Below are 56,378 nucleotides of genomic sequence, written 5' to 3'. Positions count from 1 at the left end.
CCCGGTGCTCCCAGGGCCGCCTCTGAGGTCCCCGTGATCAGACCATCGAGGGGCAAGGTGAGCTGGCTGGAGGGGCAGCCAGACCAGCTGGAGCAACGGGGTAGGGGTGCCCGTGTGGCGAGACCCAGCTTGCAGCTGGTGTGGCCAAGTGACTGGGGAGTGAAAGCTGTTCACGCCCCCAAGCACCCAGCCTGCCCCCGGGCCTGGCAGGCACTTTGTGCGTCCTCTGTGTGCGAGGCCATGAGGTGTGCAGCATTCCAGCCAGGCTACAGGTGTCAGGCTGCACATGTGCACAACACCACGCAGCTAGGATCGTGCCCCTCTGGATCCTGACAGGCTCCCATGCACCCCCAGTCTGCTTGCTCCCTGGCAACTTTGCTCTTTCCCTGGCCTCTTGGGAGACAGGCACTTTGGTGCCCTCTGCAGGCTGCAGTGTTATCTTGGGTTCCACTAGTGACGGGGAGCTCACTAGCGCACCAGGCACTCTGGCCTGTTGGGTTGGATGTCCACCAAATTGGGCAGGCTGGAGTCCGCCTCTCTGGGGGTTCCTGCCCCACTGTGCCCCCGCTGAAACCCTTCTGCTCACACTCCTCAACAGCAGGCTCAGAGGCTCCAGTATTTCATCCTTGTGTTCAGTGTTTTGCCAAAGCACTTGACATCCAACACCTGGTTGCAGGGAGAACTGTACACCCTGAAGGACTTTGCTGGAGGGTGGAGTGGGGAGAGGACCATGCCCTTCTCTCTGCCGGGCCTGTTCCCTTCTTCAGACCTAGCCCCAAAGATCCCCTCCAGCTGGTCACTCCTGGAGCCCTCGATCATGGTTGTTCTGACTGCAGGGCAGCCCTGCCTCGAGTGCTAGGCCTGGCCAGGGTTGGGGCCAGCCTGCCCTTGACTCATGCTGCTCAGGGTGTGCAGGAAGCCTTGGCCAGCAGGGGGTGGGCTTGCCCGTCCTACGAGCAGCCCTGAGGATCAGGGTACAGCTCCAGGAACTCGAGGGTCCTCTCCCACCTCTGGTCCCTTTAGAATGTCACTTCTTTCTCCTTATGCTTGCTTCAGCCTCAGTTTCCCCAACTCACAGCAGCCCTTCCTCTCTGATGAACGCCCGGAGCCGTGCCTGCCCCCTTCCCCCGAGGCAGCTCTCAGGGACTTTGTTTCTCTGGGCAGGCCGGCTCCTCGGTACAAGGACTGCTTTCTGTCTGCTCCTGGGCTCCCCTCACACCTGGGCGGGCAGCCGTGGAGCCTGCGAGGTGAGTGCCTGTCGCCAGGGTGCCCGGAAGCATTCCTTCAGCTTGTATTAACCTCTGACTAGCATTTAGCATTTCCTCCCCTTCTGAATGCAGCAGTGTTGGCAGGAGCTATGATTTTTGTGGCCAATAGAAACCTCAGACCTTTTCATTTCAGTCACAGCTGTTGCAGGAAATCTGGAAAGATCGTGTATGCGCCCCCTGCTCAACTGAAATTACGAAGGTGGCCCGATCTTTTCACTTCAGGTGCTAAGAACAAAAGAAGTTCCAACGTCCGTGTCCATGTACCGATCTGCTTCGCCAATAATAAAATACCTGTCCCCCCCAAAGTGATGTGCCTGCCACACGTCTTAAAGCATTTGATAACGGTCTCTGTTTCTTCTGTCACATTGTGTCATTTCTCGTAGGCATTAGTGAAACCTCACTGCCGGTCGCCCCTCCGGACCCCATGGTGGTGGTTTGTTGGGGTCTCTGGGGAGGGGACAACAGGCCCTAGCCACCCACAGATGTATCTGCTGGATTGATCCAGCCCTGCTGGTAGGAAGGGGCTGAATCTGCAGCCAGGAGGATTTAGATCTGCCAGATAAAAGAATGTTTGCCAGAGCCACGGGGGGACGGGGAGGCGGGGAGATGGGGAGACAGGGAGGCAGGGCAGAGGCTGGTGCTGCTGATGGTGTGGGCCAGTGCGGCGGACGGATTCTGACCTCCCAGGCTGCGTCTGGGCAAGTGGGTCCCAAACCAGTGTGTGTCTGAGTCACCTGGAGGTTGCCGAACCTCTGGGCCCCTCTCCTGGAGTTTCCCATTTAGTGGGTCTGGGGTGGGGCATGGGATCTGCATTTCTTTTTATGTTTTTTAGAGACAGGATCTTGCTCTGTCGCCCAGGCTGGAGCACAGTGGTGCAATCACAGCTCACTGCAGCCTCCAACTCCCAAGCGATCCTCCTGCCTCAGCCTCCCAAGTAGCTGGGACTACAGGCATGCACCAACACACCTGGCTAATTTTTAAATTTTTGTAGAGATGGGGGTCTTACTATGTTGCCCAGGCTGGTCTGGAACTCCTGGCCACAAGTGATCCTCCTGCCTCGGGCTCCCGAAGTGCTGGGATCACAGGAATGAGCCACTGTGTCCATCGGAAAGCTACATATCTAACATGTTCTCATGACAATGTGGATGCCACTGGCCCAGGGTGGTGACTGACCAGCCCCTTCCGGCCTGGCGGCTCTAGGATTCTAGGGCTACACTGGCTGGCAGAGGGGACACAGGCGTGGGCACTGCCCTGGACAGACCAGCTCCCACCCGGCACTCTTTGGGCTGGTCACTGCCCTCTGTCCCAGGCCTTGGGGACCCGTCCACTGGGCACCCAGCCCCACTGCTCTGAGAGCCCAGGTCCTAGGAGAGACCATCGTAACTCCCGTTCTGTTGGGGATATTCATCCTGTCCTAGAGTCCTAGGGCCATCCACTCCCTCCACCCCCGGCAGAAGAGAAAACTGAGGCTGCCCAGGTGACCCATAGGAGGCCTGGGACTGGATGTGGTTCTTGAGCTCTCGTACAGGGGTTTTCCTTTTATATATGGAGGTGTAATTTGCCTACAATGGCACACACCTGTATATGCACGTTATCATATATTAAGTGTAGGATCCAATGAGCTTTGGAATATGCATATATCTGTGTAACCCACACCCCAAAGATTCAGAACATCTCCACCTGCAGCCCCTGTTCTGCAAGCTTCCATGTGACACACACAGATCCTTGGCCCCGCCGTCCACAGGGGACACTTCTTCCTGTCCTTAATTACCTTGTGAGGGGCAGATGATCCCTGCCCTCTGCCCTCTGTCCTGCAGTAGAGGACATTCCCATTCTGGGTGGGCCAGGGTGGGCCAGCACAGAGGCCTTAGGCCTTGGGGTCCTGTGGGGAGCGGGGAGAGGCCTCCCCAGTCTCTTTCCAGGCGGGGTGTCAGGACTTGGGGTTTTGCAAAGAAACCAACTGGAGCCACAGCACAGGGCCTGAGTGGCCCTCGGCCATCCACAGGGCCTGTGTCTGAGGTCAGAGCCCCTGGGAACCAGCCATGTGCTGCCCCAGGGCCTTTGAGGGCACACAGCTGAGGGTGGGAAGCTACTTTGTCCTAGGGCCTGCTCGGGTCATAGCCGGGGGCACAGCCAGGCCAGGGGCAGGGGCCACCACAGAACAGATTGTAGCTCCATATGTGGAGACACCTACCATTGCTGTGGGCATGCCAGAGGCTACATAGACTTTAAACAGAAGGCTACACCAGTCAGGGGATGTTGGCCTCAGGTATGGCTTGCTCAAGGTACGCCTAGCGCTGAAAGTCCCTCATTTGTTGTGTGGCAAGGAGTCAGAAATGGGAGAGATATGTTGATGAGGACAGCTAGAGTCAGGGTGGGGGGCCTTCTTTTGTCCTTAGAGAAGGGCTGGATGTGCCCTGTTTGGAGAGGGGGCCTTGTATGCAAAAGGACAGGGGTCTCATCTGGATGAAACCCGTAGGAGTGGGGGAGAGGGCCGACTGCAAGGGGTGCTGTGCTGGGCTCCCCCTGGATGAAGCTGTTCTCTTCGGACCCCCTGCAGGTTTGAGGGGAGGCTCGTGTCTGTGCTCCTCTCTCAGGCCCTTCTCCACCGTCCAAGCCCCCAGGCAGAGGACAGTGGGAGGGAGGAGCCACACCTCCTGGGCTGGAGACATGGACTCACTCTGTGTGTGACCTCCCCAGACCCGGGGGCCTCCCCAGGCTGGGGGCCTCACGGACCAGTGACATCTCAATACAGCTTTTGACCGCACCACAGAAGGACGTTTAAAATGAAAAAAGGATCTTGTAAGGTTGGGTGTGGTGGCTCCCATCTGTGATCCCAGTGCTTTGGGAGGCCGAGGCAGGAGGATCACTTGAGGTCAGGAGTTCCAGACCAGCCTGAGCAACATCGCAAGACCCCGTCTCTACAAAAAATAAAAAAAATTAGCCGGGCATGGTGGTAGACACCTGTAGTCCCAGCTACTTGGGAGGCTGGGGCAGGAGGATTACTTGAGCCCAGAAGTCAGAAGCTGCAATAAGCTATGATCTTGCCACTGCACTCCAGCTTGGGCAACAGAATGAGACCCCCATCTCTAAAAAAAAAAAAAAAATGATGAGATCATCCTGGATTAGGGTGGGCCCTGAATCCAATGACAAGCGTTCCTTTAGAGGGGAGCTTGGCAGACGGGACCAGAGGCCACATGCCCCAAATGCCTGGAGCCTCCTGGAGCTGGAAGAGCCCATGCTGGGTCCTCCTCCAGAGCCTTCTCAGGGCCGCGGTCTTAGACACCTTGGTTACGGGCTTGTGGCCTCCAGACGCAGGCGGGAACAGCTGCCTGTTGTTTTAAGCCACCTGGTTAGTGGGAACGTGTTTCAGCAGCGGGCGCAGCCTTCTCCATTCACACGTCTGGGGCCAGGGCCGGGACACCCCAGTGTCTGGGAGACAAAAGGGTGGGAGCCCCTGGACACTCTGCTTCGGGCCTCTCCACGTGGTGTCTGCACCACACAGCGGCCACAGGGTCGCCAGGTCTCCTGCAGGTGGCCGCCTGGCCTGCCCAGCGGGGCAGTTTGGGCAGCCAGTCCCGTGTGAGGCTCACGACTGCTCCGCTCTGGAACATGCCTGTTGCCATGGTGACTCCGCTCTTGGGATCAGACTTGTCCTCTCCTGGGCACACCCTACCTGGAGGCCCCAACAGAACCAAGGGGGGGCCTGGCATGAGGCTTCTGCGGATGGGCACTCAGCTTTGGGGCAGAGTCAGGGCTGGGCAGGGAGACGGGCTCTCTTGGGCAGGGGGGAGGGCTCGTGGTGGCCTGGAGGAGAACCCCCCTCCTGCAAGTGTCTCGCCCTGAAGCCAGGCAGGCGTGTGTCTGGAGGAAGCCGGGCAAGGAGAATGTCGGCCCTACCGTGGTGGCTCTTGCAAAGCTGCCCTGAGCAAAGCCCGTGGCCCTGGGGCAGGACACAAGTGCTTGCGCGGACCCTGCCCACCTGCCACTGCCTTTGGTCTCAGGCACGGGTCAGGACGCCGGACTCTCTTGTTCAGGGACCCATGAATGTCTGGCCTTAAGTCCTTGGACACATCCCACCGCACAAGACCAGGAGGTCTCGGGGGGGGGGGCCTGGCAGTCGTCTCTGCTCAGACGCCCCATGCAGACCCCTGTTTGTCCAAGTGAGGCTGGAAACACTGGTGCCCACAGCCCTCTGCCATCTGGGATCTCCTCTAATTCTTTTTTTTTTTTTCTCATTTAAAAAAAATTGTGGAAAAATACCCATAACATAAAATTTACCATTGTAACCATTTTTCAGTGTCCGGTTTCAGCAGCAACCTGAAACTCCATCCCCGTTAAACACTAATTTGAGCCAAGCACGGAGGCTCACGCCTGTAATCCTAGTACTCTGGGAGGCCACGGTGGGAGGATCACTTGAAGCCAGGAGTTTGATACCAGCCTGGACAACATAGCAAGACCCTATCTCTACAAAAAATAGAAAAATTATCCAGGTATGGTGACGCATGCCTGCAGTCCCAGCTACTTGGAAGGCTGAGACAGGAGGATGGCCTGGACCCAGGACTTTGAGGCTGTAGTAAGCTATGATGATGCCATTGTACTCCAGCCTGGGTGACAGAGTGAGACCCTGTCTCAAAACAAGCAAGGAAACAAACAAAAACACAAATTCCTCAATCTCTCCACCTCAGCCCCTGGCACCCACCATTCTACCTTCTGTCTCTATGAATCCGACAACAGTGGGTACCTCCTATCCATGGAATCTTCTAGGATTTGTCCTTTTGTGACTGGCTTATTTCACTGAGAATAGTAATGTCCTCAAGATTCATCCACGAGGTAGCATGTGGCAGAATTTCCTTCCTTTTTAGGACTGAATAATATTGCATTGCATGGATAGACCACATTGTGTCTGTTCACCCGTCAGTGGACAGCTGGGTGGTTCCCAGCTCGTGGCTGTTGAGAATACTGCTGTTGTGAACGTGTGTGTGCAAATATCTCTTCAGTTTCCCTCTGGATATATACACACAAGTGGAATTGCTAGATCACATGCTAATTGAATTTTTAATTTTTGGAGGAACATCTATGCTATTTTTCATGGTGGCTGCACCATTTTACATTCCCACCAATGTTCATGGGTTCCAGTTTCTCACGAACACTTGTGATTTTCTTTGTTTTTTTTTTAATGAATCTACTCAGTAGCATTTTATTTCTTGATTTTTTTTTTGAGACAGGGTCTCACTATGTTGGCCAGGCTGGCCTCAAACTCCTAACCTTGAGTGATCCTCCTGCCTCAGCCTCCTGAGTAGTTGGGGCTACAGGTGGGTGCACCGCTGCACCCAGCGACATTTTTTTCTGTTTGTTTCCATAACAGCCACACTAATGGGTATGAGCTGGTATTTCTGTGGTCTCTAATGACCGGTGACATTGAGAATCTTTTCATGTGCTTTTTGGCCGTGTATGTGTCTTCTTTGGAGAAATGTCTATCTTCCTTCTCATTCTTACTTGCTGGTTTCAGCCCCACGAGACCCCTCAGCTCCTCTGCTGGACCCAGGCTCCTGCCCCAGGGCCTTTGCACGGGCCGTCCCCACTCCAGGTGAGCTCCCTCCCTCTCTCCTGCGATGGCTGGGGCAGCCCTCTCTGCTGCTCTCCTCCGCCCACTCCACTGTCTTCCATCGAACACGCACGTTTGAGAGACGTGTTTGTTTCATGGTTTTGTCTGCCTTTGCAGTAGACATACCACAGACACCCAGCAAATACTCGCTGACGTAGCAGGTAGACGGGATTATTCCAGGGCAGGGGCTGGAGGGGACGGAGGCTCAGAGAGGGGCTGCCTGGTCTGGGGCCACACAGACAGAGAGAAGCCTCTGCCCCTGCAGGCCCAGCAGAGGGCGGGCAGGCCAGGACTCTCTGTCACCGGCCCTGCTGAGGCACGTGACCACCGTGTGGCGCAAGCTTTAGGGAGGAGGCAGTCGGGTGGGGGCGCTCCTGCCCAGGCCACCGTGCTTTAATTAAAACCCGCCCCTCTGTGTGACCCCACTCTGCAATCGCATTCTTCACTTAATTGGGGCCCTTCGGAGCGGCCGCTGGGGTTAATTAAAAAGCCCAGCTGAAGGCATCGTGGTCTCCCCTGCACCTGCCGCCAGCACCTGCCAGCCTTCTCCCCACCCCCTGCCTCTAAGTCCAAGGTCTAGGCAGGGGGCATGGGCAAAACTGCGTCCCAGGGGCTGCCCCCAACTGCCCAGCCTGCCTGTCACCGCAACCTGGAGCCAGCCTGGGTGGGGGGCCAGCTCCACGCTCCTTGCTGGGTGTCCCTAGGGGAGCTACCCTCTCTGGTCTTAATAAGGAGGTGAACCTCTCAGGTACCCTGAGGTTCTGATGCACCTCAATGTCCCCACCACGGGAGGGCAGGACTGGCTCCCGGGACATCAGGAGGCTCTGGAAGGGGCCAGCCTGCCTGTGCCGGGCCCTGACTCCCACCCTGGGCGTCTGGGAGCTGCCTACAGCTCCCCAGCCCCCCACCCGCAGGCCAGCTGGGCAGCCACACCTGGGAGCCCCTCTCTCAGGAGGGCGTCTTCAGCCAGTTAGGGCTGCCAGGGACGGAGTGGCCGAGGGTGCCCGGGCTGCGGGTGCATGCAGGGCGTGGATGGCCCGGGAGGGAGGCTGGCGGGAAGAGGAGGGGAGGGTGGCCACGCTGCCCACCAGTGGGGAGGCCAGGGGTGCAGGGTCTGCGGGCCTGGGGACCTCACATCTCCGGGCGTGGAGCAGCGAGGGAGACAGTGTTTGGAGGAGGAGGGGGCACAGGGAGAGACTCCAGCAGGAGGTGCAGGGGTCTGGCTCCGTGGCCAGCGGGAGGGGACACACAGCACCATGTCTCGGCCTGCAGGACAGCCACCCGCCCGGAGCCGGGCTCCCACTAGGGCATCTCAGGGCCGCAGTCCAGGCCCGGGCGAGGCTGTGGGAGGCCTGGCCACCGTGGGGTGGTCCCGGATGCTTCTCGTCCTGCGGAGACAGGAACCCTGGCCAACAGGTGATGAAAACCTAAAACACCCACTTACCAGTGGCCGAGGACAGAGGCACAGGGAGCAGACAGCCACCTCCCTGCGCCTGCACCTGCAGCACAGACGTAAAGTCGAGTGCGCAGGGTCTGTCCCACGCTCAGTCAGTGCTGGGTCACGAAGACCCAGGTCAGGCTCAGCCAGGGTTAGTGCAACGTGGGGACAGCTACAGCCGCGCCGATGAGAAAACCCCGTTCCTGGAGTCCAGCCAGACATGTGACAGGAAGGAAGATGACCAAGACCTGTGTCTGCAGTGTCCCCACCTGAATAAGCCATGCAGAGAGCAGCCTCCCGTGTGCGGTGAAAACCCGAACACTCCCCACCTGCACTGTCCTCACCTGCACTGTCCCCTGCACTGTCCCCACATGCACTGTCCCCTGCACTGTCCCCCTGCACTGTCCCCACATGCACTGTCTCCCTGCACTGTCCCCCTGCACTGTCCCTACATGCACTGTCCCCACATTCACTGTCCCCTGCACTGTCCCCCCTGCACTGTCCCCACATGCACTGTCTCCCTGCACTGTCCCCCTGCACTATCCCTACATGCACTGTCCCCACATTCACTGTCCCCTGCACTGTCCCCACATGCACTGTCTCCCTGCACTGTCCCCCTGCACTATCCCTACATGCACTGTCCCCACATTCACTGTCCCCTGCACTGTCCCCCTGCACTGTCCCCACATGCACTGTCTCCCTGCACTGTCCCCCTGCACTATCCCTACATGCACTGTCCCCACATTCACTGTCCCCTGCACTGTCCCCACATGCACTGTCTCCCTGCACTATCCCTACATGCACTGTCCCCACATTCACTGTCCCCTGCACTGTCCCCCTGCACTGTCCCCACATGCACTGTCCCCCTGCACTATCCCTACATGCACTGTCCCCCTGCACTGTCCCCACATGCACTGTCCCCACATTCACTGTCCCCTGCACTGTCCCTACATGCACTGTCCCCCTTCACTGTCTCCCTGCACTGTCCCCACATGCACTGTCCCCCTTCACTGTCCCCTGCACTGTCCCCACATGCACTGTCCCCACATTCACTGTCCCCTGCACTGTCCCCACATGCACTGTCCCCCCTGCACTGTCCCTACATGCACTGTCCCCACATGCACTGTCTCCCTGCACTGTCCCCACATGCACTGTCTCTACCTGCACTGTCCCCTGCACTGTCTCCACCTGCACTGTCCCCACATGCACTGTCCTCACATGCACTGTCCCCTTCACTGTCCCCACCTGCACTGTCCCCACTGCACTGTCCTCACCTGCACTGTCCCCACTGCACTGTCCTCACCTGGTTGGCCGTGGGAACCTTTGCAGGTGGCCTCACCCACACCTCTTTCCCCTCTCAGGGGCGCCGTGTGCGGGGCCTGCCCATGGCTGGGGGCGGGAAGCAAACTGCTGGCAGCTGGGAGCGGTGGCAGAGACCTTGGTGGGTCCTGCCAGGCAGAGCCCCCAAGCTCACGCTGGCCAACAGCCCCTGGGGACAGCCAGAGTTGGGGGACGCATAGTCAGAACCCCCATGGGGCTGTGCATAGGTCCAGTTGATGGGGGACGTGGTGGGCAGCGGTCAGTGGGCCGGGCCAGCTGTGGAGCTGGAGTTCATCCTGGGGTCAGTGGGAGCCACTGAGGCTCATAGAGCAGGTGTGGGAGAAACGGGGTCGGAGCATGCGGCCCCTGCTGGAGGTGCTGAGAAGGCCGTTGCAGAGTGCCGGAGGGGGTTCTGAGGCTGAGGGGCTGAGGCAGGGGTCGACTGCAGCAGGTCAGTTTTTGCTCCGTAGATCGGAGGTTCCCCTCCAGCCAGAGTCACACCAGATTTGGGGGGACACCAGCTGTGACACTCAAACTCCACCCCATGAGCCCTGGGAACCATGGAAGGTTCTTGAGCAAAGGAGGGGTGGGCGCAGGGCTGTGTCACAGGCAAGACTGCCCGGCCTGCGGCCTCTGCAGAGCCCTGACCCAGGCCTGGGCAGTGAGGCTCACATCTGGGGAGGAAGCTCATGTCACCTCCAGGGCTCATTCCCATCTCCAGACATCGGGTGGCTTCCCCGAGTTCCCGGAGTTGCCTCTGCGGCTGCAGGCCTGGCGGGGCTGAGCCTGCTGGACACAGACTGGCGCTGCAGCGCTGGGGGGTGGGAGGGCGGGACCACCCTGGCGTCCGGGTGGGGTGGACAAGGTGGCTGTCAGCCAGGGAAGCCCCCTTCTCCCAGCAAGACCTCCCCACACTGTCACCCCAGCCTGGAAGTCCGCCAGTCACGCCCCCATCTGTAATACTGCTCTGGCCACTGGGCTGGGGGGTGCTTGTGCCGTCATCGTTGGAGAGAAATTGAGGCCTGGCATGAGGGGAGCCAGCTGAGCCCGGATCCCAGCTGGGGCTGGAACACAGAACATCCCCAAGACACCTGGGGCGAGTCTTAGCAGCTTCTCTCTGCAGGAGTCTTCCCTGCCACAGAAGCCTCACCTCTTCCTAGAAGCGCACCTGGATTAACCACAATCCCCAGCCTGTCAGACCAGGCTGGGCTCCTCCCCTAGACAGACGGACAGACGCACCCAGAGCTGGGCCTCGAGGGGGCACCCCATCCCTGCCTGCCCAGCCAGCACCTCCTTCCCTCTCAGCCAGCCTGTGTTTGGGTCGTCCTCGCACCATAAACACCAATTTGCAGGGCCCTGAGAGCCAAATGACTGTTTACTGTGTGCTCTAGAGGCTCAAATATAAAAAAGAGAAAGAGGGAGAGAGAGAAAGAGCAAGGAGCTGGCTTGAGCTAAATAGCAATTAGCACCTTCGGAGGAGCTCCGAGCTCCTGTCCTGGGGGGGGCAGGAGGGGCAGTCCCTCCCCTGGGCTTCCCCTGCCCACGGGCACCCCACCTTGTCTCCCCCCCGCCCCCCGCCCCTGCCCCTTGTTGTGCCATTCGGTTGGCAGGGATGGGATCTCAGCATTGCAGGAGTCCCGGAAAGACAACCATCATGCTCACCTCCTCCTGGAAGCCCTCCCGGGGGATTCGGCAGACAGCTAAAAGGCCAACCCGACCCAGTCCCCGGAGTCTTGGGTGCCACCCCAAGAGGCTGTGCCCCTCAGGACTTCAGACCCAGGACAGGGCCATGCCCCCCAGACCCCAGGATGGGGCCGTGTCCCCACAGACCAGTCCAGCTGAGGGTCAGCCCTTGTCAGACACTGGCCCTGGGCCCAGGGCTCTCCGGGGCTCGCTGGGAGCTCCTCTCCAACTGTGGACAGACGGCCAGGAAGGGCAGGCACCAGGGACAGAGGCCGGCAGAGGGCGAGGGCGGAGGTCAGAGGCCGTCCTCCCGCTGGCTCTCTCCGGGCTGTCCTGGGTACATCCGCTCTGTGGCGTCTCAGCGCAGGCTTTGGCCCAGGGTGGACAGTCCCCCGGCCAACCCCACCCTGACACTCTGGGAGCCTGGAGCCCCCCGCTCTGACAATGCCTGGTGAGCCCTGGGACTGCCATTTGGAGACAAATGCTACTCCCAGCAAGATGCTATCTGCAGGGGAAAGGGCCAGAGGGACCTGGCCGGAACTTTGGGGGCCTGGCCAGCTGGAGGGTGGCTCCAGGGTCACTTTCTCGGTGGATCCTGGTGGGCAGGGCAGCCTTGCCAGCACCGGGGGTGGGTCTGACAACTTCTCAGACTCTGGACCGCACACACAGAGGGGCAAACCGAGGCCCGGATGGCAAGCTGGGCCCAGCGTCATCTCTGCAACACCTTGTCCTTGGAGGGGGGACCTGGGGGGAGCAGTTCCCCCAAGTCCCAGCTTCTCTCTCTCCTCAGGGGTGTCCCCCAGGCCTCCCACGCCACCCAGCAATAACCTTCCAGAAGGTCACCTCCCCAGGAAAGAACAGCCCTGAGTTCCCTCCTGTCTGCTCCTTCCATCTCCTGGGGTCCCTGGAGGCTGTGACAGTGCCCCCAAGCCTTGGACCTTGGTCAGCTTTTGGGCCAAGTCGTCTCACGGCAGCTGAGCCCCTGGGAGCGGACGGGCCCAGCGCCGGGTCGGGGGGCTCCGCTGGCCTCTCAGCCCCGCTCTGACCGCTGCGTCCTGCCCCACCTCCCACAGCTCGGCAGGGGTAAGGGCCAGTGCTGGCGGGGCACGGGGGCATGCCCAGCCCAGGCCCAGCGGCTGCGGGGCACAGGCCCAGGTGCCAGGCGTGCCTGGCGTGGGGACCCTGAGCCAGCTCTGCACCTGCCACCATTGGTCCCAGCACAGGAGGGGCCCAGCCATCCTTGGGGGATGCCAGGATGACACAGCAGCCAGGCAGGGAGGCGGGGGTGTCCTCCTCAGGGAGGACCCAGAAAGTGGGGGTCCAGGGGAGGGGGTGTCACAGAGAGGGAGGGTTGCTGGGGGGGCCAAAGGTGGGGCCGGCTACACCCCCTCCAGGACTTCAAAGCCGGAGGGTGAGATTTGCCGGGGCCTGGGCCATGGGGAGCCCCGGCAGGGTGGGGCCCCACAGCCTCCGGGCCTTTTATATGGTTATTCCCTGTCCTGTCTCAACTACCTGCGAACAGGCCCACCAGGCCATTTCCTCCCTCGCCGTAAACTCCCTGGAGTGGCAGAGGCCACTTCTGAGGGCCCCACCTGGGGGGTGGGGGTGGGGGTGGGGGCCGGGGAGATGCTGCTGCCCAAGTCTTGGCAGGTGAGCGGGGCCAGCCTCCAGAGGGGTGCGGGGTGAAGCAGCCCAGGAGGGAAGAGCCCCGGGACTCCCTCGTCCCACTTCCCTTTGCATAGAAGGGACACAGGCGGGGAGGGGCAAGGCTTTCTCCTGACCTGCAGAGTCCAAGGTTTGACTCCCACCCGCTCTCGCCTGTGGCCTGGGGTCTGTCCTGTGGCCCCGCGGACTGCAGACACCCCCAGTCCTCAGAGACACATCCGCCAGGGCCCTCTTCCTGTGGGGAATCCCACAAGAATACAGGATAATTGTGGGGCATCTTGGGGGCCGCGGCGGCGCGGATGGGGCAGCGGAGACCGCCTTCACGGTGCCCCTCGCACTGGGCCTGCGCCCGGTGCCAGGGCTCCCCGGGTCCCGGCATGCTGTGTGTCCTCAGCCCGGAGCAGCCCCTCTCCAGGCCCCAGCGGCACAGACAGAGCCTGGAGTCTGGGGCCTTTGTGCCCGACAGGACAGGCGGCCCCGTCTCTGCCTCGACCCGGCGCTGGCCCCGTCTCGTGTCTGGCCGCCCGCGTGGGCCCTGCCCGCCAGGCCCTCCCTGAAGCCCCGCCGTGCCTGGCCGCCCTCTCCGCCATCTTGCCTCCACTGCACCTGGCTCGTCAGGTCCCTGCGACCTGGTGGCTGTGCCCACACCCCCTCCTGCCCGCCCAGCCGCCTCCCGGTCGGTCCCTGTCTTTCATCTCTTATGCCCCCGGCACCGGGGCCCCAACAGGTGCCAATTAGGGCGGCTCCTGCCCAAGGCCCTGACTCAGAGGCGCTGGTGCCCCTTGCCTGTCGGGCAGGGCTGACCGAGGGCTCCTATGGAGCACCTGTCACTCCTCCAGGGACCGACCCCTTTAGGGCTCTTGCCCAGGATGGCCTGGTGGGTTGAGTGGGCTCGCGGTCCCCTCCCACCGGGTGACTCACCCGCCCACAGGGAGAACGGGCATCTGTCCTTGGTCCTTGGTGGGGCCCTGCGCCCTTAGTCACCGGCTCGTCTGCACAGATGGCAGCCTGTCTGGCCCCGGCCGAGCCCCAGGCCCCAGCTGGGCGTCACTGCGTCCCTCCTGCTGGTGGTGGGTCAGGGCGGGCCCTGCAGACGCCTGCTGCCCCGAGTAGTGGGCGATGCGCCTACAATGGACCCTATGGGGATGCAGTGGGCCCCAAGGCCCCAAGCCACCAAGGCCATGGGCTGGAGAGTGAGACAGGGGTGCCCCCAGACCTCGGGGTGCAAGGTGCAAGGTGCAAGGGGACTGATGCACGGTTTTGGGAAGCGGCGGGGAAGGGTGCTGGAAGTCCGGAGCCCTGGACCTGGTTCCTTCTCCCCCCTGCGCCCTGACAGGCCCCAGCCAGCTCTGTCGTTGAGCAGCTGGGGGGCTCTGGTGAGGCACCCGTTCCCCAGGACCAGTCCCCACCCTCACCACCACCCCCCGGCCAGCCCCCAGCCCTCTTCCCTGCCTGGGACTTGCCTCCCTGGCTATCCCGTGTGGGAGCCTCTGGTCAGTGAGGGCCACATGGCTGCTGGGGCTGGATGGGTAGGGTGTGGGGGCCCAGGTGGGCGGTGTGGGGGGCAGGGCTGCCTGTGGATGTCTGAGGGGGAGGAGGGCGTAAGGGCTTCCCCTGCGGCCCCCACCACAAAGGCAAGGAGCAGGAGGCCCAGTGTGGCCCAGAGCTCACGTCCTGCTGGCTCTCAGGGCCCGAGGGTTGTGTCCCCATCTGTTCCAGGCAGAGGGTGGCAGTGCCCACTCCCCACTCCCCAGAGCTGCTGGAACCTCCTCCCACCTGTCCCCAGGAATGGCTGTGCTCCCTCCCTCCGTCCACCCTGTGGGGGCTTCCAGTTCCAGGGTGAATTGGTGAATCATTATAGCAAGTGACACCAGGAGCTCGGCCCAGCCCTCCTGCTCTCCTGCAGGGACCGTGCCTCCCAGCTGTGCGCACAAGGCTGCGCGGGGCCTGGGCCCTCGAGAGGGTGGGGCTGGGCACTGCCCTCACCCCCTGGCTGGACACTGGGCAGGGCCCAGGGTTGAGGACACAGAGCAGGAGCACAGAGCCTGGTGGGGTTTGGACAGGAGGCGGTGTGGCCTTGAGAGAGAGAGCCCTCTGGCTCCTGTTGCCTCAGTTTCCAGAGGTGCACCCCAAGTGAGGGTGGCCTGCTTGTTCGGGGGGGGCTCTCCCTGCCTGGCCTGGGTGAGGCCGCAGGCCACCCACAGAGGCAGGTAGGGGCTCCCACGGGCAGAGCCACCCCCACCCCCTGTGGTCCACAGCCCCAGGAGGGCCGTGCCCAGGGGTGGGGGCCCCAGAGGGGCTCCTGGTGGCTGGCCCCATCCCCAGGTCCCAGCAGGATCCAGCTGAGCCTTCACTTAGAGGCCACCAGCTACCAGGCCACTGTCCCCAAACCCAGAGGGTTCAGGCACATTGTAGCTGGTGTCGGGACGTCAGCTGAGTGAATATGCACTTTCGGGGAAGTGACTTAGATGACATCCCCTCCAGGGCCCGGGCTTCCTGTGCCAATTCTTCAACCCCGTGCCAGCCTGCCACCAAAACTCCAGCAAGACCACAGGCTTGTTTTGTTTTTTGTTTGCTTCCTTTTTTTTTTTTTTACTTTCCCCACTGTTTGAAATTCACAAGCTATGACTAAAATAATTTCTTTCATAGAAAGAAAAGGAAAAAAAATATCTGTTCATCTAACTCCAGTGTATGGTGGATATAGCAGCATCGGAAATAAAATTAAAACCACAAAAATGCAGAATTCGAGGCAGAGGACTGTGGTGTCCCCACTTCTAGGCTCTCGGGGTGCCCTGCCTGGCCATGTCTCCTCCCGCTGCCTCAAGCGTGGGAGACCGTTCACAGTGGCAGAGGCTGAGGGGGTGGCCCGTGGGTATCAGCCAGATGGGTCCAGTGGCCTCCCATGCTGGGAGGACAAGTCAGAAGGGGAGGGCCCAGTGGCCAGCCAGAAGCTCCGGAACAGTGGCCACAGGACATAGGTCTGGTGACTGTCACCCGGGCAGCAGGACCTGGGGAGTCGGTCCTGGCCACAGGGACCGGGAAGGAGACCACCTTGCCTCCGTGCTGTGGGTCCTCCAGCCGCAGGACGGCATGGGCTGATGTCCCCCAGACCTCCCGAACAACCCCAAATGAGGCCAGCGGCTGTGGGCACCCTTGGGCTGGCCTGGCTTCCTGCCTGTCCCTTACCATGGCTGTGGACGGTGGGAGGCCAGGGAAGGACTGGACAGGAGGCTTCCCTGTCTCCTGTAGCTGGGATGGGGTGCAGGTGGGGAGACCCCAGGACGGGGAGGAGGGGGCTGGACAGCTGCAGAGAGCTGTCGCCAGCCGGTTCCTGGGGAGCAGCAGGAGCATGCCCTGGGAAGACCCCCTGGGTGTGGACGGCCGGGCAGAGACCCAGGATTTCTTCCCTCCGTGAAGCCCCTTCCCCTTCTCCCTGGACCGAGCTGTGTCCCCGGGGCTGGTCGGGGCTGGAGGGCGCTGCAGGCTTTTCTCAGTAGGGATCCTGGTCTGGGGGGTGGGCAAAGCCCAGGCTGAAGGAGGGTGGTACAGGCTCCACCCCGTGGCTCATCCCAGAGGCAGGGCCTTGAAGAGAGGGGCCCCGGATCCCAGCGGCATGGGGGAGGGGCTGGGGGACCTTATGAAGCTCAATCGGTCCCCACGTCTCTACGCAGAAAAGGGGGCTGGATGGGACCTCGTTGCGGGGAAGAGGACCAGGAGCCACGTCCCACCCAGGAGGGCTGGCCTCTCAAGCCCCGCCCCCAGAGAAGAGCCCCGCCCCCATCCAGAACCCCATCCCCTTCCGGAGGAGCCCCCCCAGGGTGCTGCCACACCCGGAGCCCCCACCCAAAGGGAGGCGACCCCGCCTGCAAGCAGGAGCCCAGGGTCCAGGGAGGAGCCCCCGGCCGCGCCCGCGCCCCTACTTGCAGGTGTGCACGTCGTAGACGCGCGTGCACTCCTGGCAGCTGACGTAGCAGCACCAGTGGAACACGCAGCGACACTTCTCCCGGCGCTGCTCGGTGCGCGCGTTGTGGCCGCGGCCGCAGCACAGCAGGTCGCAGCCGTCGATGCCGTGCGAGCTGGCGTTGCACGTGCGGTCGCGCGTGCCGAAGGAGCCGGTCTCGGGGTTGGGCTCGCAGAAGTTGGGCGACGCCTCGTAGTAGACCAGGTCGCGCTCCGTGGGCACCTTGAAGTAGGTGTAGCGCGGCCGCAGCGTCTCCACCCACCCGCGGGACTCCCGGTGCTTCTCCACCACCATCTCTGAGGCGCTGTCGTACTTGTCCTTGAGGAAGTCGCCGATGGCGCGGAAGTCGGGCTGCGACCACCAGCAGGTCTTCACCTCGCAGCTGCCCGACAGCCCATGGCACTTGCACTTGAGGTGCATGTGGCTGGCGATGGCCTGCGGGGCACGCGTCAGGGGCGAGGTCAGGGCGGCCTCTGGTGCGTCTCCCCAGAGGGGGCCCTGCCCGCTGCCCGCAGCCCACCCGATCCAGAAAGCCCCCTGCAGAGCTGGGGCCCCCAGGTGGAGCAGAGCCCTCTGCATGGGACCCCAGTGTCACCCACTTCCCTAGGGTGCAGATTCCTGGGCTGTGCGTCTCCCTTGCCAGACCCAAGGCCACTCTTATCCAGTGTCCGGGTGAGAACTTCTACAGTATCTAGGATAGGCCGGGCACAGTGGCTCACGCCTGGAATTCTAGCATTTTGGGAGGCTGAGGAGGGATGGCTTGAGGCCAGGAGTTGGAGACCAGCCTGGACTACATAGCAAGACTCCATCTCTACAAAAAATTTAAATTAGCCAAGCCTGGCAATGTACATCTCTAATCCCAGCTACTCGAGAGGCTGAGGCAGGAGCATCACTTGAACCAAGTAGTTTGAGGGTACAGTGAGCTGTGATCGCACCACTGTACTCCAGCCTGGGAGACAGAGTGAGATTCTGTCTCTAAAAAAAAGAAAAAAAAAACACCTATGATGGAGTGAAGGAAGGAAGGAACTGTAACATGGGATGGTAGACACTGAAAGTGCCAAATAGCAGTGGCAGTGCGTAAGCGTGCAAGGATGCAGCAGGGACGACCTTGGTTATGACCAGGAGAACCCAGGCAGGCTGCTCAGAGGAGGTGTCTGTGGGCTGGGTGGAAAGGCTTGTCATGGGCAATAGAAGTCGCCCAGGAAGCTGGTCCTTTTATGGGGACTACAGGGGAACAGGGAGGCAGTGCTGGGACATAGGCTGTGGGTTGCCTTTGGGGGCCTGGCTGAGGAGTGTGTGGTTTTCCCTATGGGCAGTGGGGAATCAGCTTCTCTTCCCTGTTTTCTTTAGGGGAAGGGGTGGAGTTTGGGCGAGGGGACACACAGAACTGTCTACGGCAGCACTGGCCACACGCGAGCCCATGAGACATGGCCGATCCAAATTCAGAAATGCCATAGGTGCAAACCACATGCTGGATTCCCAAGACTGAGTGTGAGAAAAGGATATTAAATATCTCTTTCATAATTTTAATATTGCACACATTATTAAAACAATAGCATGTTGGCTATATTGGGTTAAAGTGGGCTGAGTATTAAAACTCATTTCACCTGTGTGCTCTTTAAATGTGGCTACTGGAAAATGTATAATGGCCCGTGTGGGTCCCATTTTGTGGCTCCCATTATATGTATATTGGGCAGACCCGGTCTAAGGCTTTGACGGGGCTCTGAGTTCAGATCCTGCCTCTGTTCTGTCTCCCTCTCCCAGCTGTCTCTTGAGGCCATCCCTCTCATATTGAGTCTTTCCGGTTGACATGCTCCCCTACCCTGCTCAGTCCCATTGTCTAATATCCATTTTCTTCTCTTTTGTTTTAGTTTTACTTTTTTTTTTTTTTTTGAGATGGAGTCTTGCTCTGTTGCCCATGCTGGTCTCGAACTCCTGGCCTCAAGCAATCTTCCCACCTTGGCCTCCCAAAGTGCTGGGATTACAGGTTTGCACCACTGCACCCAGCCCTAGTTTTATTTCTGATCAATATTATATAGGTGCATACTTTTAAAAGTTCAATAGTTTCTAGGACCTGTTAAGTAGAACAGGAATCCTGGTCCCATATGCCGCCCCTTGTAATGCCTGAGGCTCTAATAACACTTGTCTTGCCACTTCTTGATTTTTCAGCATTAGGCATTATCTGTTGCCCTCTCACCATGAAGGATGGGAGTTTAGCTCTCCCTCACCACCCCAGCACTTGGATGAACCAGCTTCCCAGCCACCACCCCCTCCTACTCTAAAACCGAGTGTAATTTCAGATCAATATTCACTGCTGATGGTACTGGGACTATATTAAATGTCACACTCCACTGAGCCAAGTATTATAATATATTATGATGACTTTTCCTTTCTTACATGACCTTTTGTTGTTGCTGTTGTTAATGTACCTGTGACTGATTCAGCCCCCAAGTCTCCCTTAATTGTCTAAATATCCTCTTCAAGATGTTCAAACATCAGGCTTTATATCAACTTCATCTTCTTGGAGACATGTTTTTATCAGAAAATGTCTTATAAATTTTGTGAAATATGCACATCTGAAAACACATCTTTTCGACTAGCCCATTTAATTGATACTTTAGCAGGGTATAAAATTCTTGGCTTGAAATCATTTTTACCTCTTAGAATTCTGAAAGTACTACTCCATTTTCTTCTAGCTTTCATTGTGGTTCCTGAAAAGTCTAATGCCGTTTCAATTCCTGCTCCTGAAGCCCAATATTCTCCTCTGAAGCTTGGAGGGCTCTTCTATGCCATAGCCTCTGATTTTCACAACAGTGTGTTTTGATGTGGGTCTTTTCCCTCTGTCCAGGAATTAATTTATGTTCACAAAGTGACACTTCTGTGTCACTTACTGGGCCTGTTTGGTCTGAAACCTGTGCTCAGTTCCAGGGAAACTTCCTGATTGTTTCTTATCTGATTTCCTCTTCTTTGCACTCATCATTGTCTTTCTTGGACAGATCTTCCAAATATTCTGTTTTCTTCTATTTTCCATTTCTTTGTCCTTTTCTCTTCTTTGGGAGAGGGTGTCTCAACTATCTTCCAGCCTTTCTGCTGAGATTCTTTTTCTGTTATCATATTTTTAATTTCTAAGGGCTCTTTTTTTCTCTGAATGTTCTTTAAAATTAACATCCTGTTCTAATTTCATGGATAACTATATCCCTGTTTTATCTCTTTGGGGATATTAATGATAGTTTTTTAAGTTTCATCTTTTTTTACAATGTGTTCTTGCATAAATTTTTTTTTGTTGTTGTTGTTGTTTGTTTTGGTCTTTAGCATCTATATCTATTAGAAGCTTTCCTCAGAGGTCTGGTGATCCTTGGCTATCTGCTCATATTTAAAAGTGGGGCACTATAATTTTTTTTTTTTTTTTTGAGACAGGGTCTCACTGTATTTCCCAGGCTAGAGTGCAGTGGCATCATCATAGCTCATTGCAGCCTCCAGCTCCTGGGCTCAAACGATCCTCCTTCCTCAGCCTCCTGAGTAGCTGGGACTACAGCTGTGTGTCACCATGCCCGGCTACACTAAAAATCTCACTGGAAGTTCCTGTGCATGGGAGGGACTTGTCAACTTTGATCCTCACTATAGAGTGATCTGGCTGCATTATTTTACTTGGGACCCTCCACGTCAGACTCTTCATTTGAGTTGATCAGATTGCCCAGAGGAGAATCTCCCATTCTCTTGCTTGGAGGACATTAACAATCAGGGTTTGCTGCTAGGATTAGGAAATCAAGGAGAGAGATAATGGTATGAGCTTCCATACGTAGAGAGACTATTTTCACACTGGCAGCCTCACCCTCAGGTGTGTTTGATGTCCCTCAGACCAGAGACCTCTGCTGTACCCTTTTCAGAGAACAGACCCCCAGACTTGTGCCGTGGGAAAGGGAGAGGCTGCTGCCTGGCTACGAGGAGGTGGGCAGAGGAGTGGATGGGTTGTTAAGTGCTCTTAAAATAAACTTTCAACCAATCTTTCTGTTTTCAACCCCATCTCGATCTCTACTTCTCAAGATGTCTGACACAAGGAATTCCTGGACTGGTTCTCAGATTGCTCCTCTACTGGCCCAAGCCTTCATTTTCTTGGGTCTGCTTGATGCATCCATCTGCTTTTTAGCTTTCAAAGTTTCGTTGCCATTCTCCCTTTTCCTGTTTTCCATATTCTCATGTGTGTCTGTGTCTCCATGTACCCATTTCCTCTACCCATCCATCATCTGTCTATTAATATCCATCCGTCCACCTACTATCTCTTCCATCTATATTGAGTCTATCCTATGTCTCCCCATCACCTGTATCTACTATCTATAGATCCCATCCATCTTTCTCTCTGCTTATATCTACCTATCTCTATATATCTATTTATTTAAAAATTAATTTATTGTCATTCTAGTGGGGTTCCAGGAGGGTGCAGAGGGAAATGTGTATGTTCAGCCTGTCATCTCTAACTGGAAGTCCCCATTCATTCTGCAGTTCTGCAATTTTTATAGTATTCTTTTCCAAATCTATTATATTCTTTTTTTTAATAGTTTCTAGTTCCCTGTGGAATGTTCACATTTGCATTTTAGCTTTTTGGACATAAGTAAGCCTTTTTCCCCTGATAATCTATGCCTAATAAATCTAGTATCTGGAATCTGTATGGGTTTGTTTCTGTTGTTTTGCTGATTAAAATTCATTGTGTCATCAGATCATGTGAAAGGTTATCTTTAATTGTGTGCTGGACATTGTGTTTGCAAAATTCTTACAGAAAAATGTTCAGGCCTAGAAAAAGGTTACATCCTCCTCCAAAGAGGATTTTGTCTGCGTATTCCAGGCGCACGGGGATACCAGCAGTTTGGGATCACCCGAATCCAAGCTCAGGTCTTAAGGTGCTTCTAGCCTGAACATGTGCCCAAAGGCTGGGCTACTTCAGTTTCTTTCACTCTCCAGAGTTCCAGCTCACACTGGGGAGAGATTTAGCAGAGGTCACGCCCGTGGGGGGCCTCTTAGCTCTCCGAATCTGCCAGAATTGTAGCTCAACCTTTGCCATCTCTTCCAGACGAGCAAATGGCCCCTGGACCAAAGCTGCCCCAGGTACCGGGCTCATCATCTTGTCTTCTCCGGGATTAGGGGCTGCTAATTCTTCACTAGACAGTGAGAATTATGTCACACCTAAAAATCATCTCATAGAGGTATAATGTACGTACTGAACCACACGTATGTCTGAAGTGCAAAGCATGCGAAATATCACAAATGGTCTGGCCGAGAACAACCAGCTGCTCAAGAACTCCCGTCCTCCTCTCTCCCTCTCCGGGGCATGGATTCTAACAGCATTTTCTTGATGGCTCATAACACTGAGCCACAATATTATGGCCATTTCTATGTTTTCTTTCACGAAGTGGCTTTCAATTTTTTAGCCAATTTTTCTATTGGGTTGTCTATCTTTTTCTTCTCAATTTGTGCAGTTCTCTTTATATTACAGCTGTTATATATTTGTTGGATATATGTGTGTGAACGTGCTCTCCTCTACTGTTGCCTTTTCAGTACCACACTGGGGTCTTTTTATTAATTAAAGTTCTTCATTTGAATACAGTCCATATCAATCTGCTTTCCTGTCACTGTGAATGCTTTTTTAAATTTTTTTTTGCCTGTTCAAGACATCTTTGCCTCCTCCAAGGTCACAAAGATGTTCTCCTATGTTTTCTTGTAAAAGTTTTATTATTTTACCTTTCCCATTTGGATGTGGAATGGAGTTTTGTAGACCGTGAGAGGTAGAGAGATGTAGGCTAATGTTTTCCCGTGCTGCTATCTGTCGTGGTCTGTTCTGTGCTGCTGAAACAGAATACCTGCGACTGGGTAATTTGTCCATTTATTCTCCCACAGTTCGGGAGGCTGGGAAGTTTGAGATCAACATGGTGGCAGGTTAGGGCCTGGCTTCTCTGCTTCCAAGATGATGCCTTGAACACTAAGTCCTCCAGAGGGAAGGGACGCTGTGTCCTCACATGGCGGGGGGTTGGGGGGGGAGAGGGACCCACTCCCAAAGCCTTTCTATGGCAGCATCAATCCCGTCACAGCAGCAAAGCCCTCCCGACCTAAGCACCTCCCAACACTGCTGCACTGGGGGTCAAGTTTCCAGCACGGGAATTTGGGGGATCCACTCGGGCCGCAGCACTATCTGACGCACTGCATCCCAGCTGCCGACAAGCCCAGCCCTGCTGCACTGCCCGACACCCCCTATCATGAATCGGCAACTGCATACATGTGTAGATTCTATCACACACTTTTAGCAGGGTGCTTTTTATGTTTCATCCTGCATTTGAAGTTGTCTTCAGCAGGAAGACTAGTCCAAGTTCTCCAGTCCCTCATTGTCAGAAGGTAAATATCTCCTAGTCACGCTTCAGCACTCTGCAATCCCCGGATGCCACTGGCCAAGGCCAGCCGCCATCACTGTGATGCCACAAACACTGCACACCCTGGGTCCTTACAGCCGTCCCTGCCCTCAGCAGTCATCTCTCTCTTGGTCCCCCACTGACCTTCTGACCAAGTCCTTCGTAACAAGCTGTTATGGTCTGAATGTTTGTGTCCCCCCAAAATTTATAGGTTGAAATACCTTCAAGATGATGGGATTAGGAGGTGGGGTCTTCGGGAGGTGATGAGGTGATAAGAGTGGAGACCTCATAAATAAGATTACTGGCTTATAACAGGGACCCCCGGGAGAACCTCACCCCATCTGCCACGTGAGGACACAACAAGGAGGCACCATCTGTGAACCAGGAATCCAGGCCTCTGCCAGGCCTTGATCTTGGACTTCCAGCCTCCAAAACTGTGAGCAATCAACTTCCACTGTTTATAAATTAATTATCCAGTCTAAGGTATTTTGTTACAGCAGCACAAACAGACTGAGACACAAGGGTCACGATGTCCTGCACAGGTTGGTCCCAGCCAGTCTCTCCACATCAAAACCTTCTTTCTCCCTCTGCATCCATGTTCTGCCCAGACTAAATGGCTCTCAGCCTTTCCCCGCTGGGCTGCCTGGGGGCCTCTCCCGGCCTCTCCCCACCTGAATACCTGCCAGCCACTCTTGGCGTCTGTCACGTGCATCTGGTCAAATGCACATGTGCATTTCCTCACTGCAGAACTTCTCGGGATTTCTGCAGTCACCCTGACGTCCCTCCCGGACTGTGCAACAGCTCCTGGAGGCCAGCCCTCTTCCCTGTCCTTCCTTCCTGGCCGCTGTCCCCTAGGAAGGCACTGGCCACGGACCTACCTGGCGTCCGGCCTCGTTGTTGTGGCGGTTCATGGCAGAGCGGGCGTCCGGCCGGTTCTCCCGGGCATCTGCGAACTCCCGAGACACCATCCCGCCAAACTCGATGTCCTCGCTGCAGCCGCCCCACTTCCAGCCCTCGCCCGGCGAGCCCTGATGCCGGCTGCTGCAGCCGCAGATGGCAGCCACGCCCTCTGCACACGAGCGTGTCACCGCGAAGGCCACGCCAGCTGAGGCGATGGCATGGACAAAGGCTGACTCCCGGGTGGCTGTGGAGAAAGTGGAGACGCAGGGTTAGCTCGGCTGGGCTCTGACGGCTGCTGGGCGCAGGGGGCTGTCCCTAAGTGGGCAGGTGAGGAGACAGAGAACTTCCCTGAAGAAAGTCGCCGGACACAGTGGCTCAGGCCCGTAGTCCTAGTGCTTTGGGAGGCTGAGGCAGGAGGATGGCTTGAGCCTAGGAGTGTGAGGCTGCAGTGAGCTATGATGATGTCACTGCACTCCAGCCCAGGGTGACAGCAAGACCCTGTCTCTAAAAAATAAAAAGTACACAGAGGGCCAGTGTGCACCTGGAAAGATGTTTGACCTCACTCTTCACGGGCAATGCAAATCAAAACCGAAGGCGGCATCGCTCACAGCCCCCGGGACGGCCGGAGTCACAGTGTCAGGGAGCAGCAGGTGCTGGCAAGGACGCGGAGAAACCGGGACCCTGGCCTGTGGCTGGGTGGGGAAACGGTGTGGTCCCCTCGGAAGGCACTTGGGCAGCTTCCTCAAAAGTTAAACACACAGCAGCCATCAGCCCCTGGGCTTGCCCCACAGGAAACCCACATCCACAGAAAGACTCAGAAACAAACGCTCACAAGAGCTCCAGACGGGACGCACCCAGATACCCACCGGCAGGAGGACATGTCGGGAAGCTGCGGCATGTCCCTCAGGCATTCGATTTAGCAATAACAGGAAAATAGCACGGATGGATCTCAAATCATCACACTGACTTTTAAAAAAGGCAGCAAAAATCAGACAGAAGAGAGCCACCTCCCCCTCGCACCCTGGCTGGCCGGAGTGGAGACCCCAGAGTGTGGCTCAGGCCCCACATGCTGCCCCCTCTGCAGTGGCCCAGGCCGCTTCCCTCCTCCACCCCGAGCACCAGGCACAGCCCAGGGTCCCGATGTCTCCGCGTCCCTGCCAACACTTGCTACTCCCCAGCGCTTTGATTCTGGCTGTGCCAGTGGGTGTGAGGTGGCACCTCCTTTGGTTTTGACTCTTCTGGGGTCTTCCCAAGACAGGGGTCTTCCAGCACCCACCTTCCTCGGTGCCAGCCCTGCGTGCCCAGGACATGCCCCCGCCCTGAGCTTGGGCCTGCAGGACAGCCTGGGCTTCTCCGGACAGGATGGATGATGACCCTGCCTCTCCTGGCGTGTGCAAACGCTTCTGCACCCATGCAGGGACGGTCTGCTGTGGGTGGGCAGGGGGGCGAGGGGAGGGCTGACACGGGTGAGCAGAGCCCCTGCTGTGTGCCAGGCACTGCATTCGGAGCCAGGAGCAACAGCAAGGTGGACAAGAACCTGACCTACTGATTAGCAGGCATTTTACAAACCCAGCTGAAAAAAAATGCTCTGGGCTTTGGAGCTTGCAGGCCTGGGTCTGAGCCCCGGCTTGGCCTCTGGGGACTGGTGTAGCCTTGGGCAGTTTCCTCGATGCCTCTGAGGCTGTCACAGGGGTCCTGAGCCCCTTGGCTCGGAGCTTCTTTCTCTCCTTGTGGACAGGAGGCTCGCTCAGAGACAGGGGCCTCCTGTGGGGCAAGGCAGGGGGACAGGGGGTGTGCCCTGCTGTGTCCTTCACCTCCTCCTGGGCAGAGGCTCCCAGTGGGCCACTCGGGGTTACGAGACAGTCATCACAAGGGGCGTGTGACCTCCTCACCCCACTTGGATGCCCGGGGAGCTTTCATCCCGGCGGGGGGTGAGGGGCAGGCAGGCGGGTTGCAGGCTGGCCTGGGAGAGCCCTGGGGGCCTGTGTGTGCCCCACAGCCCAGGCAGGCAGGGCAGGGGCAGGGGCCATGCAAGCGAGTGGGCACACACAGACACGGCCATCACCAAAAATGCATTTCCTCCCATTCCAAGAACATGCAAAACAGAATGTGTTTGTGTCTGTGGCCTTGTGCTGGCTTCCCTTCCTCCCGTCCCCAACCTGGTGGCTGGCAAGGGCCCCCCGGAGCCCCTCTGGCCTGCTTCTGGTGACTGTCTCCATGGATTTGCCAACACTTCCCTGACGGCCCTCTGCAGGCCCCAGCTGCCCCATCCCCTCCCTGGGGTCCTGCCCAAGGTGGGCAGGGACACCTGCTGCACCCAGCCACGAGCCAGAAGGGCGCTCTCCATTTCTTCTGTGTCCACTGGCCACCACCGGCTTAGGGAAGGGCTCTGCCAGAGACTGTTCACGCCACACCTGAAACTCAGCCTTGACCCTGCTGGCTGTTCCAGCCTCTCGAGGTGGCCCTGAGATCTCCCAGCCCATTCTGTCACTCGCCACCCTTCTCTGTGGGTGCACCTCCCGCCTGGATCCGAAGAGGATCCTAGTAGGGATGGGCCCAGCCTCCAGCCTCCCGCACCCGCATGCACACTCATGTGTGCACACTCACACACGCCTGCACACTCACACACACGTGCACACTCACACACGCGTGCACATGTGCTGCAGCCTGAGCTCCTTGCCTGATGCCAATCTGGCCATGCCAGGCCCCTTCCCAGATTCTCAAAGCCTATCTCCTTGCCTGACTCCCTGGCCTCCAGCCACACTCGGCCCTCTGTCCTCCCACCAGGCTCTTTCTGGCTCCTTCCTGGACTCATGCAGCAGCCAGAGGCCTGGGCGGTGTCCCTGGTTTGCCACATGACTCCTTCCCCAGCCCTGCTGCGGGGGGGGGGGGGGGCGGGGAGGGTCAGGGGAGGGCGGAAACGACTGTGTCTTGTTCACCTTTTATTTCCAATCTGGACACAGGGCCTGCCCCACAGGTGTTTTGGAGACAGAGGAGGAGGCAGGAGCGCAGGGTGGGGCAGAAGCCAAGAAGGTCTGAGCCTGCCCTCAGCAGGCCCACCCTGCCCTCCAGGGGACCCAGGCCCAGCATGCCATGTGCACCCTTGGATGGACCCAGGACAGCCCCCCAAAAGGAGCAGCTAGGTAGCCACCCCCCCCACCTCTCTGATGCTTGAAGCCCCGCCCCCAGCCTGTTTTCCTTTCCTAACACAGCTGTTGGGTGTGCAAACAGGCCTGGGGCGCATTTTGCTGGACCAAACGCACCCACGCCTCCTTTTCAGAGCCCCCCACCCTTGTCTGCTCTTCAGGGAGGGGCCCAGCTCCTGGCCCCTCCGGCCCCACGAGCCTGCCCGGGGCTGGGCAGTGTCCTGGGCGCTCCGGAACCCGCAGCACCCAGCCTTCCTTTCCTGCCTGCACGCCCTCTCCCAGCGGGCCAGGGTCCTCCTCCAAGGCCCCTCCCAAGGCCGAGCACCCCAAACCCTGAATACCCTACCCCAGTTCAGACTGCCACCTGGCTCCTACAGGAGTCTGCCCCCAAGGCCAGCCTGAGAGATAAGGGGACAGCCAGAGCCGGGAGCCAGGGCTCTCTTGCCTCCACGCCCTGCCCAGGACAAGGGCTTGGAGATCTCTGCTTATCAGGACTCGGGCAAACAGCCGAGGGCCGCCAGACACACTTGAGGGGCAGGGCTCAGGGCTTCCGCCGGAGAGAAAAGAGCTCTGCCACCAGCTGGCGGGCTGTTCTCCCTCCCTATTGGGGCTCAGTTTCCCCTTCTGCCGGATGACGAGACATCTCCACAGAGAGGCTCAGATCACCGGGCCAGAAAGCCGCCCCTGAGCTGGTGAGGCCGTGGCAGAACCGGCAGGCCTCAAAGCTGGGAGCCGGAGTGTTCTGGCAGAGTCTGTTTCCGAGCTGCAGCTACCAGGTCTCCACGCAGGTCCCTGAGAAATCAATCAGTCACCAAGGGACACCCTAACTGCACCAGACAAACCTGGCCGACAGCGCCTTAACCTAGGGATGGAGGCTAACACCCCTGGGATGACACAGACACGGTGGCCTCTTGATCCACAAAGGACACACACTGCCTTCGAGATGTTCTTGCCAAAAATGTGTAGCCTGCATCTAATTAGAGACACTGGACCCACTCGGATTGAGGGCCATCTACAAAATGCCTGAGCACGTTTCTCAGAGGGACAGACAAGGCCAGAAGTGCCGTGCCGTATGGCGAGCAGGAGCAAAGCCGGACCTGGATGGATTCTGGGACAGACAAGGGCTATGGGCAGAAACACGAGTGCCATCGAGTTAAGTCTGGAGTCAGCTAATAGAATGTACGCTTAGTTTTGATCGACGTGGCGTGGCTAGGTACCATGTCAGCAGTGTGGGAGGCCGGTGAAGGGCCCAGCACCACTGTGACAATGTTTCCGTAAGTCTGAAATTATTCCCAAATAAAAAGTTAAATAACGCCCTGAGACAACCTTGGAGAAAGACCCCGGGAGTGGCCAGGTGCCATCCTACAGCAGCAGGAGGCTTTACTACCAGTAGGATGGATTCTACCCAGGGTTCCACGGGCAGGTTTTAGGGGGTTCATTAGCCCCCAAAATCGTGAGCACAAATGATGGGGTATGACTGGGAGCCGTGTGCATCTTTCCAGAGAGAATTCATTGCTTTTATCAGATTTCCACAGGGGTTTGAAACAATCAGGTTGTGCCCTGCAGCCCAAGAGTCACTCATCTCTGTCTACAGGGGAGCTGGGGCTCCTGTGAGGTCCTGGTGGGGAAGGCACAGGCAGGACTCACACCCAGGGTCTGGCCTCCTGGCAGCCAGCCTCAATCACAGCCAAGTTCTCTGCCACAAACAATACCTTTGTCAGAGGTTTCTGCTTTTGTTGACACAACAGAGGCAGCTAGGGATGGAGCTGGAAGGGAGGCACCCTGCCCGTGGGAAGCACCAGCCACCCCAAGAAAGCAAGAAAATCTTCTCTATCAGCAGTAAGATGGGATGCTTAGAGACAAATGCCGCCAATTTGGCCAAGTTGCCTGGGGAGGAGTGTGGATGCCCTGTTCAGGCCCAAGACTTTTGTTCTAACACTGTGATCAGGTGTGGGGAAAGGAAGAAGAAAGGAAATCACATATAAAATTGTTCTGTAAGGGAAGTATCTTCCACCTGGGAAAACTGTCTTCCCCAGAAACTTGCTGTGGTCTCATTTAGCAGTTGTTTACTGAGCTCCTGCAAAGTCTTAATTATCTACCTTTTCTTCCTTCCTTGTATTCATTCATCCACCCACCCACCCATTCATCCATCCATCCATCATCTATCCATTCAACCATTATCTATCCATTCATCTACCATCCATCCATCCATTATCCATCCATCCGTCTGTCTATTCATCCATCCATCCATCCATCCACTCACCCATTCATCCATCCATCCACCATCTAATCATTCAACCATTATCTATCCATTCATCTACATCCATCCATCCATCCATCCACCCATCCATCCATTATCCATCCATCCATCCCTCTATTCATCCATCCATCCACTCACCCATTCATCCATCTATCCACTATCTAATCATTCAACCATTATCTATCCATTCATCTACATCCATCCATCCATCCATCCATCCACCCATTCATCCATCCATCCACCATCTGTCCATTCAACCATTATCTATCCATTCATCTACCATCCATCCATCCATCCATGCATCTTTCATCTATCCATTCAGGATCTGAGAGTCCATAATGAGCCAGGCACTAGGCTCAGACCTGGGAATATGAGATGAGTAAGAAGCAGGGTACCCACTCTCAAGAACCATGATAAGAAATGTTTAAGAAAGTGGATTGCTGCTCAGTATGATGCAATTTCTAACAGCCCAGGCTTTCTAAAGTTGAAGGAGCTTCCTTTCCTGGTGGGAAATAAGGAGGGGCTGGATGACCCACCATCAGGAGGAGGCAATCCCTGTCCTGGGAAGGAGAATGAACCAGGAGAAGCCTTCCCTATCTCCAGTGGGAGGCTCTGCATTGTAAGTCAGGTTCTTTGCCTTGGCTGTGCTGAACCACCTGGCTTTGGGAGCTTATAAGTCATGAAGGAAAGACTAGGGGGGACAAGGACACACAGCAAGCCTTGCCAACATGAGCTCTGGGGCAGGCCTGGGATGGGTGGATGATGGATGGTGTCTGGCTGGATGACTGGGTGGATAGTTGGATGGATGGATGATGGGCTGACAGATGGCAGATGGATGAGTAGATGGTGGATGGTGGTTTGATCGATGGATGGATGAGTGGGTGGATGGATGGATAATGGGTTCATGAATGGTGGATGGATGGGTGGGTGGGTGGATGGATGATGGGTTGATGGCTGGCTGGCTGGATGATGGATGGATGAGTGAATGGTTGATGGTGGATGGACGGAAGGAGTCTGGGTACTTGAGGGAGTTCTGTGTGGTGACAGGCGGGCATCTGCTGGAGGGCAGAAGAACTGCCCGGCAGGGCTCCATCACCCCTGAGGGCAGTGCAGTTCGCAGATACAGGGAACCATGAGATGGGCTTTGATGGTTAGTTTGCCTCTCTGGGTCTCAGAACTTTTGGACTAGTGGGATTTTAACAAACGTTTTGTTTCTAGATTTGAATTTCACGGGCTTGTCAAGTATCAGAGATCATTTGGGGACTGACAGAGGACTGCCAAATGTTTTTATTTTGTTGAGAGAGGCTAAGACATATAAGTAACTATCATCATAATTTCAGAAGAGGAAACTTTTAACACCAAACAGGGAGGATATATTTCCAAAACTCTTATATACTGAAGCATACTTGCACAAATCCTTCCAAGGTCCTTGCCTTTCATATTTCACCATGAGGCTGGTTTTTGGCCGCTATTTGCCGAGCACTGACTGTGCTCTAAGTAGACAAGAAGGCTGCAGCCTCTGTCCCCGGGGAGCTGACATTCGCACTGGGAGGTAACCCAAGAGGCCATTTCAGCAGGGACGGATGTGTGCTCAGACTGAAGGTGCTGCCCTGCCTGGGGACAGCAGTGGGAAGATTGGATCCAGGCAAACCTCTCATCTACCAATGAGAGAACAGGCCCGGAAGGAAGAAGGCTCAGAGAGGGTCAGCCATGGACACCAGGCTGCACAGCAGAGCCCCAACAGAGGGGTCCCAAGAGAGGTTCCTACACCCACCATCCTGGGCTCCTGCAGCTCCACTGGGTGTTTCCATGGCTGCAGCCTCGAGGGGGTGGGGAGTCCACCTGCCCGGTTCAGCCCCACACCCCACGGCCAAGGCGCAGACGCTGTCTGCACTCTCCTGGGAGGGGATGGCTGTGAGGGCTGATACTGGGGAGAGGAGAGGGACAGCCTGGGACTCCTGGGACATGCCTGTCAGCCTCCAAGGGGTTCCCTAAGAGACGGTTCCAGGGAAGAGGGTTGTTGCTCCAATGCGACCAGTAGACCAGGAAATCGGCTCCTTGGGGAGGCAGGGAGCCCTGTCTGCAGGGGCTCACTCAGGCTGGCCCCTCGGGGAAGCCCAATAGGGAACTGGGCCTGGGCTGCCCAGTAATGGTCACCTGGAGGGCAGTGCATCTCTGCAGGGCCCCCTGGGGACTCGGGCTCAGCAGTTCTCAGTGGGGTAGGGAGCACACCTCCACCTGTGAAAGGGCCCCCATGTGATTCTGTCACATTGCCCAGGCTGAGAGCCCGAAGGCTCAGATTCTGTCCTGTTCTGACCTCCCTCCTCTGGACTGTGACCAGACAGGAGGCCACGGACAGCATGGCAAGGACTTTGCCAGGGCTGGACAGGACCCTGCCAGGAGAGCAGGGGGGCTGACCATAGTGGGGGTCTGAGATACGCTGAAGCCTGACCTACCTGAAGGTGGGTCCCTCTGTTGCAGGCACTGGGGCTCAGGGGCCTGGCTGCTGGCAGCTTGTGGCCAGGCTGGGGCTCGGCCCCGGAAGGGGGAGCGTGGATCTGCCTCTCTGGCCCTATCCTGGGGCAGCTGACCACCTTTCCTTGGAGCTGGGGGCACTGCTTGTGCACAGCATTCTCCCTGGTGCCGGCCCACACTCTCCCAGCCCTTCCCCTCAGGCCCTGCAGCCTCTGCAGCTCTCCTCCGGGCAGTGCTGACACCCCTACCTCCCGCAGGGGCACACGGGACAACCATGATCTCCAGCCCGTTGGGCCGACCCCCACCCCCAGCATTGCTCCACCCCCAGCAGGGGATCTCTGCTCACTCCCCACCTGGAACGTGCACATCCCTACCACCGACAGCAAACGCCCTCTGCTCCACAGCAGGGCCCGCTGCTGCTGTCGCCCCTGCTGGCTTCTCTGGCCCAGGTCTGCAGGGCAAATCCCCGGCCCCACAGGCCAGGCCCTAGCCTGGTCTGTGAGCCCTGTCGCAGCCCTGCCCTGGATGTGTCCAGCAAGGAGCACCTCTCCCTGTCATAGCTGCTGGTGCCCAGAGACTGGCCTCCGGGAGTCTGGGAGGGTCTGGGACAACACAGGTCCCCTCACATGCTGCATCCTGGCCACACCTGGGACACACAGGCCACAGGAGACAGACCCTCCGTCCCTGGGCGTCCCAGTCTCCTGCCTGCCCACCCCGTACCTCGGGTGAGAGACCAAGGCAGGCTGCGGAGGGGACTGGGCCTTGGAGCCTGGCCACGGCCACCTGCTCAGATGGGTCAGGGACCTGCGGGCCACGGTGGGCGCTCCCGACCTCACAGTCCCCTGGGGACCACCGCCTGTGCCAGAGGACAAACTCAATCCTTCCTCACCCGGCTTCCAGTGGGTGGGTCCAACCTTGCTGGGCGGGGAGGAGGGGGAGATGAGAAGCCTTCGCCGCGGGACAGACGGACGAGCCTCCGCCGGAGCCCCCCGCCCCGCCTCCGCCGCGGCCGTGCGTTTGGGGGCGCGCGACGCCCCGGCGCCTCCCCTGCGACCGCGCTGCCCGCGTCCGGTTCCCGCGGCCCCGTGCAGGCCGCGGAGGAGCCAGGCGGCCCGGAGGGGGTGTCGCGGTGGCATTTGGTAATCACGCGGCGGCGGCGTCCTGCACAAAAGGCCCCGGAGCCACCTGAGCGCGGAATGCGGCCCGCGCCCCTCGGCGGCCGCGGCCCCTGACACCGCCGGGCGGCCCGCGCGGTCGGGCGCCTGGCGCACCAGCTGGGGCGGAGGAATCCGGCTTTGTGCGCCACTGTCACGCCGAGTTAGGCCCACAATGGCCGGCGATATTTTATATGAATTTCCCCCTGGTCGGTGATTAGGCGCTCGCAGGCCAGTCATAGCAACCTGGAAGTATGCGCCGCCCGCCAGGCCCTCGGGCGCGAGGGGAAATCCCTATTCAGACGCTTTGATTCAACACCCCGAAGGGCGTGTGAATCGCCAACAGCATTTTCGCTTTCCCCTGGTGCTTAATCTTGTCGTCGTCGCCGGGACATTGTGCTCCCAGCCGGACGCAGCGGGGCGTCGGCCGGGGTCCCCCCTCCCGCTGCGGGGAGTTAATGATATACCGGGGAGGGGAGGCCGCCGGGCCGGGGGAGCCCCCACCTGCCCCGCAAAGCGTCTGAAACGGCAACACTTTCCGCTGGGGGGGCGGTCAGGGGTCGCAACCTGGATTTGGGGACGCCGATCCCCTAAAGAGCTGCCCTCTCGGGCGACGTCCCGGCGCGCGCGCACCACCCCGGTGCCAGGCGGAGGCGGCGGACCACCCCCTGAGGACTCCCGGGACTCTGCGGGGAGAGGACGAGGCTCCCCCACCCGCCAAGGACACCAGGGAAGTCGCGGAGACCGGGAGCTCGTCTTAGCACACGGCACACGCTTTCTGAGAACCCAGCGCTCGTAAGCCCGGCCGCCCCGTAACCTTGGCGCTCAAGGGGTCCTAGGGCACCGACCCGGGCTTTGGCCACCGTGTGCTTTGAGTGGGGTCTGCCTGGGGTCCACAGGGGAGGGAGGGCAGCCCAGGTCAGCCCAGGGCGGGGTCAGGGGCTGCGGCAGAGGCCACCCAGGTGAGTGAGGTCTCCACGGGGACCCCGTGGCCAGAAAGAGCCCGGCCATCGGCCATCGCACAGCCGTACGCCTGCAGGCCCCACCCGCCGGGGTGCAGAGAGGCCAGCCCTACTTCCCTGGGAGGTGTCCGTGGGGAGCTGCACTGGGAAACAAGATCTTTGCATCCTCTTGCAACGGAGGAGGCTCCTGACCCCGGCACTGGGGCCCACGGGGGACAGAGGGCATTGAGTGTGTGGGCACAGGTGGAGGCTCCAGCATCGGGGGTCCCTGGGCTCTGGCCCTCACCCCCTCAGGGCCCCTGTCCACTTCTCTAAGGAGAACAGGCCCCAGCTGGCCTCCAGCAAGCCTGGTTCCCTGCAAAGCCACGAGTGGCCTGGCTCTGGGCCACTGTGTCCACTGTGCTCGCCTCTTGCTAGGTGTCCTGGTATCGCTGCCTCCCAGGCGTGGCTGGCTGTCCCTGCCCAACCTCTGTGCCTGTGTCCTCCCACGGCTTCACCTTGCCAGAGGTCAGGAGGGGGCCTCTCCAGCTCTGCAGGGAAAGCAGGCCCTCCAGGTGCCCGGGGCCTGCCCCAGGGGACAGATAAGCTGCACTGTATGCCCAGTCTCCGCACACTCAAAATTCCTCAAATGCTTTCCGCCCCAGGCAGGGTGAATAGTCCTGCTACCTGTGGACCCAAGAGGAGAGAGCTCTTCAGAGCCTGGGCTCAGCTTCTGTGGCCAAACCCCACAGTCCAAGGGCTGGTGGCTTCTCCCAGATTCAGCCTGGTGGACTTGGCTTCCAGCCCCAGGCCAGGTGGATGGTGCCCAGCCTGGAAGCAGGCGGTGTGAGCATGCGCTCCTTCTGTTATGTCCTCACATGCCCCACATGCACATGTTCATACAGTGCACACACACACACATGTGCAGACATATGCACACACAACACAAAACACACTTTCATATACACATGTACCCTCACATGCAGACGCATGTATGCACACACATGCACACACTCACACACATACACACATGCACACTCACATGCAGATGCATGTATGCACACACATGCACACAGGCACACACACATTTACACATACACATGCACACTCAAATGCAGACACACGCATGCACACATGCATGTACACACATGCACACTCACATGCAGATGCATGTATGCACACACTTGCACACAGGCACACATGCACACTCATATGCAGGAACATATATGCACATGCATGCACATACCTGCACAAGGCACACACATGCACACTCACATGCCGCTGCATGTATACACACATGCACTTACTTGCACACAGGCACATACATACACATTTACATACACACATGCACACTCACATACAGGTGCACTTGCACACACATGCACCCACACAATGCATACACTGAGAAGTACACTCACATGCACGCACACACAGCAGCCTGGGCCTCTCTGCTCCAGCCAAGTTAAACTCTGTTCAACGAGGCCGACTCAGCAGGGGTGGCCAGGCACCCCGTGGTCCTTGCCACAAAGCCTGGGATGACCTTTGACACGATTAGGGTCGCCCTGACCCTAATCCAATCAGATTGATTACGGAGAGCATGGCCGGGGGCAGGCTGGGGCAGAGCAGACCTCTCTCTGGGGTGCCTGGTGGCCCCTTCCTCCTCCCCTGGCCACCAAGACTCCAACCATTTCTGAGTCCCCCCCGGCAGGCAGTTTGGGGGGCGGCTGGGGCTTGCCCCTGACTATTTAAATCAAATCAGCCAGAGGAGGTGGGAGGGGTCCAAGACCACATTCATCCAGTGGAAAGGAGCAGAGGAGGGTGAGGAGGGTGGGAGTATTGGAACAGAAGGGGAAAGGGGAGAGCAGGTGGAGGGGAGGGAGCCAGAGAGAGCCCAGGGGAGGTGGGTAGGACGGGGTGGGGAACAGACCTCTGCAGAGGGGCCAGCGCAGGCAATGCCAGGTGCTGGAGAGCATCCACCTAGGAACTGGGACGCTGAGGTTGGACAGTCCAGGTTCCAGCCTGCAGGTGGCTTTCAGGAAGTGAGGGGGCCCCCTGCAGAGGAGCAGAGGACCTGCCCTCCCTGCAGGCTCCTGGCCACGTTACTGCTGGGCCCCACCTGGGGTCTCTGCTCACCCCCCAATCCCTGGGACCGCCCCCCACCTCAACCCCACCCTTGGTCTGACCTGCCCTCTGCCTAGGGATGTTGGAGCCGGGCTGCCAAGGCTGGAGTCACCATTTTGCCATGGTGCCTCAGTTTCCTCATTTGTGAAACAGGGTCAGTGCCAGCCTCATTGGGTGTAATTAGGATTCAACTGACCACTGCATGTTGAACACTTAGTGCCTGGAAAGCAGTGGATATTTGTGTTTCAAAGAAAGAAGGAAAGAAAATCCTTCAGGATACAGCCCAAGTGCCACCTCCCCTGGGAAATCCTCCCGGGATCCCCCAGGCAGGCACTCCTGTCCTCAGGGCACTCACGCAGCACGTCTTTACTGAGCACCTGCTGTGTGCCAGAGCACACCACTGTGCTGTCCACGCATGTGTCACAAATGGCATGAGATAGAAGGATGCTGTCACACACCAGACCCCTGGGAGACCCTCGAGGATCCCAGCTCTCATTCTGGGAGACTCCTCGATCTTCCTGGAGCATGCCACCCCTGGGGAGCTTGTCCCAGAAATCAAGAAAGGCAGCCATCAATAATAACTGGGACTTCTGAAAATCAGGTGTGTCCAAACCCCTATTTTCCACAAAATTTAAGGAGGTCCTAATAGAGTCATGTACTGACAGACTTTCAAAATGTTTTGGTAATAGGTCATGGTTTGGTTTTTGGCACATATAACTCTGAAAAAAAAATCAAAGAATTGCGAGACACATAATAATGCAGCTCTTCCATTTAACCTATTTGTTTATGCCAACCAGGTTTTTTACATCTGGCTATATAGAGTTCAAAAAACAAGAAGGGGGCACAGCTAAAATCACACCCAATGGGGAAAGACTGATAGCTGTTTCTCTAAGATTAGAAAGAAAACAGGGAAGGCCACTTGCACCTCTGCCATTCACATGGTACTGGAAGCTCTGGCCAGGGCAATTAAGAAAGAAAACAAAATAAAAGGCATCTGGATGGGAAGGAAAAAGTAAAACTATCTTACATGTAGAAAGCCCTAACAAATCCGCAAAAAATCTATTAGAACTGATAGATGGCTTCAGCAAGGTGACAGAACACAAGAGCCATATTAAAAGTCAGTTGGGTTTTTACACACTAGCAATGAACAATCCAAAAATGAGATTAATGAAACAATAGCATCAGAGAGAATAAAATACTTGGAAATACATTTAACAAAAGAAGTGCAAGATTTGTACACTGAAAACTACAAAATGTCTTTGGAAGAAATTAAAATAAATGGAAAGATATCCCATGTTCATGGATCAGAAGACATAATATTGTTAATAGAAAACTATTCCCCAAATTGATTGGCAGATTCAACACAATTGCTAAAAATCCAAGCGCCAACCCCCCCTTTTTTTCAGAAATAGACAGACTAATCCTAAAATTCATATGGAGCTGTAATGCTCTCCAAATAGTCAAAATAACCTTGAAAAAGAAGAACAAAGCTGGAGGACTCACATTTTCTGATTTCAAAACATACTACTAAGCTATAGTAATCAAAACAGCATGGCACTGGCATGAAAACAGGCATATAGACCAATGGAATAGAGCAGAGAGCCTGGAAAGAAACCCATACATTTAGGGCCAGTTGATTTTCAACAAGGGTACCAAGACCATTCAATGGGGAAAGAATAGTTTTTGCAATAGATGGTGCTAGAATAACTGGATTTCCACATGCAAAAGAACATGACTGGACCCCTGACTCACATTATATACAAACATTAACTCAAAATAGATCAAAGGCCTAAATATAAGAGCTAAACTATAAAACTCTTACAAGAGAAATTAATAGGAGTAAATCCTTATGACCTCGAGTTAGGCAGTTGTTTCTTAGATATGGTATCAAAAGTCAAGTAACCAAAGAAAAAAAAATAGATTGGACTTCCTCAAAATTAAAACCTGTTGTGCATCAAAGGACACTGTAAAGAGAGTGAAAAGACAACCCACAGGTTGGGAGACAGTATTTGCAAATCACATACTGGATAAGGGACTTGTATGCAGATTTTATAAAGAACTCTTACAACTCAACAACACAAAGACAAATAATTAAATGTAGACAGAAGAACTGAATAGACACTTCTCCTGAAAGGATACACATGAAATGATGTTCGACATCATTAGCCATCAGGGAAATGCACTTCATACCCCCTAGGATGGCTAGACTAAAACAAACAAACAGAAAATAACAAGTGCTGTGAGGATGTGGAAATCAGAGCCCTCATACACTGCTGGTGGCAATGGAAAATGTTGCAGCCACTTTGTAAATGTTTGGCAGTTCCTCTACCCCTCACCAATTCTACTCCTAGGTATATACCTAAGAGAATTGAAAATATGTGTCCACACAAAAAGCAATGTTATTTATAATAGTCAAGATGTAAAAACAGGCTGAGTGTAGTGGCTCATGCCTGTAATCCTAGCATTCTGGGAGGGTGAGATGAGAGGATTGCTTGAGGTCAGGAGTTTGAGACCAGCCTGAGCAAGAGTGAGACCCCATCTCTACTAAAAATAGAAAAAATTAGCTGGATGTGGTGGTTCACCTGCAGTCCCAGCTACTCGGGAGGCTGAGGCTGGAGGATCACTTGAGCCCAGGAGTCTGAGGTTGCAGTGAGCTGTGATTACGCCACTGCACTCTAGCCCTGGCAACAATGCAAGACTGTGTCTCAAAAAAAAAGAAGTAAAAACAACCCAAATGTCCATCAATTAATGAATGGATAAACAAAATGTAGTTTATCCATAATGGAATATTACTCAGCTTTAAAAAGGAAGGAGGTTCTGATATATGCTCATGTGGAAAGTACACCACACATACACACACACACACGCACATGCATGTCACATACACATGTACACAAACACCACACAACATCCACATGCATGTGCACACACCAAACCACATATACATGCACTACATGTATACACATGCACACATATGACACCATACCACATCCGTGCACACATACAGTGCACCACACACCACACACACACATCCCCGACACACTCCATGAGCCACACCACCCTGGGACCTCACTGCTTGTGTGCACAGGAGTGGCTGTCCCCCAGGGGAGCCGCACCATGTAGTTACCCCAACCAGCAGCTCTGTGAAGTCAGCCACACTGCAATTATTCTTCCATTTTATGGATGGGGACGCTGATGTTCCAGGAAGTGAGCTGACTCTCATTCAAGGTCACAGTGAAGCCACCACTCAGCTTCCCTCAGCTCCAGCTTCTTTCCCTCCGAGGACCCCTGACTTGTCCCTTGGAGACTTTCTCTTGGCCTCCTTCCCTCCTTCCTTCCTTCACATTCCAGCTGCTGAATCTGAATAGGCCATTCCTTCCTTCCTCAGGTGTCACCAAGCTGGGTGGGGGAAGGCTGTGAAGCCTGGCGAGGGGGTCTAGGGGTGCTGCCACATTATTCGATGTGTGAGAACAGAGGCCTAAGGGAACTGGGTGGGAGTCACAGACAGCAGGGGAAAGGGTGTTCTTGGCAGAGGGACCTGCAAGTGCAAAGGCCTCAGAGGTTGGACGATGATCCGTGTTTGAGAAGCAGCCAGGAGACGGGTGGGCAGCAGTGGGCTGGAGAGGGGACAGGGAGTGTCTTAGTCTGTGCAGGCTGTTTTAACACAATACCATAGCCTGGGCGGCTTATGCACAGCAGAAGTTTATTGCTCACAGTTCTGGAGGCTGGAAGTCCAAGATCACAGCGTGGCAGAGTCTGTGTCTGGTGACGCCTCACATTCTGATTCACAGGTGGTGCCTTCTCACTGGGTACTCACATGGCAGAAGGGGTGAGGGTCTCTCTGGGGTCCCTTTTATAAGGACACTAATCCCATCCATGAGGCTCCACCCTCATGACCTCATCACCTCCTAGAGGCCCCACCTCCTAAGATCATCACGTTGGCGGGGAGGCTCAGCACCCCCAGGACTGCAGAGTCCTGGACAGGACTTTCTCAACATGAGCTTCCCTGCCTCTGCCCAAGCAGCCTTCCCCCAGCACTGTGGTCTTCCCAGGTTTATTGTATAATAGCATCAATAGGAACACATTAACCAAGGAGGTACAAGACTCATGCCCTGAAAACTACAAAACATTGCTGAAAGACATTAAAGAAGACCTAAATAAATGGAAAGACATTCTATGTTCCTATGTTAGAAGACTTAATATTAAGGTGGCCATACTTTCTAAAGCAACCTACAAAGCAATGCAATCCCCATCAAAATCCTAATAGCCTTTGTTTTTGGCAGTAATGGAAAAGCTGATCCTAAAATTTATATAAAGTTGCAAGGGACCCACAATAGCAAAAACAATCTTGAAAGGAAAAAACAAAGTTGGAAGACCCAGTCTTCCCAATATTAAAACATACTACAAAATTGCAACAATCTAAATAGTGTGGTATTGGCAAAAGGGTAGACATATAGACCAATACAATGAAATTGAGAGTCCAGAAATAAACACACACATCTATGGCCAACTGATTTTCAACAAGGGTGCCAAGACCATTCAATGGGAAGAAGCATAGTCCTTTCAACAGATGTACTGGAATAACTGGATTTGCACATGCAAAAGAATGTGGTTTGATCCCTACCCCACTCCATATACAAAGATGACCTCAAAATAGATCAAACACCTAAATGTAAGAGATAAACTATTAAACTCTTAGAAGAAAACATAGGTCCAAATCTTGGCAACCTTAGACAGGGTGGTGTTCACTTTGATATGACATCTAAAAAGATTGGACTTCACCAAAATTAAAAACTTTTGTGTATCAAAGGGCATTCTCACAAAAGCAAAAAGAGAATCTACACAATGGAAGAAAATATTTGCAAATTACATGTGCGGTAAGTATCTGGTATCCAGAATATCTAAGGAGCTCTTACAACTCAACAACAACAAAAGACAAGTAATCCAATTTTAAAAATGGGCAAAGGACTTGGAGACATTTCAAAGAAGATATACAAATGGCCAAAAATCCCGTGAAAGATGTTCACCATCATTAGCCATCAGGGAAATGCAAATTAAAGCCACAAGGAGGGACACTTCACACACCATGGCATGGCTAAAATTTAAAACAAAACAAAACAGAAAATAGTACATGGAGAAATATGGTATGTGGAGAAACTGGAACCCTCGCACACTGCTGGTGGGAATGCACAGTGGTGCTGCCCGGTGGGAGGCCGTGTGACGGCTCCTCAAAAAGCTAAACACAGAATCACCCTGTGACCCAGCAATGCCACTCCTGGTTATACACCCCCAAAGACTTGAAAACAGGTGTCTAAACACACGCTCGCCCAAGAACATTCATAGCAGCATTATGCACAGTAGCCGAGAGGTGGGGAAATGTACGTGTCCAACGCCTGAAGCATGAATAGGCCCATGTGGCCCGTCCCACAGTGGAACATTATTCAGCCATCAGAGGACATGAGGTGTTGGAACCACGACAGCATCGATGGCCCTCGACAGTGTGGCCAGTGAGAGAAGCCAGACACAAAAGGACACATCACGAGTGGTTCCATTCCCACTAAATGTCCATGGGAGGCAAAGCCACATGCGTAGACAGCAGAGCGGTGCCGCCAGGGGCTGCAGGGGAGGGGAGTGACGGCTTCATGGGTACGGGTCTCCTCGGGGGATGAGAATATTTTGGAACGACAGTGGCGAGTGTTGCGCCATTCTGTGAATGCACGAATGCTACGGGACTGTGTGCTTTCAAATGGCTACTTTTGTGTTGTGTGAATTTCACCTCAATTTTTCTTTAACAAAGGCGCTAAGATTGCCATTCTGTGTATGCACTGTCTCTGTGTCTTTGTGTCTCTGTCTCTGTGTCTCTCTCAGTATCTCTGTCTCTCTTAGTTTTTCTCTGTCTCTATCTTTCTCTGTGTCTCTCTCTGTCTATCTCTGTCTCTCTCAGTACCTCTGTCTCTGTTTATCTCTGTCTCTCTGTGTCTTTTTTTCTTTCTCTCTTTCTCCTTCTCCGTCTCTCTCTGTCTCTGTATTTCTGTCTCTGTGTCTCAGTATTTCTTTCTCTGTCTCTCAGTCTCTCTTTGTGTCTCTCTTCTTTTCCTCTATCTCTCCATCTCTCTCTCTGTCTCTGTCTGCCTGTCTCTCCCTGAGAGGCCCCAAAACCTCTCCGTTCTCGTGGTATTTTTCAGGTTTGCATTTTCTCTGCAAGACCCTCCTGAAGCCCTGGCTCTGGCCAGAAGCCGTCCAGACCAGCCTCGGTCTGAGCATCCTAGGACGGTCGTCTACTTTCCTTTTGGGGGAGGGGAAGGAGGCAGGCTCCCCGAATGATCCCACGGGGCCAAGTCACCCCAAGCTCCAGACATCCCCCACCTTGGGTGGGCTGGGGAAGGCCGCTCGGCGACGCCCCCCCTGCTTGGGGAGCCGCCTGCAGCCGCCCAGCAGACGGGATGCTGGGCAGAGGCAGAAGGAGTCGCATTTCCCGCACCCTCCTGCTGGGCCCTCCCGTACCTTTGTCCAGCACGGGCCCGAAGATGGCCAGGCTGTTGTTGACGGTGGTGCAGTTCCAGCGGCGGCCGCGGAACTGGTGCTGGCACTCCTGGATGCCCATCTTGATGCCCTCGGCCACGCTGGGCATGATCTCCACATAGTTCCGGCAGAAGCGCAGCTGCTTGGGTACCAGGCCCGGGATGCTGGCGCACAGGATGGGCTGGGTGCCCAGGGAGGAGTACTGGGGCCCAACGGCCAGGGACCTGCAGGGGAGGACGAGACAGTGATGCGCCAGCCCTGTCCAGGGCGGGTGGACAGACCCGTTGCTTTGGGGGCTCGAGTGCATTCAGAGGGGCAAGGCACAGCTTCCACCCGGAAGGAAATCCAATTTTAAGGAGAGGCCAAACTCTGCTCTCCCCGGTACCCGACGCTCAGCTCAAAACACAAACTGTCAAGATTTGCAGCATGAAGTGGGACAGCCCCAGGCTCCCGCTCTGCCCAGCTGCAGGGAACCTGCTCGCGCTGGGGCTGTGCCTGAAGCCACTGTGAGCTCAGAGACCCGAAAACTCAGGGCCAGCAGGGCTGGCACAGGTGAAGAGGGTGGCCCGGGGACCAACGCACTGGATCTGGGGTTCCTGGCGTGGTGGGCACGACCCGGGGGGGCAAACGTCACTGCCAGATTCTTACCCACCACGAGAGCCCAAGAGCACGGTTTTGGCTGTCTACCCAGAGACAGCAACACACACGTCCACGGTAAGACATGTTCCAGAATCTTCCCTGGGCTTCAGACGTGAGGGCGAGAACTTGGAAGCTACCCACATATCTGTCAATAGGAGAGTGGATGATCAAACAGTGGTTTGCCTCTGCCGTGCCACACTGCACAGAGGTTAAGAAAAAAGGGACACAGATCCACAGTGGGGTGTGCGGGTCCCAGCTGTGGGATGCCGAGACAGGGCCCTTCGCCACCCTCCACGTGAGACCCAGGCCAGGCAAAACTCATCCCTGGGGAGAAGAATCGGGACAGCGGCTGCCTCACTTCCTCGATTTTGCGGGTGGCACGAGGGAACAGCTCCCAGGCTGCACTCTGCTTTTGCAAAAGGCACCAGCCCCCTACCTGTGCCTGTGAAATTAGTGTAGTTAAGTTTTAAAGTAATTACAATACAAAAACTGTAAAAGGCAGTCTCTTGGTGGCACCAGCCCTGCTTCACACTTCGGGTGTGAGCCGTGGCCACCCTGTTGGGGACCGTTAGGCTGGAAATGTTCCTGTCATCGGGGAAGTTCTGCAGGGCCACCCTGCTCCAATGGGCGCAAGTGTTTTTGTGTTCAGTTGGGCTGTTGGCGTTTCACATTGAAACGAACTGAACCGCACACTTAAGTTCTTCCATTTTTCTGTACAAAATTGCACATCAATGTATTTATTTATTTTCACTCTGTCACCCAGGCTAGAGTGCCGTGGTATCATCATAGCTCACTGCAGCCTCGAGCTCCAGGGCCCAAGCGATCCTCCCACCTCAGCCTCCCCAGTGGCTGGGACTACAGGTGCCTGCCACTGTACCCTGCTGGAGCTTCTGTGTTTAAGCCGGGACAAGTTGGTCACCCCAGGTGTGAGTTGTGGGTCCGCAGGGATTTGCTGTCCAAGTGCTGCATCATTTCTGTGTGTTTGAAAATTTTCCGGATGGAATGTCGTGGGGACAAAGATCTGAACGTCATGGCTGAGGTCTGGGAGTGCATCTGAGAAGGGCTGGTCCCAGGTCTCAGCTGCGGAGGGGCAAAGGGTGTCTGTCCATAGGAAGGAAAAACGCCACTTGTTGAATGTGTTTGTTTACTTGAGACTTAGAGTGAGTGGAAAGCACAGGAGTCTGTTTAGATAGAAAGAAAACGATGAGTCTCTGTCTGTGAATAGGAACTGCCTCAGGGGACGTGGCCGGTTCCCAGGGATCCTCTCTGCCCACCCCTGGAACCCTACAACCTCCACAGAGAGCTCAGAGCCAGGGGACACCTCAGTCCCCTCCCTGCCTGCGGGGCACAGTGGGGTGGCCTTGTCTGTGGCCCCCAGGGAAAGCGGAGCGGGGTCTCGGGGGCATCCTTGCCCAGCCTCCTTCCTGGGGCAATGCTGAGTCAGCGGGCTCTGTCCCCTGCCCCGCCCTCCTCCTGGGCAGGCCCTGGCTTGTGGCCCTGGGAGAGCATGGCCGGGGTGCAGGTGGCTGGCCGGGGTGCAGCTCCCCCTCTCCTGCAGCTCTGACTGGGGCCCCCGCTGCCCGCGCCCTCCTGGAACTGGGGCGGGGGGTGGGCTTCCCCTGGGTTCTCCGGACCCCAGCACCTCTCAAGTTCCTGGAATTGCTTCTCCTCTGACAGAGAGCCCAGCCCCCTAGAAGGCCTGGCAATGCACCATGCCGGCCCTGCCCGGGGAGGGCAGAAAGCTGGGGCATGCTCTTGGGTGAGGGAGTGGGTGAAAAATCACTTGGGTTATTTAAAGAAAATCATATAAAAAGTCCAGGCTGGGTACGGTGGCTCACTCCTGTAATCCCAGCATTTTGGGAGGCTGAGGCAGGAGGGTCGCATAAGGCCAGGAGTCTGAGACCATTCTGGGCAACACAGCAAGACCACATCTCTACAAAGAAAATACAAAAAAATTAGCTGGGCGTGGTTGTGTGTGCCTGTAGTCCCAGCTACTCAGGAGGCTGAAGCAGGAGGACCACTTGAGCCCAGGAGTTTGAGGCTGCTGTGAGCTGTGATGACACCACTGCATTGCAGCCTGAGTGACAGAATGAGACCCTGTCTCAAAAAAAAAAAAAAAAAAGTCCAAACTGGGCATGCACTATCGTCCCCCCATTTCGTCCCCAGAAAGCCTCCAAGATCCACATTTCTCATCCAAGGAGAACATAGATGCTCCCGAATGTATGAATGGTCGGAAAACCATGACCCATAGCTCTTCCTCCCACACCCTCCTGGGTCAGCCTCCCTGGGACAAGGGAAGCAGAAAGAAATTGTTACAAGGGACAGAGCGGAGAGGAAAGCCGTGGTTCCGAGGAACCGGGAGTGCTGCCACACAGCTCCGCCGAGCTTCTAGCACGTGTGTGTGTGCGTTTCATGCTCCCGCCTCGTGGCAGAGTTTCTGGGTATCTTGAGAGCAGAGACCACATTTTGTCATCTCCACACCAACCGCTACTGAGACGAGAGTATGTTTCTCCCAGGGACAACGTCCCAGAAACTGCGGCTGCTGCTGCAGTATGTCCCCTCCACTCCTGGACAGGGCACAGCCCCACTGCTGGCAGGGGCCGGTGGACACAGGTGACGTTCCCGTCGTCTTTCAAAGTGCCAGGCGGGAGCTGTGATCGGAGGCGGCTCAGGAGCACCCGTGTGACTCCAGGTGCGCCTGCTCCCCCTGGGCTTGCTGGCCGGCGGCCGGGCGGGGTGAGTGGAGAAGGTGGCCACTCACCCTGTGAGGAGACTGCTCCCTGCCTCACCCCCCATTTTGTCCCCTGAGCCTCTCCAAACCCAGAATTCTGATAGGCCCCAAAGCCCCTCCCCGAGGCCGGGACTGTGCGCGTGAGGGACGCCCTTCACATCCGAGGGCAGACGACCTGTGTCCGTCCAATCACACATGAGCTTTCGGAAGTCGGACAGACCCAAAGCCTGGGGATTTTGCAGGCTCTGAGGAGGACAGGCCCACCGAGGACCAGAGCGCGGCCCCCGGAGCTGAGAACCCCCCGGGCGACATCCAACTGGTGCTGGGGACCTGGTCCTATACACAACCCCCAGGAACTGGCCCTTGGTGATGTGGGTGGCGCCGGCAGCAGGCTCTTCCTCAGCCCTCTTGGCCTTGCAAGACCCCGGGCAGGAAACACAGGGAGCCCACCCAGACTTGCCGCCTGCAGGACTCGGCCCTCGGGGTGTGGCCGCCTGCCACACAGCGCCAGGAGTTACGACTCGCCATCTCCCTTCCCTCCGCTTACAACAGATTTCCTCGGCTTCCTCCGAGTCCCAACACCTTCCTGGGCCCAGAGAGACAGAAAGAGATGTTAGGTGGATGCCACCACCTCAGACACCTTGTGGTGCCAGCTCCGGGGATCCAAGGCAGAGCCACAGCTGCCTGCCATCGGCTCTGAGCCCGTCCCTGTTTCTCCGCCTGCCTCCCACCAGTCTGGCACCTGTGCCCTTGAAAGGGCGTCTTGCTGAAGCTGGTATTTCTCCACCACGTCCCAGCATCGCTGCTGTTATTAATGACCCCCCACCCCCGGCGCCTCCCCCAGCCCCGCCTGCTGGGGTGGAGGGGCGATCCTTGGGGTCACTCGCACAATGGGCCAGGGTGTCCTGGCTCAGGCTCAGGCGAGCGTGGGGAACGGGAGGAGCTTCGAACCACTTATGCCCCCGTCCCCGTTCACTCCCTGGATGCCATCTGTCCGGGTTGCGGTGAGGTCTGGACCCCGCCTCAGGGTGGTGGGTGGGTCCTGCCCAGTCCCCAGGGAGGGGCTGAGGCCACCCGCCCTCCTGCACCCATTGCCCGCCCCACTCCTGTGATTCACCCGGCGAGGAACACACTCCGTCTCCCCTGCGCTGCCAGCTCCATGGTGGGGCCCATGTCCCAGGAACTGTCCACATTCCCACGTTCAGCCGCCGCCCGGCTGAGGAGCTAGAATTTTAACTGCCCAGCGAATGTCACACCTGGTGTCTCCCGGGCCTGCAAAATCAGTGTCCCAAGGGAATGCACCCCTGCACCCTGGAGCTACCCCGCCATCTCTCGCTTTGTGCCTTTCCCCAGGAATCCCAGCTCCGGAGGGAACTTCCACTCAGCAGAGAGGCCAACGGGGTTCGGCTGGTGGATTATAGCGCTTCAGTGCCACGGAGCCTCACAGAACTGTCTAGAGGGTCCCAGAAATGCAGAAGATGTTTAGCAAGTTTCAAAAAGCAGAACACAAGCTATTTTGATCCTTACAAAAAACGGGAAAAGTGGCTAAGATCACGGGCTGGTCTTTGCTTCCATGTTTTCATTATTGCTATTAGTTATTTTTTACCCCCAATAATACTTTGTTTTGAAGGGGAGGCCACTGTCTTTGGTTCAGAACACGTGTGGGTGGATGCAGTTTGGAAAGTGCCCCAGTGGTCTCCAGACCCACAGAGCCAGCTGTGGCCAGAGCCCGTGGGAGCCACGCCCGCAGCCCACAAGCGCTAATGGTTTTTCTTCCTCCCTCCCGTGCTGCTGTTGAAAGGCCGGGCGCCTCGCCAGGCATACACACAGCCGGGACGCTGGCTGTGACATGCAGGCCAGGAAGGAGGCTGGCCCAGGACTAGGAGGCGGGCGGCAGGCCCTCCCAGCCTGGGCCACGCTGTCCTCCCCAGCACGGTGGCCTGGGCCTCTCTTTGGTCCCACGTGCATTTCCCTGTCCTTGGGTGCTGGCACTGCGGAATGTTAGCTACTTCTGAGGGTGGCAGCTCAGGGAGAAGGCAGGGCCTGGTGAGGCTGGCACAGCTCTCCCCTGTCACCGTGGGTGTCCCAAGAGCCCCCTGGATCTGTTCCCACCATTCCCTTGCAAGTCTTCCTGGGGCCGGCAGGCTCTGAGCTTTCTCAAGTCCTGGCTCCGTTTCTCTTTGCAGTAGAATTCTGTAGACTCGGAGCATTATGCATCAGGGGCATAGCCCGCATGTTTTCTTGGGGAGACGGGGACTCCGGCAGCGAGCAGGGAATGTAACGGCAGTTCTCCACGTGTGCGTACGTCCAGGCAGGGAGAGGGGGCTCTGCAGGGAGGGGCCCTGCAGGGGTGCTGAAGCCCATGGCATCCGCTGGCCCTGGAATTCAGGACGTGGGCTCCAGCTCCAGCTCTGGTATTCACTTGCTTGTTTCTTCTTTCTCTCTCTCCCCTCCTGGGCCTCAGTTTACCCTGTCTGTCAAATGAAGTGGTTGGACCTTTACCCACAGCTCCAAGAGAGGAGGGCAGTAGTGGATGGAACGGAGTGGGGGCGGCTCCCAGGGCTCCACCTACAGGGGCTGGCACGGCCCAGGGCTGCCCCCTTCAGGGAGGGGTCTGTGCCCCTCGTCTTGCTCAGCCAGCCACCTTCCCGGGAACCCCCTGGCACTTGCCCACCTCCTCCTGCACTGTCTCGGGTCTGGGGCAGGGGGATCCCTCTCCTGAGGCCGGGGGCCCCGTCTTTTCCTTCCAGAGCACAGAGGTGGGTGCCAGGGGGTGAGAAGGACGCCTGCGGCTGGGGTCTCTGCCACACACGGAAGGCCTTGGTTGGGTTGGGGGGTCTCTCCTTCTCAGAGCCTCTGGAGAAAACACCCTGTCCTGAATCTTTGCCTTCTAAAATCAGGGCTTCACCATGGCCAGGGAAGAACCTTCTGTCCGCAGACCCTGGGCTTGGGGTGTTCGCCCATCAGTGGCAACGGCCCCTCAGCTCGCCTCTCTGGAACGCTGCCCCAGGGTGCAGGCCTGCCTGAGAGACCCCCCTAGCCGGGGTTCCGGCTTCCCTTCACACCCTCTTGGGGGGGGGGCAGGAATGGGAGCAGCTAGGAAGACCACTCCCAGGTGCCGGAGCCCCTCCTGAGCTGAGGCAGCGTCCCCAAGACCTCAGGTCCCCAGGTCCTTCCTGGGTGTCGGAGTGGGGGGGCCTCCCAATCCCCGTCTCGGGCTGCAGGGCCCTGCCTGGAGCTCTCCCAGCCGCGCCTCCTCCTGCCCTGCCGGCCGGGCTGGGATTACTGACACATACTTCGAGCGAGTCCTGGCAGGCGGCAGAGGCTCCCGTGCCCGCGGCCATGCCTTTGCCAGCTTTTCCTGGGCGGCGGCAGCACGTTCCGCGGGGAAGGAATGTGGAAGCACCAACGTGAGAGACACCTCCAGGGTGTCACCTGGGGAGGCCGGGAGAGAGACTGAGGCAGAGGCAGCGTCCCTGTGCTCCAGCTTCAGGGCTGTCAAGACATATTGAATCGGGTCCTCCTGTCCCCCAAGCTCACGCTGTTTCAACCAAGGTCTGTTTTTCATCAAGGTTCTCTTTGTCCATTTATTCATTTGTTCGCTCGACACAACCTCACCGAACGGCAATGGGGGACCCCGAGGAAGGCCAGGAAGGAGACTGATGCACAACTTGGACCCTCCATCCCCTCATTGAATGTCACAGCCCCAATGACACAGGTGCCTATTCGCAAAGGGAGGGACAGGCCCCCCTTTGAACAGACGGCAGGCGAGGGTCAGCCGTTCTCCACAGCCTGAGGGCCTCTCTGTGCCACGCCGGGCCGGAGCCTGGGCCCCGGCTGAGTGAGGTGGGAGGGGACACGGCAGGATTCGGGGAGGCAGGCCCAGGTGGGCAGAGCCACGTCGGGCCCCTTTGTGTGCCAGGGGCCCAACGCTTCCCTGCGAGACTGAGCCCAGTGCTCTCACGCTGAACTCTGTTTCCTCAGACCGCATCTCGCGGGGTTGGGGGTTTTGTGGGATGTACCGGAGGACTGTCAGCTGCCCGAGTGACTGGGGACCGTCCAGCTGTCCCTTGTGAGTGGTGTCTAAGGGACCCCTTTCTCTCAGCCAGCCTCACTTTCTCCCAGGGCCCACTACTGGCACTGGCCCACATCCTTAGGAGGCCTTTTCTCACCCCGAGCCAAGATCTGCCTTCTTGGCACCTGCAGCCTGTGCGCCCAGCCGGCCCCTGTGGGGCCACACCGAGGTCCCACCCCGCTTCCCCACCCGGCACCACCGCGATCCACCAGGCGGGTCTCCTGACCGTCACCGCAGCCGCCACTCCAATCCGTGAACTACCAAAGGGGGCAAATACAGTCTTGGTTGGTTTGTTTTTTAATTTCCAATCCATTATTATAAAATACATAAAAAGTGTCAAACTGCTGTAAGGTCACCAAGCACTTTTAAACTTTTTTTCCCCTAGCACTCTGGGAGGCCGAGGCGGGAGGATCGCTCGAGGTCAGGAGTTTGAGACCAGCCTGAGCAAGAGCAAGACCCGTCTCCAGTAAAAATAGAAAGAAATGACTTCTACAGCTAAAAAAATATATATAGAAAAAATTAGCCGGGCATGGTGGCACATGCCTGTAGTCCCAGCTTCTTGGGAGGCTGAGGCAGGAGGATCACTTGAACCCAGGAGTTTGAGGTTGCTGTGAGCTAGGCTGACACCATGGCACTCTGGCCCGGGCAGCAGAGCGAGACTCTGTCTCAAATAAATAAATAAATAAATATAAAAGTAAAAAAACTTTTTTTCCAACTTCCATTCTTATTTCTTCACAGACGGGCTCTGGACCATCGGCCATGTGTTGAGAAGTACCGATCGGGTTTTCTGGACTGAGACAGCAAGTCCGAGCCGGGAGAATGGAGCTTTCCAATCCCGTGGGCCGGAAGTTGGCATGAGGGACTCAGCGGAAGAAGCGGTCAGCAAGTGGTCACCACCCCTAAGATCACACTCATTAGGACTGTATCTATTCATCCTGTTCTTCCTGCTACAAAGGACTCTAGGAGGTTTATGCAGAGAAAACAAAATCTTTAAAAAAGGAAAAAGGCAACCAGCCCAATGACCTGGCTGGAGACCCCAAGCCCCTGGTGGACAGGCCTGGCATCCTGGAAGGGCATGCGGCAGATCGATATCCGATATTGGTCCTGGTCATCGTGTGGGACAGGCCATCTGATTGCAGATGCTGGGCATGTGGCTGTTTCTGATCTGGCCCCTTGGGAAAGGCTTGTGTGCTGGGGGTTCTGAAGACGCAGTGTTGCCCCCAGCACCCCGAGATTCCACCGCACCAGAAGGAGTTGGCCTGGGGTCTCGACTCCTCTCGTTTTATGAGGTAGTTACTGCTAACCCCAGTCCCAGGGGCACAGAGACCAAGAGACAGAGGTTGAGAGACACAGAGAGAGACAGACTGATAGAGACAGAGAAGGACAGAGACTGAGAGAGACAGAGATGGAGAGATAGAGACAGAGACACAGAGAGAGAGGGAGACAGAGAGACAGAGGCAGAAACAGAAACAGACTGAGACTGAGAGAGACAGAACATGGAGACAGAGACCCAGAGAAAGAAAAAGACACATGGGTTTGGGGAGAAGGGAGGAGGAGGAAGAGGAGGGAGTGAGGGCCGTGCCGCCTGTCCCTGCCCTGCCAGGCTGGGCTCCTTCGGCCCCTGCTCAGCCATGCCACAGCCCACTCCCTGCCTGGTATGTTCAGTGCCCCAGCCTGACCCCTTCCCTTCCCTGGCACCCCCTCTGTGGGTTCTCACCCACCCTCCCCACCCCAACCCCACTCCCTGCTGCAGTCAGGCCAACAAGGACCAGTAAGACACAAGTGTGAGGGGCTGGCAGGGCACAGCTGTGCCCTGTGCCCTTCACTGGGGAGGCAAGGAGGATGCAGAAAGTGGGGGGCAGGTGATGTCTGAGCAGGGCCTTTGGGGGTGAGGGTCTCCCTCCAGACCAAGCAGGGAGGGAAGAAAGGTTAGCACTAATTCCCAGGAGGTTGGTTGTGCCCAAGAGGGTGGGCGGGCAGGCTGGTGAGAGACCAGGAGGGTCCCATGTGCCCAGCAGAGGAATGTGCAGCCGGCCCTATAGGTATAGGGGTCACTGATGTGCTTCCATTCCAGGGACTCGGGCACATGGCTTGGAGGGACACCAGGGGACCCTGGGAGGAAGCATGTCCAAGGCCATGGAGCTGACCCAGTGGCAGGCAGAAGGCCACGCAGAGCCCCACACGGCACTACCCTGGCCCAGCCTTTGTGCCGGGGAGCCCATGGGCGCAGCAGGGATGGGCAGGTGCAGGAGCTTGCCCTGGGCTGCGAGGTGGTGCTGGCCTCCGTCACACCAGGCCCTGCAGATGGCTTGGACCATGGGGAGGAGGGGGACACAGGCTGACCTCTAGGGCCTGGCTAGGGCACTGGGGAGATTACAAGATGCCATCAACCCGACCCCTGGAAGGAGGAGGGAGTGCTTGGTGCCCGTGGGGAGGGCTGTCTCATGAGACCTGGGACTCCTTTCAGCCAGGGGCCTGGTCTTCTGTTCTCACGGCTCTTCCATCAATTCTAATCCTACCAGAACTCAGCTGGGACAAGGGGACTGCAAGGGGTGGGGGCCGTGGCCCCGTGGGTGGTCAAGTACCCAGGCCTTGGTCCAGTTGCCCCCCCCAGCCCCATGCCCAGCTCCCTCTGTCACAGGAGGAGCCCAGAACAGACCCTCCCAGAGGTCTGTGTGGCCGTGGACCCTTCTGATCTCAGGCCGGCGTCTCTCTGCCGCTCGGAGCATTGGCAGCCAGAGTGGGTTAAAGACACCGCCGGGCAGCCGTTCCCACGGGGTGCCGCTGCGGCAGGCAGGGCCGCCAGCTGCCCAGGCAACACCTTCCACCCTCCCACCAAGGCCCACTTCAAAAGCCTAATGACTCGACTCCCAATTTGGGCTGTTTCCTGGTTTTGTTTCTCCAGGTGAGGAGGTTGCCTGTCTCCACTTTCACTTTCTTATGCAAGGGATGTGTTTGGGGACAGGGCAATCGGCTTTGCTTTACAGAGAAGGAGGGTGGAACAAACCGGCCAATTAGGGAGGCTGAGGATGAGGGTGAGAAGTTATAAAGAGACCCCCTCCCACAGGCCTGCTGTGTGCCCGGGAGGGAGCCCACCCCGCGGGGGCCGAGGTCCTTCTCTTCCCCCCACAGGGTGATGCTTAATGGGGGGGGGTGGCCCAGGCAGGGAGATGCGGGAGAAAGGGGGAGCCGCCCCAGCTCTGCCAGGCAGAAGTGTGTGGGGAGAGAGAAAGCCCCCCCTTCCCAGCTGTGTAAAGTTGCAAGCCAGCGGGCCCTGGGACAGTCTCCTTCCCCTTTAACCTGCCTGTGCCATGGGGACAGCACCCGCCTCCTGTCCAGCCTGCGGAGGGCAGAAAGGGCAGCAAGAAGGAGGCAAGCCCGGAGCCCCCTGGTCTGCGGGGCACCAGCTCCCGACCTAGCGGGCAGAGAATCCCTAAGTGTGGGAATCCCACAGAGCAAAGTGGGGTGTAGACGGGCGGAGGGTGGTCTTTGCCACATCCACCCCGTCAGCATTAGGTGCGGTTCCCCTTCTCCCCAGGCCACAGGGCTGCGGGGGACTCCTGATGGGAAGGGGTCGAGGAAGGCGGGACTCTTCTTCCCGCTTCACCCGGAGAACGCCCGGTGGTACCCGAGGCCGTCTCGGGGTCCATTCAGGATGGAACACCTGGGGTCCAGGTGAACGGGCGGTACACACGCCTCGCGGGTGGACCCTCAGGGGCAAAAGGACAAAGATCCCGGGCTCGGGGCAGCCAGGAGGCCGGTGACCTTTAAGGGCGGAGCGCGGGGGCGAAGGCGCTTCCTTTTGCGCCCAGGAATGCGGCGGCGGCGGGTTCTAATTAGAAGCCTGGCGCGGAGCTGGCAGCGCTCGGTGCTCCCTCGGACGCGCTGCCCCCGGCTCCCTGAGGCCCGCGGGACGCGCGTCAGGGTCCCCCGCGCCCCGGGGCTCGCTGCCCCCGCTGGCGCTCAGGTAGGCCACCCTGCGCCTTGCGGGTGCCGCCGGGGAAGCGGAGCACTCGGTCCCCGACGCCTCCCCGCCTCTCCCAGGCTCCGCGACCCGCCCCGACCCGCCCGGCTGCGCCCCTACCCCGGCAGCCCCCGCTCCTGAACCATCTCGAAGAGAAAAATTATTATCGGATTAGATGTACTTCGGCTCGCTCTGTCTCCCCCCCTTCCCCTCGGCGTAATTATTATAATTCCAGGCAAGCCGTCGGAGACGGTTCCTGGGGCGGGGGGAGTGTGCCTGTTTGTCGGGAGGCTTCTCTCCAACTGTGGGTCTCCACCAGAGGCGGTGCGCCCCGGCTCCCGGCGCCCGCTTTCCTCCCACTTGCTTCATCTAATCTCGGGCACCCCAGCGCGCCCTCAGGTCGGGGCTGGGGAGACGCCTCTCTGCGGGGTCTCCGCAGAGTCACGCACCCTCGAGGAAGGGTCACCCTGACTCTCCCTTCCCCAGGCTCTGTGCGGGGGAGACACGAGGCCCCCGGGAACTCTTCCTCCGGCTTATCGGAACTCGCTTGCCAGACTGAGGAGGGTCTCACCGCAGCGTCTCTCGGACGCGGGTCCCAGAGCCCCTCGCTCAGGAGCCCTCGAACCCTTTGCTTAACTCTCACCTTACCTCTCTCTAGAGCAGCCCCTCCTTGCCGGGCAGATCCAGGCAGGGGGCTTGCAGAGGGGACCCCTAGGCACCCCCGCGCCCGCACTGCGGCGGGAGGCGTGCAGGGCCGGGAGCTGGCCCCCGTGCGCCCTGCCGCCGGCTCTCCGCCACTCCCCGCCCGGTCCCAGCTGTCTTTACGTAACTGCGCTGCTCCGAGCTGTTCGGTCTTGTCTCTCCGACTTTGTTTTAAAGCGTCTGTGTGTGTGTGTGTGTGTGTGTGTGTGTGTGTGTGTGTGTGTGTGTGTGTGTGTGTAAGATATGGTCCTTAAGGAAAGTCTCTGGTGAATCTCCCTCCAGCTTGTCCTCCACTCTCGCCTGTGCCCCGGCCTCGAGCTGCCTGTGTCCTTGGCATTAGTGCGGGCCGACCCCCTTCGCGCCTGTCCACAGCCCACCGCTCGCCCTGTCCGACGCCCGGGGCAGCTGAGACCTTCACGGTCACCCCCACCCCCGCCCAAACCCAGGCCCGGGAAACAATTTCCCCGGAAGCTCTGCCACCCGCGCCCCAGCCGAGGCCCGAACAGGTCGCAAGTTGCCGTCCAGGAAAACCACCCGCCCGCGGCACGCCGAGCGGGAGGCGCCGGACGCGAGCTCCGGGCCACCGCGGGGTCGATGCCGGAGGGGACGTCTGCTGGCTGGGCAGAGGTGGGGGGGGCGGCGCACAGGGGCAGGGGCGACCGCGAGCAGGCTCACTCACCACCAGATCGGGTAGCTGCCCAGCGCCTGCCTCAGGCTGCAGAGGAATAAGAAGTATCCGAGCGGGGCCATCGCCGGGCGGGAGAGCGCGGAGGGCCGGGAGTCCTCCCGGAGAGCGTGAGCGCCGGGGCGGGCCAGGCCCTGGGAGCTGGCGCGGCGGCGGCGCTGGGCCCTCCTGTGGCCGCTGGGTGCGCGGGGTGCGCGGGGTGCGCGGGTGTGCGCGGGTGTGCGCGGCCTCCGAGGGCGGCGCTGCGCCAGGTGGGCCGGCGGCCGGGCGGCGGGCCGAGGCCCAGGGCTGCGCGGGGCGGCGGGGGCGGGGCAGCGCCGCGGGGGGCGCCCGCCGGGGCCCGGGCCCGGGCGGGGCAGGCGGGGGCGGGCGGGGCCCTGGGAGCCGGAGCGGCGGCGGCTTTGGCCCCTCCTGCGGCCGTGGGTGCGCGAGGCTGTGCGGGTGTGCGCGAGCGCGGGGGTGCTGCGGTCGTCCGCAGGGTGCTCGTGCGCTTAAGGGTGCGCGGGTGCGCGAGGTCTGTTGGGGGCGTGGGTGTCCAGGTGTGCGCGGCGCCGCGCCAGACCTGCAGGCAGCTGTGCGGCTGTGGGGGACCCAGGACTGCGCGGTCTGAAGGCGCCCTCTCGACGCTCCCGGGCTGCGCCCCTCGGGACTCCTGGGTTTGGAGCCCCGCGCGCTCTGCGCTCCTGGTGGGACTCGAAGTCCCCCTCTCGCTCCTGTTCCTGCTC

General features: G+C 57.6%; 1 protein-coding gene across 1 annotated transcript; it reads right to left on the bottom strand.

Moving 5' to 3' along the window:
- Window positions 1–16,730: 16,730 nt before the first annotated feature.
- WNT3A (Wnt family member 3A) lies at window positions 16,731–55,759 on the bottom strand. The gene is made up of 4 exons (XM_045566728.1): window positions 55,648–55,759; window positions 42,840–43,081; window positions 24,217–24,482; window positions 16,731–17,378 (listed from the first exon to the last, which is right to left on the bottom strand). Exons 1-4 carry the CDS (start codon window positions 55,716–55,718, stop codon window positions 16,899–16,901), a joined length of 1,059 nt encoding a protein of 352 aa, XP_045422684.1. The 5' UTR covers window positions 55,719–55,759; the 3' UTR covers window positions 16,731–16,898.
- Window positions 55,760–56,378: the final 619 nt, after the last annotated feature.

This window comes from Lemur catta, chromosome 13, assembly GCF_020740605.2.
Source record: "Lemur catta isolate mLemCat1 chromosome 13, mLemCat1.pri, whole genome shotgun sequence".
Classification (NCBI taxonomy): domain Eukaryota; kingdom Metazoa; phylum Chordata; class Mammalia; order Primates; family Lemuridae; genus Lemur; species Lemur catta.
This window is presented reverse-complemented; position numbering and strand designations above follow the sequence as displayed.

Excerpts from the sequence above, each read along its gene's own strand:
- WNT3A (XM_045566728.1), bottom strand. The coding sequence starts at position 55,718 with ATGGCCCCGCTCGGATACTTCTTATTCCTCTGCAGCCTGAGGCAGGCG. Across the intron at positions 43,082-55,647 it reads GGCAGCTACCCGATCTGGTG|GTCCCTGGCCGTTGGGCCCC; the intron begins GTGAGTGAGCCT and ends CCTCCCCTGCAG. Across the intron at positions 24,483-42,839 it reads CGGGCCCGTGCTGGACAAAG|CCACCCGGGAGTCAGCCTTT; the intron begins GTACGGGAGGGC and ends CTTTCTCCACAG.